The 66,777-nt window shown below is 46.2% G+C and overlaps 1 protein-coding gene across 3 annotated transcripts; it reads right to left on the bottom strand.

Moving 5' to 3' along the window:
• Positions 1–17,171: 17,171 nt before the first annotated feature.
• On the bottom strand, positions 17,172–60,464 carry HCFC1 (host cell factor C1). Of its 3 annotated transcripts, none has more exons than XM_044268824.1 (26): positions 59,161–60,464; positions 50,201–50,349; positions 49,742–49,902; positions 49,035–49,243; positions 48,859–48,943; positions 48,645–48,751; positions 48,389–48,568; positions 47,503–47,856; positions 47,265–47,416; positions 46,959–47,156; positions 46,094–46,318; positions 45,603–45,707; positions 45,030–45,249; positions 44,578–44,717; positions 44,355–44,493; positions 43,063–43,280; positions 41,050–42,781; positions 32,782–32,999; positions 32,247–32,685; positions 31,444–32,004; positions 31,219–31,328; positions 31,000–31,134; positions 27,805–27,990; positions 27,259–27,556; positions 27,112–27,175; positions 17,172–20,053 (listed from the first exon to the last, which is right to left on the bottom strand). In XM_044268824.1, the coding sequence occupies exons 1-26, from the start codon at positions 59,348–59,350 to the stop codon at positions 20,014–20,016; spliced, it is 6,615 nt and encodes a 2,204-aa protein (XP_044124759.1). In that variant the 5' UTR covers positions 59,351–60,464; the 3' UTR covers positions 17,172–20,013. The 3 variants fall into 3 exon arrangements, with proteins under 3 accessions (XP_044124759.1, XP_044124760.1, XP_044124761.1); XM_044268825.1 differs by having other exon boundaries at positions 31,444–31,995; XM_044268826.1 differs by having other exon boundaries at positions 31,444–31,992.
• Positions 60,465–66,777: the final 6,313 nt, after the last annotated feature.

Here is a 66,777-nt window from a genome sequence, read left to right as displayed (position 1 = left end):
GACCTGACTGTAACTTCAGTTTATTAGAGCCTATACAGTATTATTCTGAAGTTTAATACGAAGCGACTTAGGATCTAGCATCTGACAGTTGCTTTGCTCAACTCTGTTACAATGTTTCTTAAAAAAAACAAAAAAAAAAAACATACAGACATTGGTGTATTTTTTTTTCAGATCTGTTTTGTAGACCACAAAATACCTACGGTTGTGTGAATGCGGTTGTAAAGGTGCAATCCATAGCAAAATCACTGTGCTATACCACTGCTTTACTTTTCCTTTGCACCAGATTTTCCCTTTTTGAGCATATCTTAAAGCTGCTTTGTATAGATAACGCTCATAATTCCTTTTAGGGGGCAGATTTTACAGCGCAGTTTTTTCAGCCAAAGACAAAAGTGGAGATTTCTTAGTCCTGTTTAAAGGCGTTTGAGACTTATACTAAATGACGTATCCTCTGAATGGGTCATCTTGATCTGATCGGTGGGGTGCAACACCCGGAATCCCCCACCAATCTACTTTTTGAGAAGGCACCGACATTCGCAATTCATCAGTCACATGGCCTAGACACAGCTCAGCCCATTGAAGTGAATGGGCTGAGCTGCCATACCAAGCACAGCCACTGTACGGCGCTGTACTTAGTAAGCCGAGAGAAAGCAGTGGTGCTACTGTGAGCACTGGTGTCTTCTTCTCAAACAGCTGAATGGCTGCGGTCCCAGGTGTCAGACCTCCACCTATCAGATACTGATCGCCTACCGCAAAAATAGGTCATGGTATAAAGGTTCTCAGAAAACCCCTTAAAATCCACTTCTGGATTTGCTTAAAGGGGTTGTCCGGGCTTAGAGCTGAACCTGGACATACCATATTTTCACCCAGGCAGCCCCCGACAAAAGCATCGGAGCATTTCATGCTCCGATGCTCTTCTTTGCCCTGTGCTGAATCGCGCAAGGCAAAGGCATTTTCAGGAGATCTGGTGACATACTGGGCTCTCCTTAAGGCTGCCAGGCGGAGGCTTCTGCCCAGCAGTCAGCCCGGTGAAGTCACCGTCACAGATGGGCGGAGTTTAGTGCTGCCCTAGCCTGTAATATTTAGGGCAGCGCTAAAGCCCACCCATAAGTGCCGGTGACGTCACCGAACACACAGCCGGACGGAAGCCTCAGCCCGGCAGTGTGTTATTGTAAATAATAAAAAAAATAAAACACCCTGTACAGGGCAAGGGACTGTATCAGAGCATTAAAAATGCTTTAGTCAGGGGGCTGCCTGGTTGAAAATATGGGCATGTCCGGGTTCATCTCTGAACCCGGACAACTCCTTAAAAACAAAATTGCCACAAAAACATCACATATAGCTGTCTGTCAATCACTGCAGCCTGTAATTGTGGGAGGGGCCAGGTCCCCTTCTTAAACCCCCTGCTCACAACCCCCATTGCCGCGTTCGCTCCTCCGTGTTTTTTGTGACTCACGTCACTTCCGGTGCCAGTAGCGTGCGTGGTTCCCGCCGTGTCTTGTCGCAGCAAGCTGACATCAGGTTTAGGTATTGGGCGGGGGTATTACGGTCTCACCAAAAAAAAAAAAAAAAAAAAGGGTATTTGTCTTTCCCACAGGTTGCAGAAGGTTGCTACCAACCACTCGCGGGATTTCGTTAGTTCAAGGGTTTTTCTGGTAAGTTAATGCGGCGGTGCCTCCGTTCGGCATCTCCTACTCAACCTGGAATGTTCAGGTGTCCTCCCTGTCCAGGTACCCTGTAGCGTTCAGGTGTCTTCTCTGTCCACCCCAGCCTGAAGCGTTCAGGTGTCTTCTCTGTCCACCTTAGCCTGAAGCGTTCAGGTGTCTTCTCTGTCCACCTTAGCCTGAAGCGTTCAGGTGTCTTCTCTGTCCACCTTAGCCTGAAGCGTTCAGGTGTCTTCTCTGTCCTCCTTAGCCTGAAGCGTTCAGGTGTCTTCTCTGTCCTCCTTAGCCTGAAGCGTTCAGGTGTCTTCTCTGTCCTCCTTAGCCTGAAGCGTTCAGGTGTCTTCTTTGTCCATCCAGCCTGAAACGTCAGGTGCCTTCTCTGTCCATATTAGCCTGAAGCGTTCAGGTGTCTTCTCTGTCCACCGTAGCCTGAAGCGTTCAGGTGTCTTCTCTGTCCATTCAGCCTGAAACGTCAGGGGTCGTCTCTGTCCATATTAGCCTGAGGCTTTCAGGCGTCTTCTCTGTCCAGGTACCCTGAAGCGTTCAGGTGTCTTCTCTGTCCACCCTAGCCTGAGGCGTTCAGGTGTCTTCTCTGTCTAGGTTCCGGCAGCGTGCTGGTGTCTTCTCTGTCCATCTACCCTGAAACGTTCAGGGGTCTTCTCTGGCCAGGTACCCCGGGGCCCAAGGGTCTCCTCCGTCCCCCGTTGTCAACAGCATCAGGGTCGCGTCTTGGTTGCTTCTGCCTACGGCACTCAACCCCCGTGACGGTCGCAACCTACACGTCAGGTATCTGCCAGTTCCACGTACCTGGCGGCACCCAGGCAACCCTGCTGGCGCTCCCATCCTGAAACCTTCAGGTCACTCCTCGCCACCCACCCCGGTACCTTCAGGCCGCCTCCTCTCCGCAGTCTTCAACTCCGTCTCCGGGCTCGCCCGATATTCCTCTGTTTTTCCTTCAGTGGTCTTCCTCACCCCGCTGTGTCCATCCTTGAGCTAGCACAGTGGCGGGTCCGTCCGCATCTGCATTGTTTCCGGGTCCACTCCGCTATTTTCTCACGTCGCTCCTAACTTTTCCAGTCCACAGAGCCAGCCGGGTCGTTCTCGTTGATCCTTAGACGGTAAGGCAAGGGTGTCGAATCCCAGCTTTCAGGTACGTCATCCATACATTCGCCCACGTTCGTAGCAGCCACGGTACACGGTCCCCATGTCCGTTCCAGCTGCCATATTGTTGTCTCTAATTCCAGGTCTCGCTTAATTCCAGGTCTCAGATATGGACGACGCGTTGTCCCTCCCGGGTACTTCGGTCTCTGGCCAAGGCGGGCCCGAGTCCCTCCGAAGATGGACCGTACCGAGGCTGGTGGCAGAGTTGAGCAGAAGGGGCATCAGGCACCCAGCCTCAGCCAGAAAGGCGGAGCTGTACAGGCTGTTGATGACGGAATCCGGTCCTCCTGAGAGAGAAGATCCGGCCCCGTCCATCCAGCAGTCCTTGGTACAATTGCAGGCCTCAATGGATTCACTGGTCTCGTCCGTGGCCGACATCAGGTCCAGGGTGGTGGACTTGGAGGCCAGGGCACCGGCTCCATCCCAGGCGGTGGTCCCTCTCAGCGATCCCCCTCTGTATCAGCTACCAGCTCCAGGTACGACCCCTGCCGCTCCCGTGGTGGCTCTGGCACACTTCGTGCCGGACAACATCAGGAAGGACATCTTGGCGGGCAAGGACGTGAATCTCGCGTCCATCCTGATCGCGTCCCACGATGCGGCTGATAACAAAACCTTTGATTGCGGGGAGATCTCTGTGGTCCTTCGGGCCAAAGATGGCCGCCTCAATCGCAAACTCACGGTGCCTGAGTTTGTCTTGGCCTTCAGCCTGTATAGGGATGTGATCTGCTCCGCCTACCCAGCTCGCCGGGAGGAGCTGGACACATACCTGTACAGGGTCACTGATCTGGGGCACAAGTACGGCGGCACGGCTTTTTATGACTATCATCGCTCCTTTTCAGCCAAGGCCGCTGCCGCGCTGACCCAGTTTCAGTTTTCTGTCAGTTGGGCCACCTTGGACATGGAATTGTTCTGCCGGCACTTCGCCGGTCTCCGGGCCCCCGCATGTTCGATGTGTCAGTCGATATTCCATGCCACCGAGTGGTGTCCCCAAACTGCCACGGCCCAGCCAGACAGGGTCATCCCAGGCCCCTCCGGGGTATCCCGCAGCCCCTCCTCCACCGATAAACTGGGCAGACCCATCGTGTACCTTGGCAACAGTCAAGTGTGCAACAATTTCAATTTCGGGTCATGTGTGTTCAGCGGGTGCAGGGCCCTGCACATCTGCTCCATCTGCTTCAGGGCTCATCCCAGGTCCACATGTCCCAAGAAGGCATCCAAGCGCCTATGACTGGCCGACTGCAACATCGACCTCCTGGCCCTCCTGTTACGGGAGCATCCGGTGCCGGGTTTTGCAGATTTCCTGATCACGGGCCTCTGCTTTGGCTTCGACACAGGGTTGGTGGCGCTCCCTCATTCCAACTGGGGGTGCGATAATCTGCAGTCGGCCAGAGCAGATCCTGCCGCTGTTCAGGAACTCCTGAACTCGGAGGTAGAGAAGGGGTTCCTCCTGGGCCCTTTCAGCCAAGTTCCCTTCTCTCGCTGGCGGATCAGCCCCATAGGCATTGTGTCCAAAAAGGACTCAAATAAAAAACGTCAGATTTACGACTGATTTACGTCATCCCCAGCATCAACTCGCTGATTCCTTCTGAGGAGTTCACCATGTCATATGCTTCCATTGACGAGGCCATCGCCCTCATCCTCGGCGCTGGGAGAGGTGCCTGGCTGTCCAAAGCTGACATAGCGGACGCTTTTAATCTGCTGCCCATCGCCCCACACCTATGGCAGCTTTATGGTATCCAGTGGGAGGGCAGGTTCTACTTTGCCAACCGGTTGACCTTTGGCTCCAAAAGCAGCCCGTGGTTATTTGACCAGTTGGCACAGGCCTTACATTGGATCCTGCTCCACCACGGCAGCACCCCAGCGGTCATCCACTACCTGGACGACTTCCTCCTTATTGAACCTCCGCTATGTCAGCCAGCCGGGCTGCGCTCCCTCCTGGACCTTTTTTCCGGCCTTTGCATCCCCATCTCGCAGGGGAAAACCGCGGGGCCAGTCACGTCCATCACCTTTCTGGGCATCGTCCTGGACTCCGACCGGATGGAGGCCAGGCTTCCAGAGGCAAAGCTGTCCCAGATCTGGGAAGTCGTGGCAGGGGCCATCACCTCGTCCCAGGTAACCAAGGTCGAGCTCCAGTCCATCCTGGGCCGGCTGAACTTTGCCTTGAGGGTGATGCCCCAGGGCAGGGCCTTCATCTCCCGCCTGCTCTCACTCCTTCCGACGGCCTCCGAACCCAGCAGCATCATCCACCTGGACAGAGCTGCCATGGCAGATTTGCGCATGTGGGACAGCTTTCTCTCCACCTGGAACGGGGTCAGCCTGTTTGTGTCCCCGTGGTCCCAGTCATCCGCCAGGGTGTTCTCTGATGCCGCGGCGTCCCAGGGTTTCGCGCCCATCTGCGGATCCCGGTGGTTGGCTGGGCCATGGCCTCCTCAGGTCAGTGCTGACCCGCAGTCCCTCAGGTCATCCCCGTTTCTGGAATGTTACCCCATCGTGGCAGCCGCATCTGTCTGGGGTCATCTCTGGGCCAATGCCAGCGTAATGTTCATCACCGATAGTCAGGACCTGGTGGATATCATTTCCAAAGGCCGAGCCAAATCCGCCAGGGTCATGTCCTTGTTGCGTAAGCTAGTCTGGCTGGCCATGGTCAATAATTTCCATTTCACTTGTGCCCATATCCCAGGTGCCAGCAACACGGCGGCCGATGCCTTGTCCAGGTTCAACTTTCAAACCTTCTTTCAGGTGTGTCCCGAAGCAGACCAGACCGGGGCCCGGATTCCCGGTTTCTACGACCTGATGTTGGATTGAGGTCCCTGCTGGCTACCGCCAAGGACCTCATGCACCGGTCCCTCTCGGTCAACACGGCCCGGAATTATAACACAGGTTGGAACCTATTCCAAAAATTTTCCAAAGATCATCCGCAGCAAGATACAGCCTTCGTGTCATACATCATGGCGTTCATGGCCCATTGCCATGTCAATCTCAAGCTGGCACCCAGCACCATCCGTTTGTATCTGGCCGGGGCTCAACATTTCTTGGTTCTACAGAATCCCGAAGTTCGCACAGCTTTCGCTTCCCAAGCCGTCAAGGCCACTCTCAGGGGTATTGAAAAAAGCAGCAAGGATTCAAGTCCTTCCCGTCGGCCGGTCTCCGGCGAACTTTTCAGGCAACTTTCCGCATCCCTAGATGGCAACCCTTTTGGCCCTTCCGTTAGCCTGGTCATCAAGGCCGCGATGTACCTGAGCTTCTACGGATTCCTGCGCCCAGGAGAATTCTCAGTCTCTTCCCAGAAGTCGACCTTCCTGAAGAGAAAACAGCTGTCCTGGAATCAGGACCATCTGGTGTTAAGTCTTCCATCCACCAAGACGTCGCAAACCGGTCCAAATCCGAAAACGCCTGGTGCCCTGTGGTGGTACTCCAAGGTCTCCTTGATTCCACGCCTTCTCCGAATCCAGAGGCTCCGTTGCTCCCGTGCCAAGGGAAACCCCTATCCACGCCACAGTTTGTCTCGTACATCCGTTCCCTGGTCGCTGGGTTAGGGGTGGACCCCAAAACCATATCGGGTCATTCCTTCCGCATTGGGGCGGCCTCCGCAGCCTCCAAGCACGGGACACCTCCGCACGTCATTCGCCACATGGGTAGGTGGAGATCTGCCTGTTTTTCCCGGTACATTCCGGATCCGCTGACTGAAACACGCCAGGTATTCCGTTCCTTGGTTTTGTAATCTGTTTCGCACGCATTAAACAGCACCTTCCCTACCCTGTGTCTTTTGGCCCTCTTTTAGGCAGGCCCACGTTCCGTGGCTCCAGGCACACACCAGCCACCGTTAGGACCCCCTCCTGTCACCTCACTGACCGTGGCCGCGGCCACAAATAGTTAAGGCTGCATGCAGCCTGTAATTGTGGGAGGGGCCAGGTCCCCTTCTTAAACCCCCTGCTCACAACCCCCATTGCCGCGTTCGCTCCTCCGTGTTTTTCCCCCCCTTGTTCCCACCCCTTTCTTCTACTCTCCCTAGGGTTGGCCCTCTTTTAGGCAGGCCCACGTCCCGTTGCTCCAGGCACACACCAGCCACCGTTAGGACCCCCTCCTGTCACCTCACTGACCGTGGCCACAATATGCAATCTACAAATATAAGGTTTCTATATTTGGAGGGGAAGGGTGAAAACAATCACAGGAACACCGCACACTCTTTTAGGCCATGTTCACACCAGAGTTATGACCATTGTTCAGCTCTTCCATTAATTTTGTTGTTCTGCTCCTTGGTGCAGAATTCAGAACATGAACCAGAGCCAGATATACCCCCACTGACGACTATGATGGGGTCCGGTTTCTGTTCAGGAGTTTAAAAATAAACCTCCAACTGCTATGCAGATGTAGTAAGATATTACAGCATATGAATAGAAAAGGAGTGTAGATTGGGCACATTCCAGATATAAAGCTGGCCATACACATTATATATGGTAGCCATTGACTGCAGAAGTATCAGGGGCTCAGTACTATTGTTCTCAGGGGTCTGGCAGTGGCTTTCTCCCCTCTCCCATTCAGATGTTTGCAGGGAAACTAACTGCTTGTGGGATCTGCAGAGAGAGCAGTCAGCCACCAGATCTCATGTGTATAACCAACCTAAAAGGCCCGCATACATACATTAGTGGGCGGTTCAGCCAACACTAATGTGTGTGGGAAGCTCCCCAAGCGATGTCCAGGCAGAAAGAAATTAGGTAAAATGAATATTTTCACCCAATCTTTTTGTTTTCCTGGAAGATAAGCTACCGCTAGAAGTGTCTGGCAGCAGCTTTCTTCGCTATCAACTTGAAACCAAACTCAACTTCAGTTCCGAAGTACCAGTTAGAACCGAAGCAGAGTTTGGTTTCAAGTTTTAAAATCAACTATGTGCATAACTTCGCAAATAAGGATACTTTCACACTCCCGTTTTGGCTTTCCGTTTGTGAGATCCGTCATGGGCTCTCACAAGCGGTCCAAAACAGATCAGTTTTGCCCTAATGCATTCTGAATGGAAAAGGATGCGCTCAGAATGCATTTGAAGTTTGCCTCCGGTCAGTCACCATTCCGCTCAGGAGGCGGACACCAAAACTGAGCTGGATCTATTTTCTCTGACACAATAGAAAACAGATCCGTCTCCCATTGACTTGGAATGGAGTTCATAACGGATCAGTCTTAGCTATGTTACAAATAACACAAACTGATCAGTTCATGATGAATGCATGCGGTTGTAATATTGTAACGAATCAATTTTTACAGATCCATGACATATCCCCCAAAAATGCGTGTGTGAAAATAACCTAACTTACTTCAGCTCACTTATTGGAGCACATACATTCTAATACTGTACAGAGACAAATCTATGTACAGTATTATTCCGAAGTTTTGAACGAAGAGACTTCGGATGAAGCATGCGAAGCTCACTTCGCTGAACACTAGTAGTGGTATCGATTCTGGACCACCATCATGAGGGTTATGCCTGATCTCAACTCCTTTTATCTACATAGTGTTCTCCCAGAAAAGGAGATTTTTGTATAACTTACCAGTAAAATCTTTCTCGCTCTTCATTGGGGGACACAGGAACCGTGGGTATAGCTACAGTTGCAAGAAAAAGTATGTGAACCCTTTGGAATGATATGGATTTCTGAACAAATTGGTCATAAAATGTGATCTGATCTTCATCTAAGTCACAACAATAGACAATCACAGTCTGCTTAAACTAATACCACACAAAGAATTAAATGTTACCATGTTTTTATTGAACACACCATGTAAACATTCACAGTGCAGGTGGAAAAAGTATGTGAACCCTTGGATTTAATAACTGGTTGAACCTCCTTTGGCAGCAATAACTTCACCCAAACGTTTCCTGTAGCTGCAGATCAGACGTGCACAATGGTCAGGAGTAATTCTTGACCATTCCTCTTTACAGACCTGTTTCAGTTTAGCAATATTCTTGGGATGTCTGGTGTGAATCGCTTTCTTGAGGTCATGCCACAGCATCTCAATCGGGTTGAGGTCAGGACTCTGACTGGGCCACTCCAGAAGGCGTATTTTCTTCTGTTTAGGCCATTCTGTTGATTTACTTATATGCTTTGGGTCGTTGTCCTGTTGCAACACTCATCTTCTGTTGAGCTTCAGCTGGTGGACAGATGGCCTTAAGTTCTCCTGCAAAATGTCTTAATAAACTTGGGAATACATTTTTTCTTTGATGATAGCAATCCATCCAGGCCCTTACACAGCCCCAAACCATGATGCCCCCACCACCATACTTCACAGTTGGGATGAGGTTTTGATGTTGGTGTGCTGTGCCTCTTTTTCTCCACACATAGTGTTGTGTGTTTCCTCCAAACAACTTAATATTGGTTTCATCTGTCCACAGAATATTTTGCCAGTACTGCTGTGGAACATCCATGTGCTAACTGTAAACGTGCAGCAATGTTTTTTTTTGGACAGCAGTGGCTTCTTCTGTGGTATCCTCCCATGAAATACATTCTTGTTTTAGTGTTTTACGTATCGTAGATTCGCCAACAGGGATGTTAGCATATGCCAGAGACTTCTGTAAGGCTTTAGCTGACACTCTAGGATTCTTCACCTCATTGAGCCGTCTGCACTGTGGTCTTACAGTCATCTTTACAGGACGGCCACTCCTAGGGAGAGTAGCAGCAGTGCTGAACCTTCTCCATTTATAGACAATTTGTCTTACCGTGGACTGATGAACAGCAAGGCTTTTGGAGATACTTTTATAACCCTTTCCAGCTTTATTCTTAATTGTAGGTCTTCTGAGAGCTCTTTTGTGCAAGGCATCATTCACATCAGGCAATGCTTCTTGTGAAAAGCAAACCCAGAACTGGTGTGTGGTTTTTATAGGGCAGAGCAGCTGTAACCAAGAACTCCAATCTCCTCTCATTGATTGGACTCCAGTTGGCTGACAAATCACTCCAATTAGCTCTTGGAGATGTCATTAGTCTAAGGGTTCACATACTTTTTCCACCTGCACTGTCAATGTTTACATGGTGTGTTCAATAAAAACATGGTAACATTTAATTCTTTGTGTGTTATTAGTTTAACCCTCCTCTTATGTTAGGGTCAGAACCGACCCGTTTTCAGGTTTTGAATGTCTAAGTATCACATAAATTTGTTTATTGCACCAAGATTTTTTTTACTTTGTCAGGAACCTCTATTTAAACAATGTAATAGAAAAAGAATCCTTTTCACTAAATTATAAAATACTGTGGTTAAAATTAAGACGTTTATGGTGTTAGGGTCAATTCTGACCCAGTTATAATATAGGATTATAGGATACTAATAAGTGCCAAACCTGAAATTATAAACACTCTCTGCTTAGTAACACTGACAGCCAATCCCCTCTCAACCCTGTGAGCTGTAGTTAGGGAAGGGCCCATCTCTTTGCCTGCTTATCTAGCTTATCTAGACAAGTAGCAAAGAAACATAGGACCTAATACATTTCAGAGTTGCTGACTTGCAGAGTAATCATCTCCAATATGCAGCATGGGAGGTATGCTATCAAAAGAAAGGTCTAAGGGTCACACCAAAAATATTAAAACCAATCTTTTCAAAGATAAAGAAGCCTAACAAGGTAACCAAGAGGTAAGAAACAAATTGGATGATAAATAATTGTTCAGAGGGTATTTTATGGCTGATTTAAGACACGGGTCAAAACCGACCCATTAACATCATGGTTAGTAACAGAAAGCTAACATAAGAGGAGGGTTAAGCAGAATGTGATTGTCTATTGTTGCGACTTGATCTGATCATCTATGACCAATTTGAGCGGAAATCCATATCATTCCAAAGGGTTCACATACTTTTTATTGCAACTGTATATCCTCTAGGAGGTGCTGACACTAGATAAAGCTGTTAGCTCCTCCTCTGGCAGCTATACCCCCTCCATCCTGGAGAGAGAGCTTCAGTTTGTGCACAAGCAGTAGGAGAAGCAAGCCAACCAAAGAAAAAACATTGAACACCAACCATGCCAAAAGGACCCAACGGGGTTCAAACCAGCAACTGCCACAAGTGTGGTTAAACAACAATACTGGGTGGGTGCTGTGTCCCCCAATGAAGAGCGAGAAAGAGATTTTACTGGTAAGTTATACAAAAATCTCCTTTTCTCGCCCATATTCATTGGGGGACACAGGAACCGTGGGACATCCAAAAGCAGTCCACACGGAGGGAAAAACCACAGACCCATGGAAGCAATCGTCCCTGCAGGCATCCAAGAAACTGCCGCCTGCAAGACCATGCGGCCTGAGGCAGCATCCGCCGATGCAAGTATGCACCTGGTAAAATGTTGTGAATGTGTGTAAGGAGGGCCAAGTAGCCGCCTTACACAACTGTGCAGCTGAAGCCTGATTCCTCCGAGGCAAAGATGCGCCCACCGCTCTGGTGGAATGAGCCTTGACACCTAAGGGCAGAACCCTGCCTCGGGCGCGGTATGCTTCAGCAATTGTTCACCGAATTTAGCGTGCCATTGCCACCTTGGAAGCCGCCAATCCCTTTCGGAGAACCCTCCGAAATGACAAAAAGGGGATCCGTACGGCGGAAAGGACCAGAGGCTGCTAAATATATCTTCAGAGCTCTGACAACATCCAAATGGTAAAAACTCCTTTTCCTTAGGGCATAAAGGAGATGGGCACAGTGAGGGAAGGACAATTTCCTCGTTAATATGGAAGTCAGAGACCACCTTCGGAAGAAAAGAAGGGACAGGCTGGCCGAACCACCTGGTCACTATGAATAATAACCAGGAAGGGTTCTCTGCAAGAGAGCACCGCCACGCCAACTCAGACACCCGTCTGATGGGAGAGATAGCGACCAGAAAAACTACCTTCCAGGACAGGAGCTGGGGAGAAAAGCCTGGAGCGCTGAGAAGACTAAGTTCAAATCCCACTGCAGTACAGAGGAACCATATGTGCCACTCCCTTAAAAAAATAAATAAAAGATCCTTACAGGCCCCAAGGGAGCCAGAGGGAGCTGGAAAAAAAAAAAAGAGTAGAGGCGCCGACACGACCCTTCAAAGAACTAAGGGCCAGACCAAGGTCCAACCCTGATTGAAGGACGGGACCGTGGGGAGAGAAAAACAAAATGGTGGAATATTTTGGATTTTACAGAGCCCAGGAAAAACCTCCAGGTCCTGTAATAGATCCTGGACGACGCAGGCTTTCTGGCCTGAATCATAGTGCGGATGACATCCGCCGAAAACACTCTGCACGTTAGAATGGCGGTTTCAATGGCCACACCGTCAAACGAAGAGACCTTAAATGCTGATGGAAAACCGGTCCCTGAGAAATAAGGTCATCTCAGTGTCAATGACTGAGGGACATCTCCTAGAAGGAGAACGAGGTCAGCGTACCATGCGTGACAGGGCCAATACGGATCGAATAGGATTGTCAGAATGCCCTCCATCTTGATCTTCCGTAGAACTCTGGGTAGGAGGGGGAAAGAGAAAACATGTAAGGAGGAAGAACTTCTGTCAATGAGACATCAGGGCGTCCACGCCGCATGCTTCTGGATCTCTTGCTTGGGAGAGAAAGGTGGGAATCTGTTGTGTAGATACCGTTAGCACACCCAGAACCAATGGAAGGATTCTCTGGAGAAGGAGGGATGTGGTGGGCGCCACAGACCACCAGTCGAGACCGGATTGCCACAAAACGAATACCCCGTGCAAAAGCAGATGAGAGAAAGGTAGTAACGTAGGAGCTATCAAGGCTTGCGGGTGGCTATGAACCATGAGCCAGAGGAGGAAAAAACAGGAGAGGAATAGGCTAGGACTGAAGCCCATTCCCCATCTGAGACCGGCGCTATACAGAAGTAGCCAAGGATTAAGTGGCTGCGCAAAAAAAAACTCTGCCTGAGGAGGAAGCCAGGCAAGGGGAGTCACACTGTATTGCTAGCCCCATACCGCAGCAGAGGAGGGGGCCACCCGCAGAGGTCACTGAATTCAGTGCTAGAAGAGTCCACCACCTGACGAATGAGCTGTGCAGTAAAAACCGAAGTATGTACTGGTAACGCAAATACCACTCCTACAGTAGTAGCCAGTGATTGCCCCATCAACACAAAATGAGGGGGAGGCCTGAGACTATCCGTAGAAGCCACGTACTATACTGCTCCAGTGAAGTAGAGCTACCGTAAAAACTCTACCTGGAAGGGCGCTGAACAGGAGCAACTGCCAAAGCTAACGCCAGGGTAGGACCCCTACCTGAGGGGGATGTCCACTGCAGCGACTAGGAACTCGAGCATTAGCAAAAAAGCTGCACCTGTGTGGGGGAACACGCTGTAGTAGCTAAACCAGAGTGCCAGCATAACCACTTCCTCAGAGAAGGAGTGGTGGATAGTGAATACAGTCAGTGAACACTCGACAGAACGTACTCACCATATACAGTCAGGTCCATAAATATTGGGACATCGACAATTCTAACATTTTTGGCTCTATACATCACCACAATAGATTTGAAATGAAACGAAGATGTGCTTTAACTGTAGACTGTCAGCTTTAATTTGAGGGTATTTACATCCAAATCAGGTGAATGGTGTAGGAATTACAACAGTTTGCATATGTGCCTCCCACTTGTTAAGGAACCAAAAGTAATGGGACAGAATAATAATCATAATTTAAACTTTCACTTTTTAATACTTGGTTGCAAATCCTTTGCAGTCAATTACAGCCTGAAGTCTGGAACGCACAGACATCACCAGACGCTGGGTTTCATCCCTGGTGATGCTCTGCCAGGCCTCTACTGCAACTCTCTTCAGTTCCTGCTTGTTCTTGGGGCATTTTCCCTTCAGTTTCTTCTTCAGCAAGTGAAATGCATGCTCAATCAGATTCAGGTCAGGTGATTGACTTGGCCATTGCATAACATTCCACTTCTTTCCCTTAAAGTACTCTTTGGTTGCTTTTGCAGTATGCTTTTTGTCATTGTCCATCTGCACAGTGAAGCGCCGTCCAATGACTTCTGAAGCATTTGGCTGAATATGAGCAGATAATATTGCCCAAAACACTTCAGAAATGATCCTGCTGCTTTTGTCAGCAGTCACATTATCAATAAATACAAAAGAACCAGTTCCATTGGCAGCCATACATGCCCACACCATGATACTACCACCACCATGCTTCACTGATGAGGTGGTATACTTAGGATCATGAGCAGTTCCTTTCCTTCTCTTCCCATCACTCTGGTACAAGTTGATCTTGGTCTCATCTGTCCATAGGATGTTGTTCCAGAACTGTGAAGGCTTTTTTAGATGTCGCTTGACACACATACACCTACCTCCTGGAGAGTGTCCTTGATCTGGCCAACTGTTGTGAAGGGGGTTTTCTTCACCAGGGAAAGAATTCTTCGGTCATCCACCACAGTTGTTTTCAGTGGTCTTCCGGTGTTCCCGAGCTCACCGATGCATTCCTTCTTTTTAAGAATGTTCCAAAAACAGTTGTTTTGGCCACACCTAATGTTTTTGCTATCTCTCTGATGGGCTTGTTTTGTTTTTTTCAGCCTAATGATAGCTTTCTTTACCGATAGTGACAGCTCTTTGGATCTCATCTTGAGAGTTGACAGCAACAGATTCCAAATGCAAATAGCAGACTTGAAATTAACTCTGGACCTTTTATCTGTTCATTGTAATTGGGACAATGAGGGAATAACAAACACCTGGCCATGGAACAGCTGAGAAGCCAATTGTCCCATTACTTTTGGTCCCTTAATTGGGAGGCACATATGCAAACTGTTGTAATTCCTACAGCGTTCGCCTGATTTGGATGTAAATACCCTCAAATCAAAGCTGACAGTCTGCAGTTAAAGCACATTTTGTTCGTTTTATTTCAAATCAAACCATTGTGGTGGTGTATAGAGCCAAAAATGTTACAATTGTGTCGATGTCCCAATATTTATGGACCTGACTATGTGCAATGGTGTACGCACTCCGCATTGATGCAGACAATATCATGACCGACTAGAACGGTGGAGGCCCATGGAGATGGGGTGGGGAGTGCAATTATTGCACCTAAGTAAGGGGGTAATGCATAGAGCACACATTGTAACCAGTGATAATGTCATCCCGCCACCTATGGAAAGGGCTAATGCGTACAGCAGGTACTGAACCCAGTGGCGATGCAATTCCGCCACCTACGGAAGGGGGAATGTATACGGCTGGCACTGAAAACAGTGTTATTGTACTTAGTCTACCTATGGCAGAAGACAATGTATAAGGCAAGTACTGTATTGCAATTACTCCGCCTATGGAAGGGGCAATGCATACGACAAGTATTGCTGGCCACCGTGGACATAATCTTGGAAGATTGCTTCTGAATAAAAAGTCAGGGTCTGAATCAGTGATCTCCCCCCCGGGGAGGGAGATTGTGTCCGAGTGTGACCCAGGGAGGAAGGGTGGGGGTGCAGAGATTTCAAAGAGAAAATAGGCCCTGCTGTGGTCAGCTTACGCGTAGGTCTACCCCTCAGAATCACACCCCTGGCAGTCGTAGACTGCACAGGTGGGGACTTATCAACCAAACTACCCAGGGGGTGGGATGGGAACTTCTAGAGGTCCCTCCAATGCATTGTGCAAGCAGTGCATTATCAACCAAACGACCCTGGAGGGTGGATTGGGATGGTCAGAGGTCCTGTATTAAATTGCGCAGGCAGAGAATTATCAACCACACGACCCAGGAGGGTGGATTGGGAATGTCAGAGGTCCTCCTTGATTGCACAGGTGGAGGATTGTCAGCTAAACTGCCCCAGAGGGCGTATTAGGAATCCTTCACTGTATTGTGCAGGTGCTCTCTTTTTCGCTGAGAACAGCAATTCCCCAGAGGCCATGGCGCTCCTCTCTTTTCCTTGAGCCGGAATAGCAGTCGGCCTAGAGGGGCAATAACGTTGGTGGCGGAATTAACCCCTTCTGCCTCAGGGGTCTTGTTTCTTGGATAAATAAAGTCCCCTGGCAGTCGTGCCTGTTAACCCTTGATATGGGGGTGGTGGGGGAAGAGGGTTCCATACTTACCTAGGCCCGTGTACTCCCCTCCTTTTCACCCTCCATAAGTGGACCCGCAAAGTCACCTCCTCAGCAGCTGGCAGGAGGGTCTTTCTTTGGCGGACCTAGGTGACTCTTCTACCGGCGGGATGCAGGTTAGCGAGGCTGCCCTGGTCCACCTTGTCTTCTTGTGGGGGGAGGAGGCAGCGTGGCAGACCAACGCTGGCGTGCTCCCCCGGGAGAACAGGGAGGCTAGGCGACAACTGTTACCCACCTGAAAAGAAGGAAAATAAAAAATCTTCAGGAGCTACCCTGCAGAGCAGAGAGGTTTTGCCAACTATTGACACTAGGAAAAACTGAAGCTCTCTCTCCAGGCTGGAGGGGGTATAGCTGCCAGGGGAGGAGCTAACAGCTTTTACTAGTGTCAACGCTTCCTAGAGGACATAGCTATACCCACGGTTCCTTTGGCCCCCAATGAATATGGGCAAGAAATTGCCTTTGATCCTTTAAGGGTGCCAGCACATGGTGCAGATTATGTGCATTTTTTTCCACAGATTTCATGCAGAAAAACCACAGCTTAATACAGTACCAACAAAGAGCGGATTCCACTCTTTTTAATGGAAGGGTGAGACCCGTGACAAAACTATCAAATCCACAAAAAAATAAAAGATTTTTCTACTTACCGTAAAATCTGTTTCTGATCCGTATCATTGGGGGAAACACAGGCTTGACCATGGTTATAGCTGCTGCCACTAGGAGGCACAAAAGTGTGAGCTCCTCCCTTCACTTATACCCCTTCCTACAGGGACTAAGCTAAAATAGTTTTAGCTTTGTGTCCGTAGGAGGCAGACCTGACCTCCATGCTTTGCAGGTCTGCTGATCTTTTTAGATTTTTTCCTTTTTCTTGGGTTACAGGCAGCTGGGGAGTCCCCAAGCCCGCGGCTCATTCTCGCTCTCCAGAAGACAAGCAAGAGCAGAGGTTTCCATCACCCTTTTGTGCTTAGTGTCGCCTCCTAGTGGCAGCAGCTATACCCATGGTCAAACCTGTGTCCCTCAATGATAGAGATGAGAAACCATGATAAATAGTGCTGATCGGTGTGTTTTGTGCAGATTTCTTGCAGATTTTCTGCACACTGTGCAGCCACCCTAAGGCTCACAAACTCATCTTGTGGCAATTTTAATTTACATGCGAGGAGACCAGTCCGAATGTCCGATAGGGCGCCCTGAGCTACAGGAAGAAGTAAACCAGCAAAAAAATAAATAAAAATTGTTACATTTTAACCAGACAGTGCTGATGGGTAGTTGTCCAGTTTAAAAAAGGCAAGAATTTTCTTTCTGAATAAAAAAAACTGAACAAAATAAAACAGACACAACTCTTCAAAAAAGGTATTTAATTGTTCAAAATAGCACAAAAACGACAGATAGCACTATAGTAATATTGGATCAACTTTGAGAACTCCTCTACAATGGAAGTAATAGTTTTTCTTCTCAAAGAAAAAAAGGCAGGTGAGGGTTTTTTTTTAAAGCAAGAGATTCTAGGCGGCAACACACTAACACTATAATACAAAAACGAGAAGGGACAGCGGTGGTCATTTTACTTGAGCTGTGAATTTAGTCTCCACTCTTGCCGCCATCGCTTCCGTCAAGCTGGCAGAAAGTTTTTTTTTTTTTTACTTTTTAATTTTACTTTAAACGAAGCTTAAATTGCTTAAGGAGGCTGAAAAACTAAGTTAAGATAGTAATGTTTAAAAGGGGCGGGGGGAGGGGGACATTAGTAAGAAAAACAATACCACATACTGAATATCTTTTCTCCCATCATAAAAATAGATCTCATCAGATTTTGTTGCTGCCTCGTTGCCTACACTGAAAGATGCAGGACACATTTACTGAAGAGGGGGGGGGGAAAAAAAAAAAAAAAAAAGTCTGGGAACATTTAAGCTGACAATTCATAGAATTGTCAGAAACCTTTCATAACTGCACACTTACCTCCATTAAAGCCCCCACTCATGCAGCTCCCCTATTACGTTCAGGCAACCCACTTTCTCAAGATAGGAATTTTTTTTTTTTTTTTTTATTAGCCTCCAGCTATTCAACAAGTAATAAAAGTCACAATAGGCAAAAGAAAAATATCATTTATGATTCTGTTACAAATCAAGGGGGTGGGGCCGTCTCCCCCTTGTGCACCTCTGTTCAAGAAGCCAATCTTGTGCCATGAGTGAAGAACCAGAAGAATTATGCATTTGGGACCAGCTAGAGATTAAAAATACAGAGCAAAGAAAAAGTATATGTATATATATATACACACCGACAACTCAACACGAGGATGGGTTGCATTAAAATTACGAAGATAATGTAAATCCTAAGCCATTTAGACAAGTTTTTACTGGTTTTGCTTTTGTACAAAATTCCTCATGCTTTTAAGCTACTTCAGATTTTTTATTTTAGTTATTTTTTTGCTTTTTCCTTTTTTCTTATAAATTTTTTTTTTACAAAAAAACAAACAAAAACAGTTTGAAATCTGTTTTGAAACAGCTACAACTGTTTGTATATATTTATATATATTTATAATTATGTATATGAAAAGAAACTGCCAACGGGGGGGATTTGCTTGGCCTTTCGGCGGCACCAGCGATCTGGGTGCTGGTTACTGCTGGCAGGGAAATGAAAAGCAATGTGGTGCTCAATTGCACAGGATTCAGTGGCCGGCGTGACTGGCGCAAGGTCATTCACAACCAGGATGAGGCAAACCTTTGAAACTCGACTGCAGGCCCGCAGCCATTTAGGACCAAAGAAAGGTCCGAAAGCCACTGAAGTACATATATATATATTGCTTTGCAAGAGTAAGAAGGGCCAGACCATACATAACTGAATCACAAATATTACTTTATGCAGGAACTAAAAGGAAAGCGTAATCAGAAAGTAGACTGGGGGGGTTACAAAAGCAATTACAATTTCAGTGCCAGGTCTGTCATGCAATATGCCTAGGCCTCCCGGCCACAAGGGGGCGAATGCAAATCCGAGCAATTAGTAAGGTAGTCATATCAAACCAAATAAAAACTACTCTTGTTTAGCATGAGGACGCTGGCTGTGGTGTTTTTGCAACAGGAAATGTTCGTAGGTAGTCAATCCCACTTGAAATTTATCTCAAAACAGCGGGACAAAGAATAAGAAAATAAGACTGCACAAAATGAGGGGAAAAAGGTAATACAATTCGGGGAAAAAAAACAAACAAAAAACCTTCATTTCAAAACAAAATTGCAATATATATATATATATCTATAAAAATTTCTGAAATTCTGACGGTGCGTTTCAACTTTCTTCGTAACTTCCTTTACAACCAGTTCGCCATTTCCAAGAGCTCATGAATGAATTCACCCCAGCAGAGCTCAGATGAAACCAGGCAGACAATGCGCTCTAAAGTGAAACTCCATTGTGTTACTAGCTGGCAAGTCGGGTTTGCTTTTGTAACAGTGTGTACATGGCTGCACAATTCAACCAAGCAAAGGGGGGGGGGGGGGGGGGGGAGATATACTCTGGCAATTAAGTTCCAGGAATCACGTCCAGATGTCCGGAATGCCAACTTCTTTGCTTCACGCAGCATTGCCATCCAGGCGAGATACTTAAAAAATAGCATTCAGATGGGCCTATCAGGCAGTTTTTACAGGGCACCCCTTTACACATGTCTTTTTAAAAAAAACTTAATCAGCTACATTGAGGTGAAAAGTCCAAGTGCTTCTTCTGTTGACAAAAGTTGTGTATTTTCCCCCAAATCCCCTCTGACATTTCACAAAAGAAAAATCAAAAGCCAAACAAGCAAAAAGACCTGAATAATAATTCTTCTTGAGCGTTTTAGTAAGAAGCTGCATTACTAGGCCTGTCTGCTTGTGCAAAGCTGGCAAAATCTGAAGGTTTGCACAGTTCTAAGTCCCGTGGCTCCTGCAATTCCTCTCCATACAAATACAAAAAAAACAAACAAACAATCTTTGCAAGGGGAAACTAAATGGAGAGAAAAGAAAAAAAAAAGTAAAAATGTGCTTTTCCCAATGTTCTCATTAACACGGAAATGAGGAGGTGGAGGAAGCAGAGTATCAATCCTTTCTACTGATTCTTAGCAACAAGGAGGAAGGCGAAACAGTTAAAAGGATGTACACTGAGGAACTGCATGGAGTCAAGATGTTTAAGCATCAATTTTAGGTTGGGTTCGGTGCTTCAAGGATCATGGGTGATCAGGCTTTGCTTTCTTTGGAGTCGATTTCCTGTGTAATGAAATGCAAAAGAAAAGAAAACAATTACAATAGAAATACAATGGCATAATACAAGATGAACTACAATGTATAGCTTTATTAAATACATACAGTGGCGGAAATAATTATTTGACCCCTCACTGATTTTGTAAGTTTGTCCAATGACAAAGAAATGAAAAGTCTCAGAACAGTATCATTTCAATGGTAGGTTTATTGTAACAGTGGCAGATAGCACATCAAAAGGAAAATCGAAAAAATAACTTTAAATAAAAGATAGCAACTGATTTGCATTTCATTGAGTGAAATAAGTATTTGAACCCCTACCAACCATTAAGAGTTCTGGCTCCCACAGAGTGGTTAGACACTTCTACTCAATTAGTCACCCTCATTAAGGACACCTGTCTTAACTAGTCACCTGTATAAAAGACACCTGTCCACAGAATCAATCAATCAAGCAGACTCCAAACTCTCCAACATGGGAAAGACCAAAGAGCTGTCCAAGGATGTCAGAGACAAAATTGTAGACCTGCACAAGGCTGGAATGGGCTACAAAACCATTAGCAAGAAGCTGGGAGAGAAGGTGACAACTGTTGGTGCGATTGTTCGAAAATGGAAGGAGCACAAAATGACCATCAATCGACCTCGCTCTGGGGCTCCACGCAAGATCTCACCTCGTGGGGTGTCAATGGTTCTGAGAAAGGTGAAAAAGCATCCTAGAACTACACGGGAGGAGTTAGTTAATGACCTCAAATTAGCAGGGACCACAGTCACCAAGAAAACCATTGGAAACACATTACACCGCAATGGATTAAAATCCTGCAGGGCTCGCAAGGTCCCCCTGCTCAGGAAGGCACATGTGCAGGCCCGTCTGAAGTTTGCCAATGAACACCTGAATGATTCAGAGAGTGACTGGGAGAAGGTGCTGTGGTCTGATGAGACCAAAATAGAGCTCTTTGGCATTAACTCAACTCGCTGTGTTTGGAGGAAGGAAAATGCTGCCTATGACCCCCAAAACACCGTCCCCACCGTCAAGCATGGGGGTGGAAACATTTTGCTTTGGGGGTGTTTTTCTGCTAAGGGCACAGGACAACTTATTCGCATAAACGGGAAAATGGACGGAGCCATGTATCGTGAAATCCTGAGCGACAACCTCCTTCCCTCTGCCAGGAAACTGAAAATGGGTCGTGGATGGGTGTTCCAGCACGACAATGACCCAAAACATACAGCAAAGGCAACAAAGGAGTGGCTCAAGAAGAAGCACATTAAGGTCATGGAGTGGCCTAGTCAGTCTCCGGACCTTAATCCAATCGAAAACCTATGGAGGGAGCTCAAGCTCAGAGTTGCACAGAGACAGCCTCGAAACCTTAGGGATTTAGAGATGATCTGCAAAGAGGAGTGGACCAACATTCCTCCTAAAATGTGCGCAAACTTGGTCATCAATTACAAGAAACGTTTGACCTCTGTGCTTGCAAACAAGGGTTTTTCCACCAAGTATTAAGTCTTTTTTTTGTTAGAGGGTTCAAATACTTATTTCACTCAATGAAATGCAAATCAGTTGCTATCTTTTATTTAAAGTTATTTTTTCGATTTTCCTTTTGATGTGCTATCTGCCACTGTTACAATAAACCTACCATTGAAATGATACTGTTCTGAGACTTTATTTCTTTGTCATTGGACAAACTTACAAAATCAGTGAGGGGTCAAATAATTATTTCCGCCACTGTATATGTAACAGAATCCAAATATAATAATGGGGAGAACAAACCCCAAAAAAAATTTAATAAAAGATTGTGTCACTCAAAAGGTGTTCTCAAATACAAAAAAAAAAAAAATTATAATAAATGCACCCCCCAATATGCCGGGCCCCCACCACTGCTGCTTCTCCCCGTGCCCGGATGAAAACATCCGGTGTCTGGCAGCCAATAACAGGGACGAGCCTCACTAGCATCCAATTAATTACAACTGTGAGTCACAATCACATCTTCTAGATAGGCCATAAATGTTTCATATGGCAATACCCCCTGAAAAGGCCAATTTGGAAAAACCCAAGCACTGTCTTATGTCTAGCACAGAGTCTGAGGTTGCAATAAGACACAGGGATTCAAAGGACACCAGTCATAGCCCACACTAGGCATGACACAGTAACAGTTTTGCCTGATGGTGCTTTTAAGCTGCAGACCAAATCCAACCCATACAGCCCAAACTGAGTGTAGGTTCACATGTTTTATTTTTTTTTGGGAGTTGGCTTTCATGCAGATGTTCCTAGCCAGAGCTAGAAGTGGATCCAGCAGGAAGGAGACGTACAAGTCCTTATATTTCCAATTTCTTTCAAATTTACTTATGGCTTTGGCTGAGAAACTTGCAGGAGAACCATATTACTTACTGGTAATCTCCTTTTCATAAATGCTCCATGACACCCATGCAGTCATGGAGGATTCATGAAAAGGAAATTACCGGTAAGTAATATGGTTTTTCCCTTTCATCCTCCATGACGGCATAGCATGAGATATAACAGATTAATTTTTATTTAGGGAGGGACCATGGCCTGCAATACCTTCCTACCAAGGAAAGCTCTTGACTTCTCCTAGTATCTACCCTGTAATGTTTAGTAAACGTGTGAGGGCTTGACCACGTCGCTGCCCTACAGATCTGCTCTAATGAAGCGCTTGCTTTTTCAGCCCAGGATGTTGCGACGGCTCTTGTAGAGTGGGCTATGAAAGACTTAGGTGGAGATACCCCTAACGACCTAAAGGATTCCAATATGGTAATTTTTATCCATCTGGACAAGGAATTCTTTGTGGCCCTATGACCTTTATGTGCCCCACTGAATTGTACAAACAAGTAATCAGTTTTTCTGACATTTTTGTGGTCTCTAACTAGAACAAGATAGCCCTATGCACATCTAGTCCGTGAAACTTCTCTTCCCCCTTCTGATTTTGGATCCGAACAAAAAGATGGAATAATAATTTCCTCCTGTCTGTGGAAATTAGATACGACTTTAGGAAGGAAAGAATTATCCAATCCAAAAACAACCCTGTCGGGTAAAACTATACAAAATGGTTCCACTATTTTTATAACTTGGATCTTGCCTACTCTACGCACTGAGGTAATTGCTACTAAAAATAGGGTTTTCAGAGAAACCTACTTCGGTGAGGTTTCTGAAAGGGGTTCAAAGGGGAGATTTGTCAGACCTGATAGAACGAAATTAAGATCCCAGGGAGGAACTGTAGGTCTTAATCCATCTGCCCCATTTAAGGTATTTGGACCCAACTCTCTTAAAACCTGTTTGTAAGAATCCCAAAATTGCATTGATTGAAAATCTCTGAGAAGAGTTCCCCAATTGAATACACCAACTACAGAACCTTCTCCAGATCTGGTTCCGAGCTGCCAGATGTAACCTTTCCACTTTGGGGTGATAGACTGGACCCTGTGACGACAGATCTTGTCTCCAAGAAAGAATCCATGGCCTCCGAATTGACAGAAGCCGGTAGTGATCTTGAGTGAACTTCTACCCGGAAAAATATTTTTTCTGTTAACCGACAGACCTATACTTCTTGTTCCCCATTTATGGTTTAGATACGGTCGTGTTGTCCGTCCGTCAATGTCTTTCCCTTCGATGTAATGGGACAAAGCCTTTATAGCTTCCCAGACTGCAGACAATTCCCTCTGATTTGAAGAGAGAGAGAGACCTCTGATCCTTGGAAAGAGATGAGAGCAATGTGCTCCCCATCCCCAAAGGCTCGAGTCTGTGGCAATAACCTGCAGATGTTCGGGATTCCAAGTAACCAAACCCCCCCCCCCTCCCATCAGATGGTCTGGAATTTTTCTACCACTGTAAGGACTGATTTACTCATAAGGGAATTTTTTGAATTGTCTCCTTTAACGAGTCCTGACTTCTATTCCAACACCCTAGTAATTAGTGCTGGAGAATCCGAGTGTGGAAGTGGGCCCATCTTACTGCTGGGATGCAGGAGGTTAGAGCCCAATAGTTTCATAGCCTCTCTGATTGTGCATACTGACTGACATTTTTAGACTTTTTCTCTTATTCCCATCACTTTCTGGGTTGGAAGAAAAAAAGTCTTCTGAAAAGTTGAGTCTAGACGGACCCCTAAAAATGTTAAACTCTGAGATGGACAGGGGTTTGATATCCATCCTGTCTGATATAGCGTCTGACAGGCTATGAACAGATTGTTTTCTAAGATTCTTTTTGAGATTCCTACGATTAACAGATCGTCCAAGTAGGAAATTATTAACATGTTCCTCCTCCTTAAGTGAGCGACTACATCTAGAAGTACTTTGGTAAATACCCTCGGAGCAGTACTTGAAACTGGAAATAAAGCAGTTCCTTTCTTAGAAAGACTGCTAGGTGGAGGAATTTGAGCTTTTTCACATACCGGAATATGGTATTACGCATCTTTAAAATCTATTGGTGTCAAGAAATCTCCTTTTATTAGATTTATGGTGGATCTTATGGTTTCCATTTTGAATTTGTCATATTATGAATTATGGTTCAAGTTTATTATTAGATGGTTACTAAAAAAATAAAAAATAAACTGTTGAGTAATAACCTTTTTTTTGTAAGAGAGGAACAGAGACAATATAGTCTTTTGAGCCAACAGATTCTGAATCCCTTCTACCAATTTTTCTTGAAAAAAAAAGCCAATCTTTGAATTGGGGTTACTCTAAAAAACATCCATAGGAGGAGGAAGACTAACCCTTTGATACAATATTTAGAAGCCAAGGATTTACGTTAATCTCTTCCACTTTTTTGTTTAAAACTTTAATCTCCCTCCACCCTGAAGCCTGGAGTTGGTGCTTGGAAGATTCAGCATTTTTGGAAAGAAGCCTGTTTCCGGTCTTTAGATTTTTTTCCTCTGGACCACTGTCCGCCTTATTAGATCTTTTGGCCTGGAAGGAACTACCTAAAAACATCCATGGGAGGTTTTTGACCTTCCGAAAGGGAAATTTTCTTTTATTTGTATCCCTAGGAAATTTTTTAGAGTCCGAAGCTTTCCCAATACTGGCCAAACATGAAATTCCCATGAAAGGGCAAAATACATAGTTTCATCTTGGAACTGATGTCACCCGTCCAATATTTTAAACCAAAAGCACCCTTCTGGCCACTACCGCTAGTCCTGAGGCTCTTGCTGCTATTCTGACTGATTCTGCTGTGGAATCAGACAAGAAGTGCACCGCTTTTAATAAGAGGGGTAAAGGAGTCTTTTAGGGAGTCATAAATAGGCCCCTTCTCTTAGAAGAGATTCCGACTGTGATAATCTTTTTAGGGATCGATAAACTGATGTAGCGGCTAGATTTGGTTTGAGTAAAGCAGCGGCGGCCTCCCAGGTCTTCTTCAGACTTGAACCTGCTTCTTATCCATGGGGTCTTTTAGGGACCAAATGTCCTCAAATGGAAGGGCATTTGCCCCCTTGACTAATTTTGATAGGGATACATCTACTTTAGGACAGGACAAACAAACAATGCCTCATCTTTATCACTAAATGGAAGGCGACATCTCATCGTTTTTGGAATAAATAACTTCCCATCCAGAGTCTTCCAATCCCTTTTCATTAATTCCTGCCTATTTTTGTGGACTGGGAAAACGTTTTGCTTTGTTCTAGTCCACGAAACATCTGATCTTGGACAGGCCTCTGGGCCTTTCCATCCGAGAGATCTGTGGCCGTCCTGACAGCTTTGATTAACTCCTTTGTATTCTCAGAGGAGAAGAGAAAACTTTTAAATTCTGGATCCAAGTCCTGTCCGACTCTGAGGATGATAAACTGGAGTAACCTAATTTAGGTTCCCCATGTTTTGACGCAGATGTACTAGGGGTAGGCAAGGGAATTTCAGAAAGGGCTGCTCGCATCTCTTCCCTGATTACATCCCTTAATCTCTAATAGAAGGAACAAGATCCTTTGCCATATTTGTAGTACATTTTTTGCAGAGTTTTTTTTTAGTATATGAATCTGTTAACTTTACTGAACATAACACATTTCTTAGTTTTTGGACTAGGCTTAGCTCTTTGAGCCCCATCCTCATCACTTTACATGCATATAGGAAGAGAGGAAGACAGAGGTACAAGGGGTTTAGCATAAGTAAAAATATACAGCATTTCCCCAAGAGACTTTCAGTTAAGTTACTGAAAGTCTCTTGGGGAAATGCTGGGAGGTCTCCATTAGGACTGTACCAGGCTCAGACATGTTTGGCCACTTCGACCTCTGACCCCTTTAAATACTCTTACCTGCAGACCTCAGATCAGCAGGAGACATCTGCCTTGATCCTACGAGCAAATTTTAGATCCGCCCCCTTAGCATGTGTTCCACAGACCGGAAGTACCTCCTGGAACGCACTCGACTTCCAGTGACGTCATCACAAGCGCCGAAAGGTATCGGGCTGCGATGAGGAGCTTGAACAGCACCGGAGGGACTCCCTGAGTGTCCGGTCTGCACATGGACCTCCACAACAGACGCGCAGTGCGGGAGGTAAGGAGCAGGGATCCCAACGCTTACCAGCACCTCAAATACCCAACTAGGACACGGGTGCTGCCTGCTTCCATCATGTGCAAAGGCAATCCATCTTCTTATCCCACGTCTGCCTGCCTTACACAGAAGCTGCCTCATAGCAAGTGCCATGAGGATAATCCAATCTCCGCCTGGAGGGACAGGAAGACACTGAGGAGGGTCAAATTTATACTTCCTGTCCCTACCTGGTTGTAGGCGGGTCATCTCTCATGGTATGCTGTCATGGAGGATAAAAGGAAAAAATCTGCCTGAAAAGCTCCTCCAAAAAAAAAAAAAAAAAAAAAAAAAAAAAAACTGTGAACCTAGTCTTAGACTAATGATTGGAAGCCGAAAAGAATGGCACCTGTTGCAGGTTGTGCACCGCATGCCTATAATAAAGTTGTAAAGGGGTTTGGGGACTGCATTGTACAAAATGAAGCAGTAAGCATTCCTACCCTATTAATATTCGAGTAAGAGCAATTTAGAGGAATATTAAGAAGGCAGTAAAATGGAACACTGCATCATACATCACATATGAAGCTAGAAATTAATTATTAATGGTATACATACATGTCTGGAGAAGACACTGGACGCTTATTTCCGGGTTTTCCGGCTGCACCATCCTTGCTGGATTCTAGAGGCAAAGTTTAAAAGCAGATTAAAGAACATCCTCCATAGGGAGGGAGGGGTTTATTTCTGTATATGTTTCCAACATACCTTGCAACCACCTAACTTGGGTGGCAGGTCCATACCCCTTCTCATTACGTGCTGCAATACGGAAGATGATGGCAGGTTTTGTGGTATAGTCTATATGAGCATTTGAAAGGCTCGAGGACTGCACCAGGCAGGAGGGATTAGGGCCACAGTATACCCGCATGAATGCCAACTGAGCTGGTGTTGTTTTCTGTTCTCCACTGCTCTGACTGCTCTGAATTGCAAGATATACTGAGTACTCTATGATCTTCCCAGAAGTGACAGAAGGAGGTTCCCACGTCAGGTGAGCACCATCTGGGCTCTGCAAGGGAGAAAATGAATTCATTATTACATGTTAAACTTTAGTTTTTACTTTAGATTTTTCTTTGTCCTTTTACATATAATGGCCACCAGTAATATAGAAGGGAAAAAAATTAAAATAAAATGAGCTCAGCACGCTGCTGAACTGAGTGATAGTAAAAAAATTTAAAGATTGCTATAGCTAACATTTTACTTCATTTTTACAATGGTTAAGCTGCCTATATGGCAACTATCCAACCAAGCATTTACCTTGCTGATCTTTATGGCACAAGGAGCACCTGGGAAACCAGGCAGGCAGGTCTTAAAGGCCGAGATTTCACTGAATGGTCCGCGACCACAGGCATTTATGCCAGCAACACGGAACTTGTAGGCAGTGCCTGGCTGAAGTTCCTGCTTCTTTAACTGAGTGTAATCTGGGAGAGCACCGGAGTCATCCTGAAATATTCAAGAAAGAGCATAAGCTTATATGCAACTATAAAAACACAATGGAATTTGCACATTAAGTGCGCATCACGAGGAGTAAATCATTGTTCATGCAGTACATTCAGTATGACATGGAATATACTCTAACTGAAAAGTTAAAAGATCGTACACAGATTTATTCACACATTACCAAGAAGAATAGCAGAGGAACTTCACAAGGTAGAGTCCTAAGAAAAGTATTCACTAGGCCTGCACAATATATCGCCAAAGCAATTGCAATTAATCGCCATATCGCAATCGCCAATTGGCCGACCCAAAAATGCTGCAATTATACTACCATATTTTCCGCTTTATAAGACAAACTTATTCCCCCCCAAAAGTGGGGGGAAAATGGCAGTGCGCCTTAAAAAGCAATGGTTGACTTTTTACGTGGTTGACACGGATGTATCGCCGTCCGCTATGTCCCTACAGTGTGGGGAGGGAGGAGGGGCTGGAGGCAAGTCGTTATTTTAATGAACAAATGTTCTTTTATTTATTCTATTTATCTGTTCTGTGCAGCGCTATTAAGAAAATGGCAAGTTTTGTATTTTGTACTTTTGCAGTAATGCAAATATATGTTATTTAATTTAGTAAAAGAGGTTTTATTTTGAAAAACACTCTGCATTTCAGTTCTTGAGTTAAGCATAACTACATTTCAGCATTATCAGTAATTTGTGTGTGCTTTAGCCTTGAAAATCCAAGCAAATAGACCTCTAGCACAATTCTCTTAAAATATCGCATCGCATACCGTTATCGCAATTTTTAGGGCCCTAATCGCAATTCCCATATCGTGCAGCCCTAGTATTCACTAATGCTAAAAGATCTTCTTTAATGCAGACCTACAAGCAGGTTACTGTATTTGGATCTGTCAGTACCCTAAATGTGCCCACACGCTTTAAATATCTGTCATTCAAATGCTCTTCCTCCTGCCAAACTCTTGAATATACGCTCGACCATATATGCATTTTCAATGGGTAGAGTAGAAAGCCGTGCCAGACACTTATAGCAGTGATTTTTCTTCCAAGAGAAGAGTCATTGAAATTCAACGCACCTGATCCTTCTGTTTCTCAACATTAGAATGGCAGCTACCCCCCAGCAGGTTTGTCCGACAATAGCTTAAAGGTGTTTTCCGGGGTTTTAATATTGATGACCTCTACGGTACCCCCGCCAGAGAGGGCTGCGCTCGTGCCAGTGCAGTCTTCCTTTCACTGTTTAACTGCTCGCCTTCTACATCACCGTGGTGAGCAGGTGAAATTAAAAGAAGCCGTCCTATTCACTTCTAGGGGACGGCTCTGTAATATACACTTGAATAGAAGGGAGCTGTCCTTTGGAAGTGAATAGGGAGGCTTATTGTAATTACACCTGCTCGCAGCTGCGATGTCGACAGCGAGCAGGCAAACGATGATGGGAAGGGTGCGCTGACACGAGTGCAGCCATCTCTTCAAACAGGTGATTGGTGGGGGTGCTGGATAGGTCATCAATATTAAAATCCAGGAAAACCCCTTTAAAGGGGTTGTCTCACTTCAGCAAATGGCATTTATCATATAGAGGAAGTTAATACAAGGGGCTTACTAATGTATTGTGAGTGTCCATATTGCTTCTTATTCCATTACATTATACACTGTTCATATCGAGGGGTTACGACCAACCAGCAATTCAGCAGTGGAGGCCGTGTTTGCAGACTATAGGAGAACACAATTGCCTCGACGCGCGCTCCTGGGCACTAGAGAGGCGGGCACTTTTTCCTATAGTGGTGTGCAAGTGTGGCCATTTGCTGAAGTGAAACAACCCCTTAAATGTTTAGCCTTCATTTTATTTCAATTAACATTAAAGGGGTTTTGTCCTGCCATATAAGGATGACCTATTGTCAGGATACGTCAGCAATATCTGGTCGGCCAGGGTCAGCTGTTTGAAGAGGAGGCTGCACTCCATGCGAGCGCTGTCTCCTTGTCATTACACTACGTGTTGTCTCCTCTGGAGTGGTGGCGTAGTTTAATTGCGAGTACTAACTCCATTCAAGTGAACGGAGAGAGTACTTATTACACTGGACTTCTGAGATGGGCAGTGTAATGAACAAACAGCAGCACTTGCATGGAGCACCGTCTTCTCTTCAAACAGCTGATCAGCAGTGGTGCCGGGTGTCAGATCCCAACCAATCAGATATTGATGACCTATCCCGACAATAGGTCAGCAATATATATGACAGGACAACCCCTTTAACTGGAGAACGAACAGAACACTTACCAGGTGACCTCCCTTCCAGCTCTTCAGCTGCAGAGCTGCTAATTCTCAGGCTCATCTCCATGGCGGCACCACTTCTTAGACCATCTGATTTACACTGTGCATTGGCAGCTCAAGACATTTCCTACATGCCCAACCCTGTTGTTAGATTGGCCTAAACGGCTTATGTGAGCAGTGCTGGCAGCAGGTAGTGTCTTGGGGTACCGAACACACAAAGCATCAGAAAATCTGAGAAGTGGCGTGGCCATCTTGGATGGCCAAAGAGGAGCCCGGAAACTGACTGATCTGCAGCTAAAAAGAAAAAGGAGGGCACGATGTAAGTGTTATGTTTGCTCCCCAGTCAATGTGAATTGTTTTAGCATGATGCAGAGGTTTGCTTTGAAGTTAAATCTATCCATGGGAAAAATCCTCGACCCTTTGTTTTCTGCTTTATAACTGCAGTTGTACATGCTGCAGGTCCATATGCATTCAATGGGGCAAATTCACATGATGCCAGATGCCCCGGTATCTATCTGCACCATGAAGTGTCATGCCAATTTCTCACCAAGCAGAAAAATCTATTAACAATGGGTGGGAGTAGGAGGATGGATTTTAAGCAGATTCCATGCAAATTTCAGGAACAGAACGCACGTAAAAAACCTGCTGTGTGATCATACCTCAACATACCTCATTATGTCAGTTATCCACAATACTCTCATCCTATTAAGTTAGCATTACATAAGAAAATACTCTGCTACTCACATCATTAGTAGAATCATCAGCAGGTAAGTAGTAATGTGTGACCATCATATTAGTAGCTTTGATAACGCCTACGTCAAACCACTGGTTCTCTTTTTTTAACGGAGCTTTCGGCTGCTGTGGTGGAGAATCTTGCTTCTGTTAAAAGAAATATAAAACAAAATATATTGTCTCCGAAGCACCTTTTGGCACACTGAGCATGCCAATACTAGTTTTACTTACTGACTCAATGCCGTTTGCCACTTCGGTAAGTGCTGCTGCCGCCTGCATTTTAGCAGGACTAGCGATCACCACAGGTTGAGGTGCAGTGAATGTGTTCGTAGGAGCCAAACCTTTAAAGGAAGTGTTAGGGTCAGAATCTGTTAAACACGTAATTTACCTACAATTTACTAGCCTATAAAATAACGTGTGCTCTGCTACTTTATTAGAGATTATAATAAGACTTACTGTCTGTAGCAGTAGATGGCAGAAGTGACACAGCACTGGTCACTGCACTAGTAAGCTCATTAAGTCCATTGCTTTCACTGGCAGGGTCATTGAGGCTGTCTGCTGGTGCCAAGGCCTCCGTAGGAACATGGTGCAATTGCTGTATCTGAAGTTGCTGTAACTGCTGTTGCTGTAGCTGCTGCTGCTGTAACTGCTGTTGCTGTAGCTGCTGCTGTAACTGCTGTTGCTGTAGCTGCTGCTGCTGTAATTGCTGCTGTTGTAGCTGCTGCTGCTGTAACTGTTGTTGCTGTAGCTGCTGCTGTTGATGCAACTGTTGCTGATGCTGCAATTGTTGCTGCAACTGTTGCTGATGCTGCAACTGTTGCTGTTGAAGCTGATGCTGTAACTGTTGCTGATGTTGGGCTTCTTGTAGCTGTTGCTGCTGATGAACCAATGCTGCAAGTTCTTGCTGCGTTAGAACTATGGGTATCGTGGTGGTGGGTCCTTCAGACGTCAGATGACGCAGCTCCGCATGAGCCACGTCAGAGGTGTCCATTGGCTCTCCAGCTGCTGCTTGGAAACCCATAGAGACAAAAACAGATACGAGTTGCAGAAGACAGAGACAAAAGTCTATTCAGATATTCTACCACAGCTCAATATATACACTTGTCAGTTTTCTTATACAGTTTTCTTCCTTATGCATTTATAATTATCATTAAGCGCCTCTATTGATATTACAATACGATTTATGGGTTTGTCCAATATTAGCTACACACTGCAAACTAGATAGTTCTGATTTCAACCACACACGCTATAGGACTTACCCATCACTGCTTGCTGTGCAGCCTGCAGCACGGCCTGAATAGCCAGGGCTTGAGCCTCTTCTGTGGCAGCAGCTTGGGCAGCAGCTTCAGCTGCAGCTGTAACTGCCAGTTCTTCTGGTGTTAACCCTGTGACCATGAGCGTCGTTGTCTGCCCCTCTGCCATAAGTTCCTGAGGGAGGGACAACTGTTCTACAGCCTGCTGCTCGGCTGCTGCAGCAGCCTCCTGAGCATGTTCTGCTTCCATTGCAGCTTGTAGCTCTGCTTCGGTATGCTCCGGCACCGCAGTGTCCATAGGCTGTGCCTCTGGCTCTGCCTGAACATCTTCAGGAGGCTGGAGGATGTCAGCAGAGAGGGGAGCTTCACTCTGCTCAGTGCAAGGGACCGCTTCTGGACCCTGCACGCCGTCTTCCGTAGGTGGGTCAGTCAAAGATGCAATATTCTAGGAGGAGAGAAAAGGGTGAATGATTACTCTCAGACTAAAAATTAAGTAAAAAAAAGCTTTAAAGACATGAAGTATACAGTCCCATAAACTTACTGGTACAGAAGGACCAGGTATTGCTGTTGACTGTGTTACAGTTGTCACTGCCCTGGAGACAACTGGAACTGCTGAATGTACTGGAGAAGAAGAGGCTTCCACTGCTACAATAGTCACAGAGGACGTTGCAGCGGAGTCACTGGGGGTGCTACTTGAAGCAGATTCCTCAGTGGGTACAGTCTCCTCCTCTCCTTGCCCATTTGCAGCTGGTGTCTGGTCTAAAAAGATAAAAGGGTCATAAACCAATTAAAAAAAGGTGTCAATTTTATCACACTGTAAATAACTTAAGGTCCTACTACACGGAGTGAGAATATAGTTCTTGTGCATGCAAGCGGAAATTAACGAGAATCATGTGATTTAAGTATTAAAAATTCAAAGACGAGTGACAAAATCGCTAATTTCTTGTCCACTGATCTTTCAGCAAAAAAATAAATAATTATCGCTCCATTAATAGATCCGTTCGTATACTATGGAGTCATCTACTCGCTAAAGATCTCATACCACCCTCTTGACAAGGCATCTGTCCATTTATTTTTATTTTTTTATCTGATTATTTTTGTAAATAGCTTTTTGAAATTTACCATTAAAGACCCTTATACAATCAAGTACAAAATGTAGCTACATATTGTGTTCATGGGATTACAGAGAATAATTTCCTTCAGGATATTGGAAAACATTTTCTATTACAAACAGTGCCCTAAAGCACAACTCCCAACATACCCAAAACACCCTCCCCCCACCCTTCAGCATTGACCGTCCATTTAAGGGTTAACCAATATTGCTCAGCCATCGATTCCAGAGCTTTTCAAGTTATGGAGGACAACGCCGCTTCAAGAAAACAATTTTCTCATACGTCAGCATCGTGTTTACTTTTATTTCGGAACTCATCCAATCCCGGGGAACATGCTTGGATCCAATGTAACGCTTGAAATTTCCTGGCTACATATAAATAGCCGTCCCACTGCTATCCTATCTTTGTCATCCACGCCAATCTCAGTCATATATCCCAGAATACATATATTTTAGGCTCCTGAGGAACTCTTATTAAGAAGGTTTTTTTTAATTAACTCTAGTACACCCGTCTTGAAACTATCCAGTCTCGAGCACTGCCATAGCATGTGTAATAAATCTGCTGGTTCCATCTAACATTTTGCATCCGTTCTGATGCCAATACGATGTAAAAACTCTGGAGTTTTGTAAACCCTATGTATCAGTGGCGTACACACAATCCATGGGGCCCCGGTGCAAAACTGAACCATGGGGCCCCCCTTCCCGTCACCGCCCCCCCAACATCCGTCCACCAATAGCAGAGTTAGGCTACTTTCACACCTGCGTTAGGTGCGGATCCGTCTGGTATCTGCACAGACGGATCCGCACCTATAATGCAAACTCTTGTATCCGTTCAGAACGGATCCGTTTGGCTGCAAGCAGCGTTTTGGTGTCTGCCTCCAGAGCGGAATGGAGGCTCAACGGAGGCAAACTGATGCATTCTGAGCGGATCCTTATCCATTCAGAATGCATTGGGGATGAACTGATCTGTTTTGCACTGTTTGTGAGAGCCCTGAAACGGATCTCACAAGCGGACCCAGAAACGCCAGTGTGAAAGTAGCCTAAGGCTACTTTCACACTGGCGTTTCTGGGTCCGCCTGTGAGATCCGTTTCAGGGCTCTCACAAGCGGACCAAAACGGATCAGTTTAGCCCCAATGCATTCTGAATGGATAAGGATCCGCTCAGAATGCATCAGTTTGCCTCCGTTGAGCCTCCATTCCGCTCTGGAGGCGGACACCAAAACGCTGCTTGCAGCCAAACGGATCCGTTCTGAACGGATACAAGCGTTTGCATTATAGGTGCGGATCCGTCTGTGCAGATACCAGACGGATCCGCACCTAACGCAGGTGTGAAAGTAGCCTAACTCTGCTATATTTCTGTAGCCGGCAACCTCTGACTGCCCAGTTGGGCTGAAACTACTACACCCAACATGTTCTGGCAGTAATAGTAAATGGATATTGGTGTAATTCTGAGCTACTAGTCTATATAATACATATGTATTATATAGACTAGTAGCTCAGAATGGCACCAATATCCATTTACTATTACTGCCAGAACATGTTGGGTGTAGTAGTTTCAGCCCAACTGGGCAGTCAGAGGTTGCCGGCTACAGAAATATAGGAGAGCTAGTTATAAAGCCAGCCCCTGCCAGCCCCCAGCAGACCCTACTCTGAGTCTATTCTGAGCAATTATGAAGACCTTTTTTTTATTTTATTTTTCTTTACAAATCTAATCTTATCTTCATTTCGGACCGGCACCTGCATCTTCGCGAGCTTCCGGCGCCTTCTCCCTGCTGCGTCTCGGCGTCGTTGTGCGTCTGCGCAGCCTTGGGAAGCATCATGTCCGGTGCGGCCGCCCAATAGGAAATGACGAGGCACGCCGCACCGCCGCACCCACGGGAGAATCAGGGGGAGGAGACTGAAGGAGGGTAGGGCTGGCACATAGCACATAACACTGGGAGGCGGGCCCCGGGTCGGCCGCCTGGTTTATACAGGCAGGCACAGCACTACTGCAGGGCGGGGCCAGGGGTCCACAGGCGGCCGGGCCCCCTGGAGGGCCGGGCCCGGTCGCAACTGCGACCCCTGTATGTACGCCCCTGCTATGTATGATAAATAGTTGCGACAATTTCCCACTTTCACTCAATAACACTTTTGGTATGGCCTCTAGGATGTCATCCCATTGTTCTTTGGGTATCTCGTCCACCCTCTCATTCTGGATAGTGGATGTGCCTCCAGGAATTTATCCAAGAGCATTTGATAAATTATTGATATTAGTCCCATTTTATCACCCCTCCCTACCATTAACTGTAAGGAGGTATCCCTATGTATCATATCACTACGGTTTTTTAAACATTTCATTAAATGCGTGCCATATTTGCAAGTATTGATAGAAGCTGTTCCTTGGTAGATTATAGGTCCCCTGTAGGTTGGCGAATGTTCCAAGCACCCCCTTGTCTAGCAGGTCGCCCAATCACTACTTTGATCTGCCAATGTGGAAAACACTTTAAAGGGAGGAATTCAGGAAGCATGTGGATGTTCCATAAGGGAGTAAATTCTGTGACTCCAGTAACTCCCCTCAATTGTTTGGATTTCTCCCATGCTTTCCTCATCAGCCCAACAAGCGGAGTACGTTTATCCACTAGCGGTATTCCCGACCCTTCTAACACCGACAGGACAAAGTATTGGCCCGTCATGTCCATGTTACCCAGATATGTCCAAGTGCTGACATTGTGCCGCCAAGTAATATATGCAGGGATTGTGCAATGCCAGACCACCCGCATGCTAAAAGTATGGAGTTCATTTTCTGGAACCCATCTAGTGATATCCAGACCGGGGCATCATTTTTAGAAGGGTAACTCTCCCCACCACTGATCGGAACAATTTACACCATGTATTGGACTAGAGTGTAAACTTTGCAAGCATTGGTGTTAGATTCAGCTCCTCAAAGTCCTCCAGACGAGGTGAAATGTTCATCCCCAAATATTTAATCGTTTTAACACAAGGAATATTGTTCTCTAGAGCAGTTGTCGAGGAGATCTGACCATCCAGAAACAAAAGGGCCGACTTATGACAGTTTATATAGTCAAACCAGACAGCTCCCCGAATTGGCCAATCAGCGAAATGGTCTCCGACAGATGTGGCCGTATCCCCCAAAAACAGCAGAGTGTCATCGGCGTACATATCTATTTTGTTGTGGACTGATCCATATTGGAAGCCCTTTATCGCTGGGGAGCCAAATACTGCTGCTGCAAGTGGTTCAATCGCTACTGCAAACAATAAGGGGGACAGTGGACACCCCTGATGGGTCCTTCTAGCTAGCCTAAAGAATGAAGATTCTCTCTCTCCCCCCTCCCCCCCCCCCATTTGATCGAATGCGTGCTCTTAGATCCGGGTACAGCGTTAGCACCCACATAAAACACTGACCAAAGCCCATTGCCCGTAGCGTACAACAAATATCCCCATTCCACACTATCGAATGCCTTAGCAGCGTCAAGTGATAGGATTGCCCCATCTCCGCCCGAAACTGAAGACTGGTGAAGACTCTACGTATGCTGATAGCAGTAGATTTTTGGGGCATAAATCCAGTCTGATCTCAGTGGATTATGGACAATATCCCTTTGTATAGTCTCAACACAAGAGTCTTGGCCAGTATCTTAACGTGCGCTGCAAGCAACGAAATATGCCTATGTGAGTCCGGTAGTTTGGGAACCTTTCCCGGCTTAGGTATCACCACAATGAGTGCTTCCTGTATTGATTCAGGGAGAAAGCCCACCTCTAGGAAGTGCTGGAAAACCTCCAATTCAGGAAGCAACACCCCGCAAAACTTTTTATATACCTCAAATCGGAAGACAGTCAGTACCTGGGGCCTTTTCATTTGCCATGGTATTCAATGCGGTATCCAATTCTTCCAGGCTTAATGGGGCGTCTAACATTTCCTTATCTTCCCGTGATAATTTGGGTAGATCAATTCTGTCCAGAAATTCCACAATCTCTGCCTCTGCGCAGGAGGTCTTAGATGTATATAAAAGAGGAATAAAAGTTCTCCAAGATCTCCCCTGTACTTTTCCTACTCTGCCATTGAGGATTCACTAGTTCAGTAATACAGGATGACTCCTGCTGGGCCTGGGAAATGACAAAGTAAATGCCCCACTTTTTCTCTTTCTGCGAAGAAGTGTCTATAAAATTGTCTGTCTGCCACTTGAAGCAAACATCTTAAATTTTCCAGCGCTTCCATTAAGTGTATACTAGAGGTCAATGAGGGAGCTCAAACAAATGTCGATTCAGATTCCTTTACCCTTTTTCATGCATGCGGACATCTACTTTCCTAGAATGGGATTTATGCCTGCAGATTGGATCAATATCCCTCTTAAAAAGCCTTTCATAGCATTCCCATATAGTGTGTATTGATGCCGTATCTGCATTAAAAGAAAAGTATTCCCTCAAGGTCCTTCATATCGCCCAGAACTTGCTGGCAGAAAGCATTACACCTCCACATCTTGGGTCCTGGTACCAATAGACCAGGATAATTCCACCTATAAAAGGGAGTGATCCGAAAGGAATTTAGGGAGGTATTCCGTGGAGTGTATTAATGGAAACATGGCATTGTTAACTAGAGCCAAATCAATTGTCGATAGAGAGGAATAAGTAGACAAATTACATGAATCACTGCGTTCTGCAGGGTACTGTAGTCTCCAAATATCTAACAAACCTATCTCTGTCATAATATTGCGAATAGGAGATGGTCCTGGAAGTCTACCAATACTAAGCGCTCTACATCTATCCACCCCCTTGTCCGGCACATTATATAAAAAAAAAAAAAAAAAAAAAAAAAAAGACGCTCAACCAAGGAATCCCTGCATATTGAGCTAAGATATCGAATATAAAAGTCTCAAGGGAACCACCGAGAATGTAGGGGGAATATATACCACCACCAAAATCATTCGCACTGCACCCACAGTACAAAATAAACATATGAGCTTCCCTTCAGAGTCGACATGTTCCCGCAAACATTCAAAACGAACACTTATGAATGAAGATGCTTACCCCCCTAGAATACGAGGAGAACATTGCATGCGATGAGAAGCCCACCCATGCCTTCTTTACCCTAATGACCGCTTGTGGGTCTCTTGTAGACAGTATATAGCTGGACAAACCCGCATCAAGTATAAAATCTACTCTGGCATTCTGTTGCATCGGCCATTCCCCTCACATTCCAGCTAATTATCTTAGTCGTATGAGTCATTTCTTAATATTTTCCAGTAGCTATGTCTCATAGCCTAAATCCACTGGCACATCAATCCCTGCCCTACCCCTGGTAACCAATCCATGCTGAAGTGTGGTAAACCCCTTCCTCCCGGCCCTTTTAACCCCCCCAATTAGAAAACACCAGGCCAAGTGGCCAGTAATGGACCATATAACCCCCCCAACCTGAGCAAACTCTCCCGAACATGCCCAACATATTATGCAGCATAGCCCAGCCCTGTGCCTAGAGTCACACGGACTAGAGTCTCTCGATAAAGTCACACATGACACTCGCACTCCTGTTGGTACCTTTCAAGTATAAGTCCCATTCAGGTCTGCACCTCTGGAACCATCGTCTCCTTTTCCCACGGTATCAGATGAAGGGAAGGAGACAAACCATATAAACAGAGGGGGACACCGCCCCCAAGAAGAAAAAAAAAAAAAAAAAAAAAAAAAAAAAAAAAAAAAAAAGCTGAAGATAGTAAGGCCACTCCTCCACAGGATCTCCTTATCTTAATGTGCCAACGTCCTTTGTCTTCACTTGGTTCTCGCGTAGATCTTGACATTTCAGCGCCTCCTCCGGATCACATTGCGTGGTACCCATGGCTGCCACCCTCAATTCCGCCGGGAACATCATGGAGTATGGAATTTGAAGAAGCCGCATGATATCCAGGAAATGCGCCTTTTTTTCTGGACTTCAGTGGAGTCGTCTGGAAAGAATGAAATCTGTACTCCACCAATAACTAAATCTGGATGATCTCGTGCGCGTCTCAATATAGTGTCCCCATCTTTGAAATAAAGTATTTTCGCTAGAATCGGACGTGGTGGTCTCTCTGTATAGACGGTCTCGTGGGCACCCTGTGTGCCCATTTCACAGCATAAAGAGATGATAGGAACTTTTGCGATATCCACTTCTCAATATAATCAATAGTGTTTACTGCTTGCGCATTTTCAGGGACACCCACAATTCTGATGTTGTTGCGCCGCTACCTATTCTCCAGGTAGTCTGTTTTGGCGAACACAGCAGCAATATCACGAGCGGATCATCTTGGCCGCCATTTTGAGAGGACCGGTTTCATCTTCCAGGCCAGAAGCCCGTTTTTTCCACTTCAGTGGTTCTCTCTGCAATTTTATGTAAATCAACTATGCAGACGCAAAACGGTCAAAGTTTTTGCATCTTGAAAGCAAACTGATGTGAATAAGACCTAAATCCCATCAGAAAAACATGACAGACATCCCTGATATGAGTGTTTTTACAACAGTAGGCTATCCCTGTGTGATGCTGGGGTAATCCGGACCCTCACCGTCTCATCTAGGAGTCCTGATTTTTACTCAAATCCTGCACAAAATAATCCTATATAGATCACCGAGCTCAGCTTCTCTCCCGCCATCAAACCCTGTGCTCTCAAGACAGGGTAGCAGAAACCACCTGACAGGTTCACTTTAAATATGAGGGGCAGGTCTCTTCTGCAAACTGGGCAGGCTTTAAAAACATACAGTACCGTTCTTAAAGGGGTTCTGCAGTTAAATGTGTGTTGTGAAGCAAACAGAGTTAAAAGACTTCGTCTTTGGACGTTTGACCTGCTTGCCATTCATTTTCAACTTTTAGACTACTACAGTAGCAGATGAAAAATATATATCCTTCGAACTGTGCTCGCTTCACTGGTGTGAATGTAGATGTGGTAGCATACATGTTTCAGATACAGAAAACATACAAACACCCCCCCCCCAAAAAAAAAAAGCTCAGCAGTGACATAGCGAACCTGGTCTCATTCAACTTTCTAATACACCGTTTCCAGATCTATTTGTTTGCAAGCGGAAGCATTTTATATTTGCATCCAAAATGCGTCCTTGTCGTGTGCTCTTCACACATGGACATTAGAAAGAAGCTCTGATATAGAGGAAGAGATGATTCTTGTGCATCAGAGCCTCCTTTTTAAGGCCTATTTCACACTGCCAGTAGGTTGGTCCAGCATAGAATAACGGGAACAAACCAGACAAAAAACGCTGCATGCAGCAAGATTTGTCCGGCCGTTTCACGGCCAGACCCCATTATGATTATTAGGGCCGGATGGCATATGCAAGTGTGAAACAAGCTTAACACATCCTGCAACTGTGAGGAGCACCTTTCCTGGACAGAATTTCAGAGTTTTTGTACAGCAGAGTGTGTCTATAGGCTTGGGCTCAAACTGCCTATATTAATACCGACGGTCCTGGCATTGTGTAGTCAGAGAACTTACATCTTACCAGAGAGGAGTTTGGGACTCTTCCCCAGCAGAATCAGGCACATGCACATGGTTCTGATGATATACGCACTGTGTTAATGCAGTAAGACAACGTATAATATCCTCAGGACTGATCTGCACAATGCACATGCCCAATAAAAACACTATTAAATAACTGGCCAAACAGGAATTAGGCACAAAGCCTAAAGCAATGAAAAGTGTATAGCTTTGAGTGCCCGTGATTTAAATTTACCTTGATTCGTCCCCATGTTGGAGGTGACTGTTGTGGAAGTATGGGTTGTTCCCGTCTCATGCGTTTCACAAGGTGGGTTTGAGCAGACCTGTTGCGTAGGAGCTGCAGGGGGTGGATTGCTTCCCATGCTGGACGAAGATGTAGTTGCAGTGTTGGTGGTATTTGTTTCGTGGGTCTCACACGGCGGGTTGGAGCATACCCGTTGTTCTAAAGTGTTGGGCTGCGATTCAGACGCCATCATAACAGTCCCTGTAGAAGTTGTCTGATGAGTCTCACCAGTGGTTTGTTCTGTGCCATTACCAGACCTTGCTGTAGTTTGGGTGTTTGTAGTACCAGTTTCATGAGTCTCACAAGGTGGGTTAGAACATACTGGTTTTGCACTCTGATCATCATCACTTGCTTTGTCGGCAGACAAACTCATAGTTGTACTTGTGGAATTTGCTTGATGGGTCTCACAAGGATCACCGTCTGAATGCTGCTGGTTACTTTCAGGTGTTCCAGAGTTTATGCAGGATTTGGCCGTGGTTGCAGTTTGAGTAGTGCCAGTCATCAGAGTCTCACAAGGATGTTTCGAGGAGAGTGACTGCGTTTTAGCAGGACTTGACTTTTCACCATCTTTGGTAGATGCCGCACCACTATTTTCCACCTCTATAAGGTTAGATGACCCAGAACTGTAATCTGCCTGCACCGACATGGTCGTTTTTGTGGAAATGGTTTGATGAGTCTCACATGGTGGGTTGTTTAGGGTTCTATTTTGGTTCTCTGAAAGTCCTGTGCCTATATTTGATCTTGCTGTGGTTGGCGTGTGAGTAGTGCCAGTTTCATGATTTTCAGATGGTCGATTTATACACACCCTAGCAACATCACTTGGCTGCTCCGATGCCAAGTTAGACGAAGCCGTAGTAGCAGTGTTGATAGTATTAGTCTCATGGGTTTCACAAGGTGGGTTGGAGCAAACTTGCGGTACCTTTTCTGACTGAACATTGGCATGCGAAGTCATGACAGTATGGGTAGATACAGTCTGGAAAGTCTCACATGGCTGATTATGCGCCTGTCTCTGCAAGAGCTCGTTCTGTTCAGTGCCAATATTTGACCTTGCAGTTGTGGGAGTTGGAGTTGTGCCGGTATCATGAATTTCACGTGGTGGATTAGAACACACATTACCTGCCGTTTCTGGCTGTCCGCTGCCAATGTTTGCTGTTGCTGTAGTTGATGTCTGGGTGGTTCCAGTATCGTGGGTCTCACAAGGGGGATTAGAACATATTCTTACTACAGTCCCTGGTTGTCCACTGGTGATATTTGACATTGCTGTGGATGACGTTTGTGTGGTTCCGGTTTCGTGAGTTTCACAAGGAGGATTGGAACAGACCCTGACAATGTTGCCATTTGCCTGACCTAGAGCTGTAGCTACAAATGTTCCTGGTTCCTGGCCTTCACAAACAAACTGCAAGGTGCCACCTGGTTGTTGTACAATGCTGTTGAGGTTGACAAGGGTGGTGGTTGCAGTATTTGTAGTTCCTGTTTCATGTGTCTCACAGGGAGGATTGGAACACACAAGTGTAACAGTGCCAGGCGGCTGGTCTCCTTGACCTGAATCTGCTATAGTTACAGTTGCAGTGGGTTGATCACTGGTTGGTGAAGCCAAGATGGAGACAGGAAGGTCATGCACGGGTTGTGCTTCAACCCCACTAGGAGTGGTGATTAACGTTACTTGGGTTGGCTGCGATATTGGCTGAGGGGGAAAAAAATTACATAGTTACTACAGTTGAAAAAAGACAAGTCCATCAAGTTCAACCAAGGGATAGGTGGGATAGATTGCGAAAACTATAAAAGGACTTGTGCAGCGCATATGTAAGGGGTATGAGGAAGCATTAGCACTGGCTGTAACTTTGCCCTTAAATTATTACTCTACCAACTGCATAGCTCTCAGAACAAAAATTGTACAAACCTTTTGATATGACATATGTGTGGGTACACTTTCAATGAAACGTAATAAAATGTCATGCTACATACCTGCATAGTGATTGTTGGTGTGCTCAGACCAGAGGCCGCAGTCAGAGAAGTTTGTGCTGCAGACATTGTAATGGCTCCAGGATTAATCACTTGACTAGAAAGGGTTGCAATGGTTCCCAAAGTATTTATTGGAGTTGCAAGGGAAGCAGTGTTATGCACCCCAGCTCCTGCCAGGCTTGAAGAAACTGTCCCTGTGACAGTGCCTAAACTGGTCATCCCTGGTTATAAAGAGAAAAACTAAATGTAATATCGCTGTTGGTGCATTTAACCTTTTTCAACACACAATATGGTAAATTAAATTGTGCTATTAAAAATACTTATCCCCCAAAAAGGCCCACAGGAAAAAAAGTTACAGCTACAAGGGTTTAGCGCCATACATAACATGGTCTCACATACTGTAGCAGAGCCATTTTTTTGTCATGGGCTGGATCACATTTTCCTTTCCAATCCTTACACAGTACTCCTGTTAGGACCCTTTCACACGAGCAAGTATTCCGCGCTGGTGCAATGCGTGATACGAACGCATTGCACCCGCACTGAATCCGGACCCATTCATTTCAGAGGGGCTGTGTACATGTGCGTTGGTTTTCACGAATCACTTGTGCGTTGCGTGAAAAAAATCACAGCATGTTCTATATTCTGCGATTTTCATGCAACGCTGGCACCATAAAAGTGAATGGGGCTGCGTGAAAACCGCATCCGCAAGTGTGGATGCGAAGCGTTTTTTCACGGATGGTTGCTAAGAGATGTTGTTTGTAAACCTTCACGCGCGTGAAAAACGTATTAAATCGCATTGCGCCCGCGCTATAAAAACTGAACAACTGAAAGCAAAACTGAATGACTGTTTACGAAATCTCGCATTTTTCACTGACTGCATTCACAACACATCCGGACCTAATCCGCACACACTCGTCTGCAAGGGGCCTTACGGAGAACCAGTGCAAATGCCAGCCAGCCAAAAGAACCATTGCATGCAACTGTATTTGTCCGTCTGAAACCCAGCATTTATGCAGGAACGCAGCCAGATCAACAGCAGCCCTCATCACAGTCAATAGGGCTTTGGTGGTGAAGTAGTGGATCCGGCAGCACCAGATCCTGCGAGATCTGTAAGGCTGCTCTGTGCCTGTTGGATCTCTTAATGGAGATGTGAACGAGGCTTTAGACTCTGTTCACATGTGTCTGAGTGTTCAGTGCAAGTTCAACTGGATTTGATAGGGTGTGTGTGTCAACAAATTTCACCTCTACAGCAGATTTCACATCTACAATGTGTGCAAACATTTTAAGAATATTACCTGTGGTACCCTTAACAACTAGGGTTGTTACGGTAGGTTTGACAGACGATACAGTTACAGGTGTGACTAGTCTGACGCCACCCATTGGAACGGTTCGGAGGAAAGTGCCAGGCTGGCCATGTGCCCCCTTTAAAACAACCTGTTAATGTAAATGAAAAACTTATTTAGAATGTGGAATAGTATTTTAGAATGAAAATGAACACGCTCATGTTTGTACACAGACCTGGGTTAATCCCTGCTGACCATGACTTGTAAGCTTGGGGACAGCGGTAATTATTTTAGCAGGAGTTCCAGTGCCTGATGTTACCATCTTAGTTGTCAGGATGGTGATTGGTGACTTCATCCCAGCAGTGTTTGTAACACCTGTTATAAAAAGCATGCAGTTACAAAGGTAGTAATAAAATACATGACTGCTCTGGTGCTAGCATTAAAATTCAGTTGATATTTAAAATAATCATCTTTGACCCCTAATATTTTTTCTTTTGAAAACGATAAACAAATTGATGTAAAGCCTTGAAAGTCAGCAACTCTCCAACAAGGAGGACTGCAGGAGCTGCAAAATCCAGACGTTTTTGAGATTGGCACTCAAAAGTTCTACTTATTACAACTAAGGAAATGGCAAACAAGTTGTGGATACAAGCTAACCAAACTAAATCAGGAATTCATTTTACCCACCTGTTGCTCCTGCTTGTGTGATAATAGCAGACATAGGGATAGTCTTAATGATCGTTGTGGTACCAGGCTTTGTTGTGTTGGGCGATACGCTGCTGATGCCTAGGATGGTGGGTTTGGTGCCTGTTCCTCCAGCCTGTGTGGTCGTGATAATTGTTGTTGGTTTGCCATCTGCTGAGGTCACCAACTTCAGAATGGTTCCTGCAGGGAGAGGTCCCTTTGTCTGAAGAGAAATTTTTTTTTTTAATAAATAAGCAAATCTATAAAAAGGGACAGGAAAGTCAGTTTGTTGGGAAGGGTCAATTCTGCAAAAAATTAAAGGGCTTATTCAACTAACCATCATGCATGGAGATACAATTGCACAAATGACATAACAGTTGCGGACATAAATGCCTGACACACAAGTATAGGGCACAGGTCAGATTCTAATTAATGGAATCTGTGCACAATGCCCATCAGGTGCCCAACAAACGTGTGGGCAACAGTCCTGCCCAGTGAGAAGTTTCATCCCTCCACACTCAGGCAATTAAATATCTGTTTATTATTCATTAAATCACTTCAAAAAATAAAAATTACCTGAATAATCTGGGTTAAGGGCCCAGAAGACGCCTGTCCTGTTATAGCAGAGGTTTGGACTGGTTTGGTCTGAACTACAGACATCATTTTACCAAGATTTGAAATCTAAAGGAGAAATGCAGCGATTAGGTGATGACACACAGTGGAACATTTTCAATACATTTCAGTCCTTTAAAGGGGTTCTCCGGGAACTTTTTTAAATGGCTGCCAGGAAGCTATCCTCCTAGAATCTGAGGACTGGTTGCCACCACATGAAGAAGAGCTGCTGGGGAAGGAAGGAGTAGCCTGACAGGAACACTTCCCAATGCGCAGTATATGCAAATGCATAAGTATAATGTGTAAAGAGTCCCCAACCCACTTACCCCCCTAGACAACTTCAGTCCTGCTCACAATCTAGGACAGGTTGCTGGTGGCCATTTAAAGTAATTCCCAGAGAACCCCTTTAAACCTAATAAAAAATAAAATAAAATAAAGGGATCAGCAAAACTTACCAGGGTGCTGCCACCAGGCACAGAAATTGGACTTTTAACAAGAGTGATAGTCTTTGTGACACCGCCGACTACTGTAGTTACAACTTGGGCTTGCTGTGCAACTGTGACAGTGCCCGACTTATGCACTGTAATGATTGGACGAGTCTGTGTATTGGCTGCAGAAGAAACTGAAGTGCCCACTTGAGCTGCGGCAGTTTTCAGCATTCGTGTGGCTGGATTACTGACCTGTAAGGAAAAGTTTAAGCCACTGAAATCATCACCTACATCTAATAGTCAACCTGTCAAATGAGAAAAGTAATGTTTTTTTCTTATCCACATATAACTAACCTAGACTTGGTGGTTGATCATCTCAAAATAGTCACCTATGCAAAAATTCTAACAAAGAAACGGCCATTATGGGCTTATTGAATGTCAATGAGCTATAAAGGGGTATTCCAGTCGTGATAAGTTATCCTATATCCACAGGATAGGGATAATTATTAGTTCAATAGCGGTCCTACTGATGTGACCCCAAACCACTTGGTGCACCCCAAAAGACAGAACAGCAGGTCAGGCATGCACACTGCTGCGCCATTCAGTTCTATGGGAGTCCTAGAGATAGCTGGGACTGCTGCCTCTGGAACTCCTGAAAAGATGAATGGAACCTGCTGCTCTATTCATTTCAGGGGGCCCCTATTCTTGTGACAGGTGGGTGTCCCAGCGGTAGCACCCCCAGTGATCTAATAGTTATCCCCCTTTCCTGTCGATGGAGGAGATTTGTCACAACCCCTACATCCATCATATATTACAATCAGGTAACGCTGCTTTCCACACAGGATGAAAGCAAGCAGTATAAGACATGAAATCTACTTCCACAACTACTTGCCATAATTGGAGATGATGCCATTTTCATAGATGTTGGGAGTGTTGTGGTAGCAGATGACATGGCGACAGATTTTACCATGGCAGTTCCAGCAGGCATACTCAACATTGTTGGCGCAGAGGAGGGAGGGATCTTCTGTGTAGCAGCAGCTGCTGCAGCAAGAGCTGCCATGCCACTCATGGGCTGACTGCCACCAATAGTCTACGTGATAAAGACAAAACATTCCCAAAACAAGTTTAAAGTAATTGTACCAAATGGCTGGGATGCCTAAAACTGCAATATTTTGCAAGGGTAAAGAAAAATACTTACAGTCCCTTGTGCACTCTGGGCAGGTACCACCATTCGCACACCAGGAGGAAGAGATGTGACTGTTACAGGCGCTTTCCCAACTTGAGTAGCTGGCCGAACAGTAACGAGCGGTGTGCCCACTGTGGACTGAGGTCCGCCAACCTTCAGAACAGCTAGAAGATGAGATTATCACTATTTAAAGCTCTGTTCATTGTTGTGGCGTTTGACTACATACAACCAATGATATCAAGGAGTTTACCTTGAGGACGGGCAGCAGCAGAAACGGCAACTGGGTTCCCAGGAATTGCGGGCAAGACCTGTATGGTGGCTGTTGTAGGAGGCATAGAGGCAGGCTGAGGTACCAGGGTAATGCCAGTGTGTGCTACAGGTTGTACTGTTGGCGCAGCGGCAGCAGGAGCTGGACTCTTGGGCGGATTCACTGGCACAGACGGAACTGGATTGGCCGGCGTCATTGCTGCTGCAGCAGCTGGTATGTCGTACTTCTGAAGTTGCAGCAAATAACTGTCTGCTGTTGATACAGCGCCCCAGCTTACCTCTAGAGAGTTAGTATTTGCTCTAACTAACTGAACACGAGCAGGTGCTGGGGGTTTTTCTGTGGGAGAAAGATGTGGTGACATTTTAGTTTTCAGCACAATGACGACCACAAAGCAAACTCTTGGATACACAGGCAGTAATCCTACAGTACCTAAGATAGTAGCTTCTTTTTAATACTAAACAGAAATGGTAAAAAAATAAAAATAAAATGCCACACAGATTCAATGAATATTCCGTTTCATAAATTATGGCCAAGTGTTAATGGGAATCTGTGTTGTCGTTCATACAGAAACAGAATCTTCCACACGGAAAATTCAGCAGCGTTACCGCAAGGAGTCTACCCAGTGAATCATGTAGATACGTCTGCAGCAGATATTATCCAGGGGATTCTGCATTTGATTTTTCCATGCGATGGATAAAACTGTGTGAACATAGCTGCCTTGAAACCATCATTTAAAGGATTTCTACCATTTAGGGTCCCCCCCCCCCCCTTATTAGTTTATGATAATACACAAAAAATAAAAATAAGAAATCAATTATTTCCCAATTATGGTAAACTTCTTCTGCAAGTATATAGAATTATTTATTACCTGTTTCAAGGTACCAGAGGTCTTTACAACACACTTGGTTATTCCAGGCCTTTCGGTATCCATCCCGACCACTCCATATATACAAACGCGTATTAATTGCCACGGCACAATGGCCGGCGCGAGCCCGTGGAATGTTGTCCTCCAAGGTGTCCATGACAATGTGTTCCCATGCCATGGAGTCTACGATTAAATAAAGCGTCAAAGTCTTTCTTGGGTACACAGATCATTCCCTTGAAAACACCCCAAGAATACATACCAAGGTTGAGACAGGCGAGGGTGTTCGTACATTTCCATTCCTTCTCATGAGTGGCCACTTTGACATCATCCATTACTAAAGGCACCCAGCCCCCAAAAACATACATCCTGAAATTTAAAAGGCAAACTTGAGTTTTTTTTCATTTTAATAAAAAGTAAACTGCAGAAGAATGCGTCAGTAACAGAAAAGGGGACACCCAACAGTTTTAGCTTACTTGTTGCTTATAGTTGTGGCAGAATGAAGACTTCGAGGAAGAGGAGCAACGCCATTTAGATTGGGTTTATTCCATGTCAGCGTGTCTAAGAACATAAACATACATTACAGTGAGGGACTATGGAATATGAAACACCTAACCTTACTGTACAAAATGAAGTAAATACATAAACAAACCTATGTCCAATATCCAGAGATCGCCAAGCCGGCATCCACTCATACCACCATAGATCACCAGGCGGGATTTTTTGCTGTCTTTTTCTGTATATACAACTGCAGTATGTGATTCTCGAGGAGGTGGGAGAATGCCATATGTGATGGGAATGTCCCAAGCTACAACCCCAGAGCCAGGACGGAGCTCCAATATATAGAGATCATTCAGGTACCTTTAGAGAGGAAAAAAATAATTTAAAAATAATTATGTACAAGTCAAAGGGGTTTTTCAGATTCTCTGTATCGATGACCTATTCTCAGGATACAGGTCCTGGTGGAGGTCTGACACCCTTGCCGATCAGTTAATTGCAGGAGCCGTCAGAAAGAGGAGGCTCCATGCAATGTGTAGTGACCGTGCCGACTTATTACAGCTCAGCTCCCATTTACTTGAATGGGAGCATAAATACAGTGTGCCAGCCACTAAAATAGTGGATGAAACTTTTTACTTCCAGTATCGTCCACCTTTTTGTGCGGGCTGGAATCAGCTGATCAATTGTGGTGCCAGGTGTTGGACCCCACCAATCGGATATGGACCCATTCTGAAGATCGGTCTCGACAGACAGAAAAACCCCTTTAGATAAAATCAAGCATGATAAGTTACATGAAGGTGCATAGGATATTTACATAGAAAAGTCTACAGAGGGGAGAAAAGTAAAACTAGATGTAGATACCTGGGAATGTTGTTCTTTGGGTCTTCACTATCATTTGCCAATCCTCCAAACAGATAACATTTACTTCCCACCAATGAAAAGCTGTGTCCAAGGCGAGGACATGGAGGGGGGCCATTTTTGGGTGTTTTTGCTTTTAATCTCTTCCATTCCCATCTGCTTGCCTGTAAAAAAAAACATAAAAATGTTTTTAGTAAGAAGTTCATGGCATTTACAAGACATCTAATTTCTCCATACACAATATCAGATGTTCAGGTAAAAAGCATCGCCAAGATGGGAGAGCACTCTCTAATTGGCGAGGTTCCAACTTCTGAGACTGAAGGGCTATGGCGCTGCCTTAGTGCTGGGGGCCCTCTTATTCCCCTTGCACAGCAACGCAGAGGTGAAAATGGTATTGCAAGTGAACTGAACAAGCATTCCTTAAAAATAAGAAAGTCCTGGAAAGTTTTAAAAAAGAATTACCTGCAACTCATACAAGTCATTGCTGTATTTTCCATACTCCACCATTCCTCCGAAGACAAGAAGACGAGTGCCATCACAGACAAAACCATAGGCGGCACAACCCGGAGGAATATCGCCTCTCACTGCAGGAATGAACCACTGGTTGGTTGCTAAGAGAAAAAATAAAATAAAAAAGGCAAATGAGGTTTTGATTTGCACTCCACTATTAACCACTTTAAAACTTGCGTACCCAGGATGCATTTTAACGTGTGAACATTCATTTAACAAAAATCTAATTTTATCATCAACACAGCACTCAAAGCTCAGCTAGACAAACTGAACCTGCACTAGACCACTAACAAAGGACCTTTCATGGGTCCAAACATTATAAACTAAGTATCAGAATACGTAGGGCATAGTGCAGGGATCTAACTGTGCCGCTCCGTTCGCCCGCTGTGCCCTCCCCCCCTTAAAGGGGTTGTCTGATCACAGACAACGGGGGCATATTGCTAGGATAGGCCCCCGTTGTTTTATAGGTGCAGGTCCCACCGCTAGGACACGCACCTATATCAAGAACGGAGCCCCTCAAGTGAAGGAGGGTGCACTGCTCATGCGCAGGGGGCCGGCAAAAATACAGCGCTGGCTTGACCGTTTCCGTCGGGCCCATAGAAATGAATGGGGAGCGGGGGTCGCGCATGCGCGATACGCTCCCATTAACTTCTATGGGGAGCCGACTCTGTTCCAGCCACCACCTTGTGGGGCTCTGTTCTCGATATAGGTGCAGGTCCCAGCTGTGGGACCCGCACCTATAAGACAATGGGGGCATATTTGTTCATGATGAGACAACCCCTTTAAAGGGGTTATCCACGTAAATATAATGATGACCTGTCTTCAAGTCCCTGTACCCCCGCCGATCAGATGTTATAGGAAGCCACCACACTTGCCAGAGCACCGGTGAGCACCTGCCAGCAGCTTTCCAAGTACAGAACCATACATAGTATAGTGGCTGTGCTCCGTATTGCAGATCAGCCCATTTCACTTCAATGTATCTGAGCTGCAACTAGGCCATGTGACAACGTACAGCGATGTCACATTGCCCAGGAAGAGGCTGTGAGCACCGGCCTTTAACAGCCGATTGGCAGGGGTCCTGGGTGTCAGATCCCCAGCATTCTGATACCGACGACCTATCCAGAGGATATCAATATCATTTATCAGATAATCCCTTTAATATTTGGCTCTGCAAGGAGCCATATTATGGCTGTGTGCACCGGTCCATCCCCAACTTGATACCGATGGGCTTCCTGGGTCAGACTCCCAGCATAACCACCGAACAGCTGATTGAAGGTCCCTTCGCCGATTACAGCAGCGCTACATACTTGCGGTAGTGCCTAGCATTGCAGCACACCTGCTACAAAATATAGAGCGCTGTGCCAAGGCTCCTTCAGACAGCTGATCTGTGCCAGACCCCCCCCCCCCCTAAATGATCACATAGTCTCAGAAAACCCATTCACGGATATGTTCCCACTTGACTAAAGTTATACAAATAATAATGGCCTATTCATAGTATAGGCCATCAATTTAAAATCAGCGGGGTCTGAAGCCTGAAGCACTGCATCTGAGGGTCCACCTCTATTTAAAGACCATTTTCTCAGGACTATGGTGATTAAAAGGGTTCTCTAGGATTTAAGAATTGATGACCTATCCCTAGGATGGTGGGCAGAGATCCAATACTCTGCTGATCAGCACTGATGGACTTTTCCCACAAAACTATACATTAACCTGCTCCGCTCCTCCTTCTCTAACATGTTGCCTGCAGACCGATAACCTGTCGCCACGAAATGCTCTCTAATACACAGGGTTCACTTCCTGTATTAAAGGGGATTTTCAGATTTTACATATTGATGGCCTATCCTCAGCATCTTCCAAATCCCGGGACCCCTGCAGATCAGCTGTACGAAGAAACCAAGGTGCTCCGTGACCGCTTAGGCCTCTTCCTGGGGCATGTGCCATCACGTACATTGGTCCCATTGTATAGGCGCAGCTCAGTCCTATTCAAGTGAATGGGGCTGAGCGCGATACCAATCTCAGCCACTATCCAATGGACGACGCTCTGCTTGGTAACCTGTGAGAAGGCCTAGACCTGTAATGGCCAACCTCCGGCACTCCAGCTGTGGAAAAACTATGACTCCCAAGATGTATACTTGCTTGGCTGTTCTCAGAACTCCCTAGAAATGAATGGAGCATGCTGGGAGTTGTAGTTTCACCACAGCTGAAGTGCCGGAGGTTCGTCATCACTGGCCTAAACACTCATCGGAGCTCCAGAGTGCCATGGCTTCCTCAGACAGCCGAGAGTTGGACCCCCCGCTGATCTCATACTGATGACCTACCCTGAGGATATGTAACTGCAGGAAAATTCCTTTAAGAAACTGCTTCACTCGTAATTCCAAATCATATCCAAGGACTTCGTAGACAAAACTCTGGTGTACGACAGCCCGTAAAACCATGTTGGAGCCTGAAGCTCCGCAAACCAGACTCCATATTTTCATCACAGGCCACAACCGGAATACTGCAGCATAAACCTTGTTCCATAGACATGCCATAAGGTAAGCAGGAGACGTCTATGGATTACCGATGTATCATGGGTAAACTACACATGCTATTCCAGAAGGCTAAAAAGGTTCATGAATGTTCATTTTCTAAGGATACATGCTTACGACCGTATGCGTTTTGCGTCCCGCAAATTACGGATCCGCAAAAAAATAAATAAAATAGATGACATCCATATTTTTGGGCAGATCCATTGTACCAATGCCTAAAAACGAACAAGAATAGGACATGTTTTATTTATTTTCTGCGGGGCTACGGAACGGACATACTGATGCGGACAGCGCACATTTTTTTTGCAGACCCATTGAAATGAATGGGTCTGCATCCTATTCGCAAAAAAAATAATAATATGGAATGGACACGGAAATAAACACCGTTCGTGTGCATGTAGCCTAACTCTACCACTATTATAGCTGGAAGTTACATGGAATAACAGACAACTGATGAAGATCAGCAGCAACTGGAGATGAAGACTAAAAGTGGGGGAGGTTTAGTAAAACTAGCGCAGATGCATTTGGGAGCAGTTGATGGCAACCAGTTCTCACACCCAAGGTCCTCTGGAAGATGAAGTGGGTGGTGGTCTCAGCGAGATTCCAATGGACACATGACATATGGATTCCCAATGGTTGCCTATCCCAGGGTTAGTGCTCATTCAGAGGAACGTAAGGGCTCCGTGCCCAGGCTGCGGACCGTAAATAGTCCGCAATGCAGGGGCACCAGTCGTGTGCACTCTGTGCTGCAGACTTGTTGACTCTAATGGGTCCGTGATTCATAAGATATGGCAAGTCCTATCTTTTGCGGTGCGGAGACACAGAACCGAAAGCCCACAGAAGCGATTTGTAGTACTCCACAAAACATAGGACATATCCTATCAGTTTCCTTATCTTGCGGATCGAAGACCCAGGCAAGTCAATGGGTCTTGCGGTCCGCAATACGGGCAGAGAGCACTTACGGTCATGTGAATGGGTCCTTATTCTCCCCTCGAAGCAAAGGAATTATTTATCATGTCACGTGAACCAGTTTGTAAGGCTGCAAAAAGACATCCGTGCATCCAGTTCGGTCTGTTATCCTGCAAGGGACAAATTTAGGTGCACATCTCCTTTGCATTAAAAGGTGTTTTTCTCCGGATAGATGATCAATATCTGATTGGCGGGGGTCCGACTCCTGCCGATCATTTGAGAAGGCTGCGATGCTCCGGTGGGCACTGCGAAAACCTCACAGCTTACGGAGTACAGCACTATATGGTGGTTATGCTTGGTATTACATTCACTTGAACGTGCAGGTAATCAGACCCCCGCTGATCTGATATTGATGACTTATTCTGAGGATGGGTCATCTATATCAAAACCTCAGACAACCCTCTGGATAGGTCATCAGTATCTGATCGTGGGGGTCCGACATCCGGGGTGCAATACCAAGCACAGCCACTATAAAATGTACGGCGCTGTGATTGGTAAGCTGCAAGGCGGCCGTGGCATGCACAACTGTTCTGCAGGGGTCCCAAGTGTCGGACCCCACCGATCAGATACGGATGTCCTTGGAAAACCCCTTTAACATTTCCAACTTTGATCTTTTCCGCCAGACACGCTACCTTTCAAGACATAGGCTGAGAATAGTGGAAGGGTTTGGGATTTAGCAGTGTATGCATGCATAGGCCACAGCTGCGCCAAACTTATTAGGAGGCACTAGTCTCTTAGTAAAGGTTCATTGGAGTAAGCTGCAACTAATTTATGAAGCCTGTCATATGAATACACCCCTATGTGTACTGCTGTATAAAATTTGGAGCATATATAGAGGTACAGTAAAGCCCTACAGAAGTCTGATCTAGAGGTGCCGAAACAAAAGGGGTTATTACGGGGGTTTTTATTCTAGCAAAGTGCCAATCTGAAAAATAAAAGGTTCCTTCTGGGGCTCCCTCTGATCCAGCACCTCAGCTGTAATGTCCCATTAACTAGCTCCAGTGGTCTCACTCCATACACTACTGGCTGCAGCAGTATACGGGACATCACCGCTGCAGCCAGAGGAAAAAGACACAGAGCTGGCTCACAGGGGCTCTGGGCACCTTACTAGAGAAACTGAAAAGCTTTTAGGCTACCTGCACACGATGCGCATTCCATGCGGAAAAACCACACAGCAATACAGTACTAGAAAAAGAGTATGAGATTTGACTAATCTCAAACTTCGCTTATTTTCTTCCATGAGGAAAGTCTCAATTAACACGTGGATTTGGTGCAGAAATCTGCATGGAAATTTGGGCAGATGTTTGGCAAGTCTACCCACGCTGGCCGACAGACTGCACACGTACCCATTCATTTTAATGTCTGTATTCAGAAATCCGTGTTTTAGCGCTGTCCGTGGTTTTAGCACGAAAGCACGCTCTATTTTGTCTGTGTTTACAGATACATGACACCCCCTAGTCTATACACCTGTGAAAAATACGGACGTCAGCGTTTCACAGAAAATTTTAATTTTCAGCTGTGCCCCATCTGTGGAACATGGATGACATACAGAGAGCAAAAAACTGACATACGGCTCAAACATAGATGAACCATTGACCATCTCATCACAGATTTCATCACGGACACAGCCGTGTGAATAAGGCTTTCAGCTCCATACGACAATACTTAACGCCTCCCCGGCGTCTGGATCCAACATGCAACTGAAGCCAGGCAGAGTTATTTAGCATGTCTACCAGTAGGGCTGCAGTAAACGATTAATCGAGTACTCTAATAAAAAGGAAAACATTCTTAATTTTTTCTTAACAACTCAGACCCCAACACCCTTCGTTCCCCCCTGTGTGATCAGCCAAAGTGCTCCACTCCCCCACCTAGCCATCAGTGCCCAGCCACAGCGCCAGTGAACTAAAATGTCCTGGCGATGTGTGTATGTCAGAATCCAGTGCAGCGCTGTGTGGGCGATCATGGAGCGCGAGTAATAGCAAGCTCTTCACTCACACTCTGGTCACATGGCACAAACTAATCATCGATTCAATTATTTTTTTTGTCGAGTTAATAGTTTAATTCGAGTAGGGCTGCAACGATTAAATCAACTATCGATAATATTCGATAACAGGATTCATTGTCGACTAATCCAGTTATCGAATAATTTCCGCTTCGTTGCTATGCGGGCGGTTCACTTTAAATCAGCGCATCTTTATTTTACCTTACAATAAAGCTCCAGTAACAGGCAGAGCGGACGGCGGTGTAATGTCACTTACTCAAGTGACGCGCCTGCTCCGCCTCCTTCATTTATAAAGTGGGCGGAGCAGGTGAGTCACGTGAGTGACGTAACGCCGCCACTAGCTCTGTCTGTTACCTGAGCTTCATTGTAAGGTAATAAAGATGCGCTGAGCAAAAGTTACTGCCAGAATAGTCTGCTGTGAGCAGCGGATCCCGCCCCCCCCCCCTAACAGCGCCATCCACAGATGCCCCCCCCCCTAACAGCGCCATCCACAGATGCCCCCCCCCCTAACAGCGCCATCCACAGATGCCCCCCCCCCTAACAGCGCCATCCACAGATGCCCCCCCCCCCTAACAGCGCCATCCACAGATGCCCCCCCCCCTAACAGCGCCATCCACAGATGCCCCCCCCTAACAGCGCCATCCACAGATGCCCCCCCCCTAACAGCGCCATCCACAGATGCCCCCCCCCTAACAGCGCCATCCACAGATGCCCCCCCCTCTAACAGCGCCATCCACAGATGCCCCCCCCTAACAGCGCCATCCACAGATGCCCCCCATAACAGCGCCGTCCACAATTGTTTTATTTTTGGCCTTTGAACATCATTTTTCAAGTAAAATCATATAAACCTCTTTGTTTTGTAATTTTGGTGTTTTTTCCCGATCAATTAAATTATCAACAACTAATCGATTATTCAAATAATCGTTAGCTGCCGTCCTAAATTTGAGTAATCGTTTCAGCCCTATCTACCAGTGTGTGAACGCTCCTCTACACGAGCTGTGACGTTACATAGTAATATCACCAATGAGATACAAGACCAGACGCCCTGATATCTGTAGCACCCATCCTCCCTCAGCACCCACATCCCTATATGCTGGACAGCAGAGCGCACATGTACACGGCACAGGCTGCTTTTTCAAAGCTGAAATTGGCGGCAAAAGAGTCAGCTGAGAACAGTCATAAAATATTCATCAGGCCGAGCTATATGCTACAGGGTGGAGCCGGCCCTACGTACTAGAGAGTGACAGCTCGATGTGGGAGAGACCGCCTCTCATTACACACAGACTGCTGCTAAACCGTGACATAGGAATGCGCTTGATCTACAGGTAAGAATGCATCAGACTCACCACAGGACCGGGGCCGGGGCTAATGACAGATCATCCGAGTCCATATAACAGGACGTTCTTATCCTGATCAGGACTACGGTGACACGAGGGCACTCGGCTGTCACACCACTGCTTATGTCCATCACCTGCCAACAGCAGATCCCATCAGAAACCTGCCCAGCGTGATGGTTTTCTTACTTCTAATGGGATAGAGTTAGACTGTGGAGACTAAGGCCTCATACACACGACCGTTACAATTTACGGCGTACAAAGCGTGGATGCACAAAATATGGATACCGGCCGCGTGCGTTTTGCAATTTTCTCACTCCAATCTCTAAAAATGTGTATTCTTGTCCGCAAAACTGTCAAGAATCAGGCATGTTCTATAATTTGCTAAGCAGCTGATGACGTGTGTGCTGTCTGCGTTTTTTGTGAGCCCACAGAAATGAATGGGATCGTGGATTGGACACGGACCCAAAATACGGTTGTGTGCATGAGGCCTAAAAGGTTACACTGCCCGAGATATATGGAAAAAAAAAATTCCTTTGGTGTTCATTTTGCACTGGCCTGATGATACAAGCTGGTTATTGGGAACGAGCATTCCTTGTTCCCAATCATTTGTGCGGTCTAATAGAGCCTTTAAAGAGTGCACCAACATGTTGATGCCTCCTTAAAAAGCAAGTGCAAGTCTTATTTGTGATCAGGTTACCAGTAGATAACTTATGTCTGATGGTCAATGACAGAAGTGCAGTTACCAGCCCCGGCCACTACACAATGAATGGCGCTGTGTAGCTGTCCCTGATATGCAGAGGTGTCTGACACCTGCCAATCAGATCCTAATGGCCTATCCTGAGGAAGGTTTGTCAATACAGAAGTCAGGGAAACTGTAATTAACTCTAGGACTGATGACTAAAAGGTGACACCCCCGCCCCCCCCCCCACCCCTTTATTTTATAGATTAGTACAACGCTGCCCCCTACTGATCAAATCTTAATAGCACAACCTATCAATAAGCCATAAACCCCCTACTTCATAGATCTTAAAAGGTGCTGCCCCATCTGAACATACAGGATAATAAAACGTCCAAAAAGGTACAGGTTCCAACTTCTGGGACCCAGTCTCAGACTGGATGGGGCCACCCACTTAATTCCCAGTGGCGATGGGGCCCCATTCTCTAGAGACAGGAGAGGGTCCCGAAAGTGGGACCTGCACCTTAATGGACGCTATTAGGGTATCTTGTGCATATACCATACATGTACAGATGGGACAAACCTTGTAAGTCAGGAAGCAGCTGTCAGACAGATCGGCTAGCTTAGTCTGGCACGCTGGACGGCCAGATCAGTCGGTCAGCTAGCTTAGTCTGGCACACTGGACGGCCAGATCAGTCGGTCAGGTTAATCAGATAGTGAAATCTGCAGGCTAGTTTAGCACATTGATTGTCAAATCAGTAGACTACTTTAGTCTGTCCTGTTGGTCGGCTAGCTTTGTCTGGCACATTGATGGTTGATCCTTCGTGTAGTCAGGGAAGCCCTCAGTAACACCATCAGCTGATTACTCTATAAACTTCTACCATTATCAAAAAACGACTAAAAAGCCCACCCTGACATCACATTTCAGGCAGCCAGCTGTCAGACATCAGAAACCAGTAGAATATCTTGATGACCAGCCAACATTTATCTTCTGTCTATGGGCAAATGCACCATAAGCGAGAACACCCCGATCACATCCCTGCGAGCGATCCCTCTGCAGGCAGACAATACCGAGCACAGCCTGGCAGGGAAGCCCCGCCCCTGGCCCCGCCTCCTGTCTGTCGCCGATCCTCCTGCTGGGGGAACCCGCCATTTTTCTTTGTGGATTTTAAAAAAGCGCAGACAACCTACGGGGCGGGCAGGCAGGCCGGGGGCAGCAGCAGGACGACAGTGGGGGGGATGCCAATGCTGCCAGTGCCACCCTCTGCGCTCCAAGGCCTTGCCACAGTACACACACACTGCTGACATCTGGTACCCGGCTCTAATGTCCCAAGCGTCCGTTCAATCAGCCCCGATAACCAAATAAAAACCAGCACGTCCGTATTACGGACCTCACTCACCCGTATTATAGACGTGCAACTCGTCCACGATCCCTTCGTTTCCTCCGCCGAAAACTACGATTAACTCCTTGATGGCCACGGCCCTGTGTCCGTGCCGGGGCCTAGGGACTGGGCCCGACCAACCGACCACTCGTTTCCAACGGGGCTGCAGGGCGGAGGATGAACCGGTCACCGCCGGTGTGGAAGCCATGGCGGTGGCGGCTCACACTGACACAGCGGGGGCTGCTTTCCTGTCACGGTCGCCGGTTAAACGAGTATAGAAAGCAAAAAAACGGGAGATAAAATATGACGGAAGGAGGCGGGTAACGACGGCTCGCCACTCCTGTCAGGCCCTGGCGGCCGGGTATAAAAATCTTGACAGGTAAAATAAGAAAAGCCGGGGTTGAGGCCTTCTCCGAGCCGGTTCTCACTATGGCGCTGTGGAGTCCATGGGAGCCGCCATTTTATGACGGCGGCCGGAGAGAAAACAAACTGATTCCCGCGCCTCTCGTCGCCTCTTCCACCAGCTTGTCCGAATTCTGCTCTCGTCCCGTAGGCCGTGGACTGGCAGCACGTCCTCCGCCGGTCGCCCCCCTTCCCTGGCCTCGCTGTTTTCTTTAAAGTCGCCCGGGAGCGGCGAAGCTGAGGGAGTCCATGGGAGCCGCCATCTTGTGCCGTCCAAACAAACCAATAAAGAGCTGGTAGGGGAAAACCAAAGATGGCCGCGAGCGGGGCGACAACACACACACACACACACACTGGGAAAAACCCGCAGCCGCCGCTGTCTTCTTTCTTCCTCCGGTTTAAAAATGGAAGTAACGTCAGGACACGGAGACTGGGGGAAGGAAATCAGCCCCGACAATACGGCGGTGTGTAAATGGAGGCTGAAAGTGAAGGCTCCACCCCCGCCGCCACCGCTTATCTAGTGCAACTCAGGGGATGTGAGGAGAAACGGAGCCAAACTGACGGGAGCAATGAACTGCCCGAACGAAAGGAGCTTAAAAAACGTCGGCAACCGTGATTATCGGTGTGCAAACACGTTACAGGGCACCGGAGCCTCTTTTCACGCCTCCCTGGGAGCCGCCATCTTGTCAGCGCCCGCCTCCCTTCTTCCTCCTCCTCCGGAGACAATAAGATGGAGGCGGGGATTGTGCGATGCTGGGGTGGTGGTGGTGAGGGACGCTCGGTGCGGCCTATGTGCGAGCACTTTAGAATTGATAGGGGGAATATAGCAACTGGAGGCACAGGCGCTGCGGGCGCCATGTCTGCGCCATTAACCCCTCAGTGACCGGTCATTGGAGTCCAGCCGCCATAGTCTGTGGTAACTTATTATCCTCCTATATAATAAAAAATGGCTTCCTAATTTTCTGACAAAATGTATCCATTTCCGACAATTTTACGCTCTTGGACGTTTTCGCGAATAACAACTTTGTCCAAATTTTGGATTTGGCGCCTAACGCTGTATGTACGCTGTTTTCGGTGACGGACGTTCCAAAACATGGCGCGCAGCATGGGTGTACCAGTTCCACGCTCCCATTCGCCATCAGGGTGTATTCAGACGGTGCAGCGTTTTTCCGTGAGGCAAAATCCGCTCCATATAGCGTGTTTTGCAGCCAGCATGGGTAAAGCTCATGGAGGGGGTGCGTAAAGGTCACCAACCGTGCGTTATTCTACCTCGTGAAACCTTACGTTGGCAGTCAACTGATAGGTTTTGAATATAACCTATGGCTGTGAGGAGAAATGCTACGCAAAATGGCACCGTTTTTCAATACTGGTAGACGGTACAAGCCGCCATGTAACACGCAAGAGAAGGGGGTGCATGCCCCTGGTGCACCGGCCGCAGGGTAAAAATGACAGATTGACCCCCTAAGAGGGTACAGCTGGAGGCAACTAAAACGATGCTGATTTAAAGGGGTATTCTGGTTGCCACAAGTTATCCCCTAGTACCAGTGATAGGCAAACTGCGGCTCTCCAGCTGTTGCAGAACTACAACTCCCAGCATGCAAAGACTGCCTACAGCAGGGCATGGTGGGAGTTGTAGTTTTGCAACAGCTGGAGAGCCGCAGTTTGAAGGATAGAGGAATAGCTATTAGATCAGTGGGGGTCCTACTGCTGGGACACCCACCGATCACGAGAACGATGATCCTGTAACCCTCGGAGGCCCCCCCCCCTTATCTTGGGGGGGGGGGGGGGGGTTCGGGAGATATTTCCGGAGTTCCCATAGAGAATAAATGGAGCAGCAGGCAACAAGGTCCCCGTTCTTTTTATTGATGGAGGTCCTACTGCTGAAATAGGGGACAACTCAGAACAACCGGAATACCCCTTTAAAGGGAACCAGGTTTATGCTGCCCATACTGATGGCAGAATAAGGCCTCATGCACACAGCCGTTGTTTGGGTCCGCATCCGAGCTGCCGTTTTGGCAGCCCGGATGCGGACCCATTCACTTCAATGAGGCCGCAAAAGATGCGGACAGCACTCCGTGTGCTGTCCGCATCCGTTGCTCCGTTCCGCGGCCCCGCAAAAAAAAATATAACATGTCCTATTCTTGTCCGCAAAACGGACAAGAATAGGCAGTTATATCAATGGCCGCCCGTTCCGCAAATTGCGGAAGGCACACGGGCGGCTTCTGTTTTTTGCGGACTGCAAAAAACAGCACGGTCGTGTGCATGTAGCCTAAAGTAGAGACAGTCGAGATGATTTCAGCCGGTCTGTCATTTATAAGTTAAAAGTAAGCGGTTGCCGAGAACCAACATCAATTATTGCAGACCGGGCCTGGAAAAGAGTCCGGCCACCTGAGAAGAGTCCTGGTTATCCATGAATTCCTGCTCTCCTGCTGATGACTGACCGGCTTCTACCCAGTTTTCTCACTTTCTCTCTAGGAGAGAGCTGCCAACCATCAGGCAGACGGGCGAGAGAGCAGGAGATTAGAATAACCAGGACTCTTCTCAGGTAGATTTGACTCTTTTCAAGGCCTGAGCTGCAATAATTATGATGTTGGTTCCCGGCAACCACTTAGGGTACTTTCACATTAGTGGCAGGCGACTCCGGCGGGTGAACATCCTGTCGTATCCATCCTGCCACTAGTTCACGTGTGCCCCCTGGAGTGCCGCTCCGTCCCCATTGACTATAGCGGGGGGGGTTCCAGTGGCAGCGCGGCGAGAGGCAGCCTGGACAGAAAGTACGACATGCAGTACTTTTAGTCCGGCTGCCTCTCGCCGTGCGCTGCTGGAATTACGCCCCCATTATAGTCAATGAGACGGAGCACCAGTCCAGGGGCACACGTGAACTAGTGGCAGGATGGATACGACAGGATGTTCACCCGCCGGAGTCGCCTGCCACTTTTGGCTCATGAGTGACACACCGCTGAAATCAGCATTGCCCTCAGTGACGAAAAAAATCAAAATACCGACTTACGGCATAACATTTCCATTAAGGCCTCGAGCACGTGACCATATTGTTGGTCTGCGTCCGATACGCTTTTTTTTTTCCCATGGATCACATGCAGACCTATTCTTTTCTATGGGGAAGCAAAAAATACGGACAGCACATGAATGGTCCGCCATGTCCCTTCTGCATCCGTGCTGCAAACGATGCGTCTTATTATTCTTGCCCGTTTTGCGGACAAGAATAGGCGCTTCTACAACGGGGGGCCACGCGGCCAGTATCCATGTTTTTGCGGAGCGCAAAACAGATACGGTCGTGCACGCGAGGCCTTCTCCAATATTAAGGAATAGGGTTACATCCTCGGCATGCGATATTGCCATCCTAAAGTGCCACCATTTTTTTTTCTTTAAGAAAACGCACAGCCTTCCCAAATATGTCATTTGGCGCTGACGCGTTTGTGTCACGTCATCCAATGGCTGCTGTACTCAATGTCACTTCAGTCATGTTAGTGAAGAATGCTTTTATGTCATGTATTTTTATGGAAAGCCCCTTAAATATGTTTATGTTAGAAAACAAACACCATTTTGGAAACTGAAGCACAGCAGACGAGCTCCGTGTGTAAAGCTTTTATTATCAAGCACATCAGAATGTGCGATAAAAAGACGAGTCTGCGCAGCCATTGGCGCCGGGAGCGGAGGCTTTCTGACAGGACGTTGGCAGGGAGACGCTCAGGAAGCTTTCATGCCTCTCAGGGAGCCGCCATCTTTGGACGTAGCCGCACCCTCCACGTCTGGAACACAAACACAAGCCGTGGGGCGACTCCATAGCTGTGCGCGGCGGGCCGTGGTTTACCTCAGACACGTTCAGCCCCTCAGCCGCAGCTGTACCAGAGACATGGCGGCACCGCCGCTCATTAATCTATCCCCGCGGGACCATGCCACATTCACAGTCAGTCTCGTCTTTATATTATCTGACGTTCACGTCTGCAGCAGACGCCATCTTGTTAACCACTCCTCCCTGTCGATGAGGGAGGAAGAGGCAGACACTCTAATGGCGGCGGCGGCTTCTTCCTGTCCGCCCGGATGTTGGTAAAAAATACAAAAGGGCAGCGACGTCAAAAAGGCATTTTATTGTACAAAACAGTGCAGTAATTTCCTCCCCGTATCCGCCGAGTGTATGCAGCCATCAGCCGGCTTGTTAAAACGGCGGGGTGACTTCCCAGTGTTTGAGCGCCGTCCTTTATCCCAGTAACTGTCATGGCGACTTCTCGGCAGGCGCGGCCGCCATCTTAGACGCGGTGCCTAGCAACGGTCGTCAAGGCTTAACTGGCACGAGGTAGAGGACGCCGCCATTTTGCTACGTCTCCCTCACCTCCCCCTTCTGTTGTTCGCGAGGCGGGAAACATGGCGGCTTCATTAGCATAAAACGCGAATTTGTATGTGAAGTCTTTGCAGCTAGGATTATTAGAAGTGCTGGAAATGGAGATTAGGATTAGGTTTTCTATTGTGGTGCAGTTTCTTTTTTCCTACAGCTTTGGACTATCAGCCTTATAGGGCAGGTTTCTGTCAGTCAGCCCATTTTCTGTCAAATTAGGCAAGGTATGGACTAGTATGAGGCATACACAGCGGCTGTACATACATGACAGGGAAGAAACACAATTACATCATGGAGAAAGTAGATAAAGAAGATTTATGCTATTTCAATTATTTTTTATTCTGGAATTGGTGGCATGTTAATGTCCTCGAATAGCGTTGCAGTCGTATTGCGCTTTTTCACCACAATTTCTAGCAAAACTGCAGAATTAGGACCCGTATGTTGTTTGCAGGCCACAAAATGTGGATCCATTGTTCCGCAAAAATCTCTAAAGTCTATTCTGTGATACTTCCACATCCATTCAGCCTGTCCGCAAAAAAAACAAAAACGGAAAGTATAATTTTTAATAAAGATGACGGGGCATTAAAGTTTGTAGACACAGATCTGCAAAATTTGGATTGTGCGGAATATATTTTGCGGAACCATAAACTTGAATAGGGCCACAGACCACATTTTGCAAACAGGTATAGGACATGTTCAATCTTGTATGCGGATATCAAACGGTGTGCTAGCCGTGGATTTTGCGGGCCCATAGAAAGGAATGGGTCGGCATCTGATCCGTAAAAATGCGTAACGGTTGTGGAAAGAAAAATACGGTCATGTGAATGGACCCTTATGCTGTGCCTGTAACTTAAAAGTGTAGCAGTGTAATTATAGCTTCCTCTCCCGTTCACTGGAATGGAATGAGCAGCCCATTTAAACTGCTGATTGACAGTGTTGTCGAGAGTAAGACCTACACCAATCTGAAATTGGTGACCTATCGTGCATTTAAAAAATGCCTATCCTGAAATATTCTAAGAATAATGTAGTATAGCACCTCCCCTGCTGTTTGTATTGTATAGCCTTTTTGTGTCCACCACTGTAAATGTGCTGAGGTGGACGCACATGCTCAGTCTCGCCTCTCTGGCTGCACCATCTGCTTCTCTGAGGACATACTGAGCGGGTGCCATAACATTGTCGATGTCTGACACTCGTATCAACTGCTCACTATCAACTCCAAGAAGCGAAGAGGCCCTACACAGCATCAGAAGCAGCTATTCCTGTGCACTTCTAAAGGCAAGACAGTATGTGTGTCCACCCCAACCTATTTACTGAGGTGGACTAATAGTAGAATAGAAATAGTGGCTGTGCTTGATGTTGCAACCCAGGTCCATTTTTTTGCATGAGACTGAGCTGCAGGTAGGTCTCCTCAAACAGCTGATAGGTGGGGGTGTCTTGATGATAGAAAACTCCTGGAAAACACCTTTATAAGAAATCATAGCAAAAAAAATAATGTGACATAAACAACTCCTATATATATATATAAATCCAGAAAAAGGACGGCACTCCGGTCTTGAAAAGGTAAAAGTGGTTTTAATCAACCTTGCGGTACAACGTTTCGGCTCCAATACTGAGCCTTTCTCAAGCACTCAGGTGCTTGAGAAAGGCTCAGTATTGGAGCCGAAACGTTGTACCGCAAGGTTGATTAAAACCACTTTTACCTTTTCAAGACCGGAGTGCCGTCCTTTTTCTGGATTCATTGATTGGGGTAAGGAGTCGATTCCCCTGGAACGTGCACCCTATTTTTCCTGTATAGTAGTCAGTGCCGCCATTTTTCACATCTATATATATATATATATATACACAGGTCCTTCTAAAAAAAATTAGCATATTGTGATAAAGTTCATTATTTTCTGTAATGTACTGATAAACATTAGACTTTCATATATTTTAGATTCACTACACACCAACTGAAGTAGTTCAAGACTTCTATTGTTTTAATATTGATGATTTTGGCATACAGCTCATGAAAACCCAAAATTCCTATCTAAAAAAATTAGCATATCATGAAAAGGTTCTCTAAACGAGCTATTAACCTAATCATCTGAATCAACTAATTAACTCTAAACACCTGCAAAAGATTCCTGAGGCTTTTAAAAACTCCCAGCCTGGTTCATTACTCAAAACCGCAATCATGGGTAAGACTGCCGACCTGACTGCTGTCCAGAAGGCCATTATTGACACCCTCAAGCAAGAGGGTAAGACACAGAAAGAAATTTCTGAACGAATAGGCTGTTCCCAGAGTGCTGTATCAAGGCACGTCTGTGGGAAGGAAAAAGTGTGGCAGAAAACGCTGCACAACGAGAAGAGGTGACCGGATCCTGAGGAAGATTGTGGAGAAGGACCGATTCCAGACCTTGGGGGACCTGCGGAAGCAGTGGACTGAGTCTGGAGTAGAAACATCCAGAGCCACCGTGTACAGGCATGTGCAGGAAATGGGCTACAGGTGCCGCATTCCCCAGGTCAAGCCACTTTTGAACCAGAAACAGCGGCAGAAGCGCCTGACCTGGGCTACAGAGAAGCAGCACTGGACTGTTGCTCAGTGGTCCAAAGTACTTTTTTCGGATGAAAGCAAATTTTGCATGTCATTCGGAAATCAAGGTGCCAGAGTCTGGAGGAAGACTGGGGAGAGGGAAATGCCAAAATGCCTGAAGTCCAGTGTCAAGTACCCACAGTCAGTGATGGTCTGGGGTGCCAGTCAGCTGCTGGTGTTGGTCCACTGTGTTTTATCAAGGGCAGGGTCAATGCAGCTAGCTATCAGGAGATTTTGGAGCACTTCATGCTTCCATCTGCTGAAAAGCTTTATGGAGATGAAGATTTCATTTTTCAGCACGACCTGG

The sequence above is a fragment of the Bufo gargarizans genome, chromosome 9 (genome assembly GCF_014858855.1).
Source record: "Bufo gargarizans isolate SCDJY-AF-19 chromosome 9, ASM1485885v1, whole genome shotgun sequence".
NCBI lineage: Eukaryota > Metazoa > Chordata > Amphibia > Anura > Bufonidae > Bufo > Bufo gargarizans.
The sequence above is the reverse complement of the archived record's forward strand: the minus strand, read 5'-3'. Positions and strand labels throughout refer to the sequence as shown.

Coding starts and splice junctions, on each gene's coding strand:
- HCFC1 (XM_044268824.1), bottom strand. CDS start 59,350: ATGGCTTCCACACCGGCGGTGACCGGTTCATCCTCCGCCCTGCAGCCC. Junction 47,417..47,502: donor TGCTGCTGCCCGTCCTCAAG/GTAAACTCCTTG, acceptor CTCATCTTCTAG/CTGTTCTGAAGGTTGGCGGA. Junction 27,991..30,999: donor CTGATGATTCTACTAATGAT/GTGAGTAGCAGA, acceptor TGAATATTTCAG/GATGACTCCGGTGCTCTCCC.